Raw genomic sequence first — 72089 nt, 5'->3', positions numbered from 1 at the left:
AACGGCAAAGATGTTACCACTGGCTTTAGAATGTCTCATTTGGCTTCAATTATCTTTGACATTTCTAGTTTGAGGCTTTTTTCCTTATCTAAGAAAAGAAAATTTTTTTCCCCTTTCTATCTCATCACCTGTGAAGCTGGTGGACAAAAAAAAACCTTCTAAGGAGCATTTAGCTAGCATCTTTCATGCCCTGGGCACAAAAATCATAGCTCACTTCCGTGCTTTTCCCATTTCAGTCTGTGTGGATACTCACCGGATTCAGGAATTCGGCAGATCTGTGGGAGGAGCAGCACTCTACCGTCCTCATCTGTCAGTGCACTAGACGAGGTCAGAATGTGACCTTAGTGACTTTGTATCTGAGCTCCAGCAAGGAATTTTATTTTAAAAATGGTATGTATCACTCAAGATATAAGTTTCTAATGACTTTAAGGAGATTATATATATATATGTATATATATATATATAGTCAGCTGGAACACAGACATCACAGACATGATTCAATGGCCAAAGGACATTTTTGAACCTGTGACTTTCACTTAACAAAACAAATTGCTGGATTTTAGGATTCTGGGGATTTTCAGCTCCCTCTTTCCTCTAGGCATAGCCCTTCACATACGTTTAATTCAGATACTGAAAAAAAAGAATGGACAGCATCATTGTCTTTTCATCATATATTTTTTAAAAGATTTTATTTATTTATTTGACAGACAGAGATCACAAGTAGGCAGAGAGGCAGGCAGAGAGAGAGAGGAGGGAAGCAGGCTCCCCGCTGAGCAGAGAGCCCGATGCGGGGCTCGATCCCAGGACCCCAGGATCGTGACCTGAGCCGAAGGCAGAGGCTTTAACCCACTGAGCCACCCAGGCACCCCAAGGTTCTGGTTTCTTAATCATGAAGATCTCTGCTCTCTGAAGTCTCCAATTTGTCGTATCGCAGCATGGGGGTTGGCACCACCAAGACCCCCACCCTGCTCACTTATGTCAGACTGGTGATACTCTCCCTTCTTAGTTTACATTTAGCCAGAGTAGGAGAATAGGCAGTCATCTGAATTCCCAAGAAAACTATTAGGAAATACTGCTCTGGGCAGCTTAAGCTGTCCAAATTTTATTGATGCATCTGTTCTGTAATTGGATATACTAATTTATTTTAAAAAGTGAATGTTTATTAACAACTTGGAGAAAACGGAGTAAGAATCATCAGCTTCCATTTAAAAAGATCTTTAATCAGTCACTCTGAAGAGGGTATTTAGAGTATCAGTAAAACATATTTTAAGCAGACCAGGCTGGATGGTAAGCATTAAGCTTGCCCTCAGAATTTCAGATGAATTACAGGATGATACAGGGTTAAAACTTGAAATGCGGCTGGGAATTGATATTACAATAGTTCCTAAACTTTTAAAAATTTTGACATTCTAGTTCGGTTATGCTGTTTTTCTGAGCGATTTCTTTTTCTTCATCAGTGTAAAAGTGACACTGTGGCATGCATATGCATTTTAAATTAATGTAGATTTGAATTAACTTAAAGTTGTTCATAGAAACCTATTGTTCATAGAAACTTTAGGGATTGCAGAATCAAGGTGACAATTAGCAACCAATTTTGAACGCTCATTGAGCTTTATCCTCCAGTGCCAAATCTCTCATTTTAAGTGAATCATTTTGATAGAGGAAGGAACGGTATTCTATAAATTCTTGATGAAAGACTACTCTTGCTCAAGCATAATTACTATGACTGACATAAATACTTTAAGCAGCAAAACTCTCTGTCAACACTGTCAACCCATCCTGTAGTCCAAATTCAGTTTGTAGATAAGGAGAATTAAAAAGGAGATGAGAAATGGCGTACATTCTAATCTACCATCAAGGTTATTCAGTAGTCAAATTCCCTTGCTTTTTTGCTTTTGTTTCATAATATACTCTATCTTTTCTAAAACCTGATTATTTTAACAATACAGCTTTATTTTCTAAAACGAAAGTGTTTATAAGTAAGGCAGATTTCTCTTTGGGGAAAAAAAAAAAGACCTGAAAGGAAAAATCAGAAAAGAAGAAAACAGAATGAAAAAAAACGAAGTAACTTGACAAGCCAATGTAAATGGTGCTGTCTACGCTTTCATCTTTTCTTTTTCTGCAGTTGAATTAACCTATTTCTTTTGCTGTGTATCTTTTTTTTTTTTTAAGATTTATTTATTTATTTGACAGAGCGAGAGAGATCACAAGTAGGCAGAGAGGCAGGCAGAGAGAGAGGGGGAAGCAGGCTCCCCGCTGAGCAGAGAGCCTGACATGGGGCTTGATCCCAGGACCCTGAGATCATGACCTGAGCTGAAGGCAGAGGTTTAAGCCACTGAGCCACCCAGGTGCCCCTCTTTTGCTGTGTATCTTATTGGAGAAGATTACTAATAATTAAAAAGTCCTCAAGACCTTAAACGTGAGCTCCTTGCTGTAAAGGCTGTTTTCTGCCACAGCAGCGTGTTTTGAGGGTCAAAGATCACGGTTATCCATCGAACAACCACAGGAAGTTAGAAGATTTGCTGTTATAGCCCCCATGTTTTTCTGTTTGACTTTAAATTTCTCTATAAGCTCAGTTTCAGAGTGCAGTGTGACCTTGGGCAAATTGCTTAACCCTTCTGGACATCATGTGCCTCCAAGACTCCTCACTAAGGTGCTTTCCAGTTCTAACACAGTTGATGAATTATGTATGTCAAACTGGAATGTGGGATTCATTCATTCATTAATTATGTTCTTGTTTGTAGGAGAAATACGTTATTCAAACAAAATGCTTTTACTAAAATAGGCCGTGGTCTTATAGAATCTTTTCAGAGTTTGGAACTGGAAGGTGTTTTGTTTTGTTTTGTTTTGTTCTTCTTGAAACAGACCAGACACATTTCTAGTGTAACAGAAGTGTTTCTCCAAAGGTGGCTAAGAGAAGGAGGTTCTCCTACTTCAGTTTTATTTAAAAAATATGTACTGGGGTACGTGTGTGGATCAGTTGTTAAGAGTCTGCCTTCAGCTCACGTCATGACCCCAGGGTGCTGGGATCGAGCCCCGCATGGGGCTCCCTGCTCTGCTGGAAGCCTGCTTCCCCTTCTTCTCCCTCTCCCTCTTCCCTGGCTTGTGTTCCCACTCTCACTGTCTCTCTCTCTGTCAAGTAAATAAATAAAATCTTTAAAAAAAAATGAGAATAAAAAATATATATTCCAAAAAATTAGAAATAAGCAAGGGGATGACTGTATGTCTTTGCAGTGTCATATAGGCCCACCCAAGGACTACTTAATTCTTTGGGGGAATATCCTTTTGTTCACTGTATCATTTACTATTAATTAGGGCCTACTTCCTGTGAAGTTGCAAGTCATGCATAGTTTTATCTGGTAGAGATGTAAATGATTTCTGCCTGCTAGAAAATACAACCCCTACGTCTACAGTTTCATTGCTTTGTAAAATATCCACCAGCTTTTTATCTAATCTAGTAATCTTATTCCAACATTCTTCAGTTTCTATAATTTCTCCGTTCTCTAAGTATTCTTTGAACCAGCTTTATTATTCTGCTGATTTCCTCATTAACGAGTTAGGTAAGTTTTGACACACTTAATATTTGTAAGAGTCCTAGTTGTAACCCTGAGACATTTTTACTCTGACAATTCATTGTTGCATTTGTTACCTTCCTACTGCCACCACCTGGAAGAGTTAAAGAGTGGCCCAGAGCAGAAAAAGCTCTAAATACTGAGCCCCTGGCTACTGGGATTCCCACCCTTTTTCCTTTTTCCTCTGTGTTCTGTCCCCTGCTTCATGGTTTCTGTTGTGACGATTGCGCCCAATTACAGTGCAGGGACTTGAGCCTTAAACATTTGCACTTTTGGCTGTTTTCAAGCAACTTAACATGTAGTGCTTTGCAGTTTTGCTGAGGAATGAATTTTGGTTGCAGGTTTTGCCACACTGATGTGCTGGAATGACTCACAGAGGAAGGGATGGTCCAGCACAGCCTCTGATTTTTAACTTGGCCGTGTTGTTTTATACTCATTAGCATGCACACTAACTCCCCTAAAGTGATAAAAACTTGGTTTATTTGTGTAAAATGGGATATAAAGGAAAATCATCTGCTAGTGTTGCTAATGCAAATAAAAAGTAAGGAGATTTAAGAACACAATGATTCTAAGCCACAAAACAAAAGTTTTGGAGGTGTGAAATACACTGAAAATTCACATTTAGCAAAGAAGAGTGAAGGGGCGCCTGGGTGGCTCAGTGGGTTAAAGCCTCTGCCTTCGGCTCAGGTCATGATCCCAGGGTCCTGGGATCGAGCCCCGCATCGGGCTCTCTGCTCAGTGGGGAGCCTGCTTCCCTCTCTCTCTCTTACTGCCTCTCTGCCTACTTGTGATCTCTGTCTGTGAAATAAATAAATAAATAAATAAAAAGAAGAGTGAAAAATGTTTGTCTGTCTTAGTAATCAGCCATTTAACTAAAATAATATATTTGTTCTTACTTGTTGTCAAAACTTAATAAATAGTATTGATGTTTTAAGGGTTTGAGAAAGGGTTATTTCTTTCAACTTGTATTCATAATGTCTGAGTTTAAATTTTAGTTCTTCTACCAATTAGCTATAGAAGCTATACCTATTATCTCTGGGTTGGAAATTCCAGAAAGATGTTATTTATTGATTTATTGAACGTGTTAGATGAAGTTCTACATCTAAGTTTGGAAAGATCAGTAAATATTGCAAAGATCCCTGCCCTCAAAGAACTTTCATTTTGCATTATAAGAGAGAGAGGTAGGGAGAAGGGGAGGATAGTGAATAGGCAAAAAAAGATAAATTATCAAATACCTTAGAATATGATAAATGAAGGGCACCTGGGTGGCTCAGTGGGTTAAAGCCTCTGCCTTCGGCTCAGGTCATGATCCCAGGGTCCTGGGATCGAGCCCCGCATCGGGCTCTCTGCTCGGCAGAGGGCCTGCTTCCTCCCTTCTCTCTCTCTGCCTGCCTCTCTGCCTGCCTCTCTGCCTACTTGTGATCTGTCTGTCAAATAAATAAATAAAATCTTAAAAAAAAAAAAGAATATGATAAATGACATAGAAAATGGAAAGAAATGGAACAGGGTAAGTGAGGTAAGTGAGGGTTGGCAAGGGGTGTGTGTGTGTGTGTGCGCGCGCAGTTGTGTTGTTGCAGTGATAAGTAAGGTGGTGAAGGTTAGCCTCTACAATGTAGTGTTGAGCAGAGACATGGAAGAGGTGAGGTTGTTAACCGAGCTGGAAGTAACACCTACACAGGAGGAACAACTGAAGTACAGGTGGTAATGTGGGAGCTTGTCTGGCCAGTGTTCGAGGAGCAGGGTGGGGCCAGCGAGGCTGAAGTGGAGCCATTAAAGGGGAGAGTAGTTAGAGATGAGGTCAGAGAAGTGCGTGATACGAGTTGTCAGTCATAAGGTCTAGGAAGCCATTGTCTTTTCCTCTGCGCCAGTGGGAAGACAGTCAGGGATTTTAGCAGAAGAGCGATACCAGAATGTTTTAAAAGTATCACTCTGGCTGCCATGCTGAGAGTAACGTGTAGGACAGGGGGCAGTGGGAGCACCGGTAAGAGGTTATTGCAGGAGCCAGAAGAGAGATGATGGCAGCAGCAGAAAAGGTAGTGAAAAGCACTCGGATTCTAAATATGTTTGAAAGGACAGCCGGCAAGATTTGTGGTTGGATTGGATGTTGGCTATAGAAGACAGAGAAAACTCAAAAAGAGTTTTAGTGTTTTTCATCTGTTGAATGGGAAGGTGGGGTTGCTGTTAACTAAGAGAGAGGGTAGAGCAGGTTTTGGTAGTAAGAGCAAGAATTCAGACTTGGGGCTTGTTGTGTTAAGATATTTGTTTTACATCCAAGGACATACAAATCTGGAGTTGGTGTTGGAGATAAGCTTTGGAGGTCAATAGTGCATTGGTGGCATTTAAGCTGTGATCACCAAGAGAATCAGTGTAGTTAGAGAAGAGAACAGGACTAATAAGGACTGAGCCCTGGGACGTTGCAACATTCAAGGGTCAGAGAGAGGAAGGGCCCACAAAGGAGGTTAGAAAGAAGGAGCCAGTGATACAGGAAGAAAACAGGAGAATGTGGAGTCCTTGAAGTCAGGAGAGGCAAGCACGTCAAGAAGGAGGGAGTGGTCCACTGTACCGAATGCTGCTGATAGGGCAAGCACTAGGAGGCTGGCTGCTGGACCTGTCAACACGGCGGATATCGTTCCCGTGGTCAAGTGTGGTTACCGTGGAGTAGTGAGGCAAAAATCTGACTAAGAAGGCTTTGATGGAGAATGGTAGGAAAGGAAATACAGGCAGCAGCAACAGATAACTTTCTGGAGGATTTTTTGTGCAAGAGGGAGGGGGAAAATGAGACGATAGCCAGGAGGATAAGTAGAATCCAGAGAAGTTATTGTTTTATGTTTTTGATGTTTGTTTTAAAAGATGGGAAAAACATCAGCATGATATTTGTATTTGAATGGAAATGATTCAGATTTATGTTTGAATGGAAATGATATGGCTTTGGGTAGGATCATGGAGAGTAGCAGGTGTGGAGGCAAAGGGTGTAGATACAGGGCTGGTAGGTGGGTAAACATGGTGATAGAAGTCTGTGGAAGTTCTCCTCTGATTGTTTTAATTTTCTCAGTGACATAGGATAGTGGAGACAGGAGGAAGCTTGGAATATTTATATGAGTGAAAGTGTGAAAAGGTTCAAGAGAGTGGGAAGCTGAATGGTCTTGGGAAGTTAAGTTATGACATTAAGAGCATAGTTGAGAATCTGTTCTTAAGTTTAAAATGAGACCATTCAGGGGTGCCTGGGTGGCTCAGTGGGTTAAAGCCTCTGCCTTCGGCTCTGGTCATGATCTCGGGGTCCTGGGATTGAGCCCCACATTGGGCTCTCTGCTCGGCGGGGACCCTGTTTCCCTCTCCCTCTGCCTGCCTCTCTGCCTACTTGTGATCTCTCTCTGTCATGTAAATAAAATCTTTAAAAAGCAAAACAAACAAAAAAATGAGACCATTCAGCATGACTGTATGTTTTTCTCCAGTTACATTTATTATGTAGTAGAGGTTGGGCATAGGACAGAAAGCTGGACTTTAACCAAGACTCTGATTTTTCAAGTAAGTATGATAACTCTGAAGAGAGGCAAACGAGTCAAGGGTGTATACAAAGAGACAATGATACAGATTAGTCATTGAATTTAAGCCTGATGTGTAGAAGGATGATAACATTAAGGGGTGAGGGACAGTGGAACGGTGGTGATTAACAACTGAGCATCCCAGTGAGCTTTAAAGATGATTGGGGGATTGGTGAGCTGGACAGATTGGAGGTGGTGTCAGAGGGTAGAATACATAAAATTAACATGAAAAGGAGTTGCATTTATTGCTAGTGATATGGTCTAGGGCTATGACATGGGATTTAAGTCTGTGGTAGAATGGTTGGCATGGAGAAGTTTAAGGAATTGAGAGATGAGGGTGTGTGTGTGGTGATTTACTTCTGTGCCCATAGCTTCAGGAATTAAGACAGGAGTAGTATTGGAGAGTATGACTAAGAGCCAGGAACTAGAATCTAGAGAAATGTGGGGTCTGGCAGAGGCCTCAGTAGAGTGTCATAGATGATGATGTGAGACCAAAGCTGGCGTTTTTAGGGAGGAGGGAAAGAGAAGTGTCTGGAGGTAATGAGGAACAAGGATGACACCTGCCTAGCTCTAGGCTCAAAGATCTGAGGGCTACAAAAGGAAAAGCAGTCTTCAGCTGGGAGGCTGATGGGATGTTCTTAGGGGAGAGTCAGGTTCTGATGAAAGCAAAGAGTAGGGAGCCTTCAGAGAATCATTCCTGAAAACAGAGTGTGGCAGCCAGCCACTAAAGATGATACCCAGTGATTCTCACCTTCTGGTGAGGAAGCCTTTTTAAAAGTCGTCTGCAGTATTGAATCAGGCTGAGCTGTGTGACCAATAGAACAGTGCAGAAGTGATGACATTGATTTCTGAGGATCATGAAAGGCACGGCAGCTTCCGCCTCGCTCTCTTAGACCTCTAGTTCCTGCCGAATCCAGCTGCCATGAGGATACTCCAGCAGTCCTGTGGCGAGGTCCTTGTGGAGAAAGAGAGGCCTCCCTCCCTCTCCCCCATGCAACAACTAGCACCAACTCACCAATGCAAGAGCAAACTGCGTGGGGAGAGCTCTTTCCCCCCCGAACCATCAGATGACTGTAGCCCCAGCTGACAATCGACTGCAGCCTCCTGGGAGTCTCCAGACTAAAGTTGTCTGGTCAAGCTGTTCTCTAATTTCCGATCTGACAAGACTATGCTATATAATAATTATTCTTAAGCCACTAATTTTAAGAGTTATTTGCTATGCAACAAATCTGTTGGTAACTAATACAAGCGGATTTTGCAAATAATGGTCGTCAATTTTGGAAGGCACAGTGGATGGTTTCAGGACTGGTGGAAAGAAGGGAGAAGGTGACAGAATAGGGTAAGTAGGGAGCTTGAAGGGGATTAATATGTGGAGATGCGAGGGAATCTGGGAGGTTTTGTGGTGGTTGACAGACTGAGGATGAGTGAAAAAATGAGAGGTTATCACAGTTGTGGTGGTGAGAGCGCGTGTATGGTGGTGAAGAGGAGGGGTTTCTGGAGGTCTGTCTTCTCCTTTGATGATGGTGATAGAAGTGACAGAAGAAGGGGCGCTTCATCCCAGGGCCAGTTCAGTCTTGGCGACTGGTCTTACATGTGTGCTCTGTGTGCACCCCTATTGACTAAGATCTGAGACGGTTAAACAACGGGTTTGAGATCCCACAGCTAATAAGGCAGAGTCAGATTTGGGATTTAGTCCCCTAACTTAAAATCCTGCCTTTGTTCCCCATTTCAGGAGACAGAAACAGTTTGAAACCAACGTACCTTAATTTTCTAAGGGAAATTAATAAAAAAAAATTTTTTTTTCCTAAGGGCAGGATGAAAGTTAATCATCTCAAGCATAGATCTGTGGAATATAATTATAAATACTCTTTTAAAAATCCCTCATGATAATGTGCATAATTGACAGAGGAAAGAATCTGCTCTGAGAACCAATGGCCATGAGCCACCTGTAACAGAGCCATAGAGTGATACCAAGACCTGGCAGAGGCCAGCAAATAGGAAAAAAGATAAGAACCAGAGGTTGCTGAATTCATTGTTTTATTGTCTTTCTCCGCAGTGAGAATGTAAATTCTAGAAGGACAGAACTAGTGCCTGGCGCCCGATACTCAACAAATACTAGTATGTGTTGACTAAATGAGGGAAAGGACCCGGCCAATGGAAAAGTGTTTTGGATGAGAAAATGCCCAGAAACATGTGAAGTAGAAGAGAGGGGTCAGTGCCTGGGTTCCCCTCCCCTACCTGCTCTCATCGGCTTGGAGTGGGACCCCGGCACTGATAGTTTTTTAGAAGTCCCCCAGGTGATTTTTTTGAATTGGGAAGCAACAATGTGAAAGTATTACCTTTCTCAAGAAATCTGAATGTTGAGAAATCCAAGCTTTAGAGAAAGGGAATGCAGTTCTGACTAGTGCCCTTTCGGACATCTGTGCGTGAGGAAGCCCCCAGAAATCACACGAACACAGACCTCACATGGCACTGGGAGAGGAGGTGCTCGAGAAATGTTTGCTGAAGGGGTGCGTGAATTCGCACCAGGCGGATTCCTCCTGCTCTCCGGTGTAAAGACCAATCCATACCTGGAAAAACTAAGCTCTGGAGACCTCAGATGATGGGCTAGTCTGAGAAGTTCTAGATCAGCTGTGGGAGGACGTACGGGGAAGGGGCTGGTTGTGAGTCCGTGTGCAGACAAAAACATAAATATGTCTTGCATACATATACCACCCCCCCCTTTTTTTTTTCAAAAGACTATTGATAATACCATGGTCAACAAAAAACAAAGTTGTCTCTATTGCTTTCACCCAAGCCTTTTAAAATTCTTTTTTATTTTCTTATTCAACAGATAGCAAAATAACAATTATTGTCATGTGGGAGCTTTTTTCGTATATTTAAACAAGTCCTTCTATTTAAACGAGGATGATCTCCTCTTATACCTCTAGTCCGGAGGGAGGCTGCTCTGCAGGAGGGACAGGCAGGCGTGACGCAGAGGGCGACTGGCACAGGGCTGTTCTGGGTATCACCAATATATTCCATTTTATTTTGACTGGAGTAAGCTGGAGGTAAGAGGTCTGGCGTAAAATAAAGCATCTTCAACCCGGTCTTCTCCGAGAGTGGCCCAACATCATTTTAATTTAAATAAGAGTAACGGGAGCCAGTCCCAGGGACCCGCTTGGGGCTCGCATGTTAGGGAGTTTAAACACGGTCCCTCCAGCATAACTTTAGCTCTTATTCCTGGCAAAAGCCAGGGATCTCCCTCTGTTATGGTAATTAGCAGTCAGAAGAGTTATCATTTCTTTATTGGCCCCAAGGAAGGAAGGGTAAATGATAAAGCAGCATCCTTCCTAAAATGAATGGCCGTAATGGCTACGTACTTATCTTCACGGTGACTCACTGCTTCAAGCTGACCCCTGAACAGAGTGTACTCAGGCCACTTGTACGTTCTCCATCAAATCACTAAGACTGAAACGGCAATGACCAGCCACTGTCTCTGACATTTCCTATACATGGAGAGCATTTAGGAGCCGTAAGCAAACAGCTATGAAGATGCAAGGGCAGAAGCATCAGCCGTGACATTCGACTGCTCCGTTGTGCCAGAAAGTGGCCAGTGCCCTTTCATCTGGGTCTTTAATTCTGATGTAGGCTGGAGACAGGAAGAGGCCACCGCTACAGAACTGTGGACTGTTTGGCCTGGAATCATAAGTCCTGGTTCTCAGTCACTGCTCTGACAGTTAAAACGTGTTCATTGTGAGTAAGTCACGTGATCACCCAGTCTGTAACTGGGGAGTAAGAAGAATTTCTGCTCTCCTACTTGAGTGAGTTGTGTGGTCCAAATGGCATAACGAGTATTCCAAAAGTGTGTCATAAAATATAAAATATCATGTAGATATTTGTTATTATTATCATCGCATGAATTATCAATGACTAAATTTAGTTCAAAATCAAGCTGCCCAGATTGTGGCTTCACAATGTTTTAGAGCATCTCATAGTCTCTCCTGCAGGAAATATTTACTGTGGGCGCAAGAGTAGTGATGGGACTCTAGGTTAAAGATAATTGTAAATATGTCATTATAGATACCTGTAGATATCCATAAACATACAGCAGAGAGGAAAATTACCAAAACTTATCTGGGGAGAGTCAAGTCTACTTTTAACGTGAAAAATGTGACTTTCTGGTAAGGTGGATGATAAAGAGTTTTGAAAAGTTATTGAAAAAGGGAGGTATTGGAACCCTCGAGGAGCTTGTCACTAGGGGAGAAGAACTTCTCGAACAGGGCCTATGCAAGGACCGGCAGGGGTGTAATGAGAGGGCCAGCAGGAGCTGCCAGGTGCCGAAGCTTGCCAGCTGTGTGCACAGAGTCCCCCATGCTTTCCGGGAGAGCATAGCGTAGGTGACCAAAACTTCCAGGTAAGCTGGGGGAAGCTAGTGTCCCAGAGCTTTAGAGAAAGGGAATGCAGTTCTGACTAGTGCCTTTGCTGCCTGTGGCATCTTTAGCATTTCAGCCTGCTTCCAGAATGCTCACACGAGAGGTTCCTGGCACCGTACATGACTCCTGAGTACTCCTGTCTCTTCTACCTGTTTTGCCCTGCTCCATACGTGAGGTCTTTTTGGTTCCATATTTATTAATGTTCACATTGTGGTTTCTGGTACTCAGATAACAACCTCAGACAAAGCTTTCTTTGCCTTGTGGCCTCCTGAATTGCGGTCATGAGTGTGAAATTTCACATCCCAGTGCTCAGTTCGGGCCTTCCAGACCCACTGCAATTTCCACGAGTGGCCACAACCACATTCCCCGTGCACCTGGGAAAGGAGATCATACAGAAGTATTTATGGTATGTATTATTACCACCTGTTTTTGGTAAGTATTTATTCTTTATCAACAATAAGTGTGTAATTCTCAGTTTCTAGACTACTAAAGCAAGGAGGGAACTTCGTGGTGTGTCACAGCCATCTGGCTCTGGAGTTTCGCGTGGCTTCTGTGTACCAGGGCCGCCTTTAGCTTTGAACTCCTTTCATTTCTCACCACCTCCTCCGGCCTCCTAAGACACCTTGTCTGGGACTCTTTGGCTGAGCCCTACTTTTGCCTTTTTTCCAACACTAACTAATCTTTGACCTAATTCAACGGCTCTCTTGATGAACAATCCTGAAAGAAAGTATATAAAACTCACAGAAAACACGGTTTTGTCTTTGTTTTTCGAGGGCAAACAGGACACATGAAAAGAACCAAATAATATAAGCATGATTCTTTTCCACCTGTGCTGAGGAGAATGAAAATAGACAGGCCCACCTCATCAACTTTTTTTTCCCCAGTAAAAAAAACATATGGCCTGACCATATTTCTCTATTTTCTCTGGGACTTGTACAGGATTCTGAATTATAATGAAAGATTGAAGGAAATGATTTTTGGAAGGATTAAAGTCAGCTGGATAGAAGGAATCTAGGGAGGTGCAGTAATTATGACTGTAATAATACTGGGAAACTCCGTGTGAGTGCACGTACTCCCTTGGCCATCCATTTGGAAATGACAGGCCGTCATAAAGCTTTTCTAGAAGTTCCTAAAGGAGAGGTCATTCAGCAGACATTTTCATAATGACTCAGAAGACCTTGAGCTTCCAGAGGAACAAAGCTTTGCAGTGAGCAGAGGGTATTGTGCGGGCGGATCCCACAGAGGGACTGCTGGGCAGATTGGTGTCCAGATGAATCCCTTTGGCAAGAGATACGGAAAGTTCTGGATTTGTGAAGTTAAAATCTGGTAGCAAATGAGCCTAATGAGTCAGAGAAAGGCAAGGGTCAGTTGCCTGTGTACGGAATATGTCCTATTAACATTGAATTGTACTATTGTGTGACAGAAGTAAAGCTAAGTCAGACTCTAGTGCTTCTGACCTGGGCAGAATCAGGGTTAACTAGATCAACATTCTCTGGTGAGTGAGATAAACCAAAAGATTCATGGTATCCATTTTAAAAATTATTTCATTCCCTCTGTCTCTCTCTTGGGTTTATTTGCATTTCTATATTTCCTTAATCTCTGAATGAATTTGTTTTATAGTCTGATATTTTTAATATTCAACATTAATTTTTAGAATTTAGATTTGTAGCCTATTAACAGATTTTTAAATCTTATTTTACTTTTTTTTTTTTAACCAAACAAGATGATGCAAAATTTGGTTATGTGGGAGTTTGCTTAGGGACAAAATGAATCATTTGTATCTGTGAAATGGAGCTCCGGCTGCCCCTTTAGTCCCTAACTCCACGGAAATTAAAAAAAAAAAGAATCTGTGCTAATATTTATTCAGTCATTTAATTTTATAATGAGCATGGACAGCCTTTAAAGGACCTAGATACGGCAGCACACATATTTCTGTTTGCTTCGTCATGGGTTTGGGATTTTTTTGTGCAGAATTTTCATGGTTCTCTGGTTTTTAAATAGATTAGTGTGACACTGTAGAACATTTCTTGTTAGTGGGGAAAAATTGGCAGCGATAGCGTCTAGCAGAAATAGGGGTAAAATCGCTCCCAAATGGAATCTTCTTAGCTTTGGAGACTAAAGGACTAGATTCTGTGTGGTCTTACTGACACCATGAGCTCGCTGTGTACCTTTCTCTTTTGCCGGCTTCCCTTCCTCACACCCGTCACTAACTCTGACATCACACAGACGCTGAAACCTGAGTAGATCTAGGTCTTCCCGCCTCTGTCAGATTTGAACAAAACCCAAATAAAGTATAAAATGCCTTTAAAATTCCTATGTGCTTTTGCTAAAGAATTTTGAAGAGATGGCAACCTGGAATTACATCGCATGACGCTTGGCGATCTTTGCCATTACCCACATGGCTACAGCACTGCCCTCTCTCACCTCCCAATCCTCTTTTCTCTCTGCTAGATTGTGGCAGAACCCCACCTTCTCCTGGGCCTGCCAGCTCCTCTGCCCTCTCCTGCTGCCTCCTTCAGGCTTCCAGATCGATCCTGTGTCTTAGTCTGCAGCTCAGTGCCTTCTTGGTTCTTTACCTTCATCGAGCCCCATGTCAGTACAAGGAAGGTCCTGGTAGTAAGCAGCAAGCAAGCCATTCCTGAAATGGCAGGAGAAGAAAGGTGGTGAATAGATTAATATTTTTAGTTCTGTCAAACAGACTCAGACACATTCAGATACAGATTTAGAACTCAGACTCTGCATAACAAATACTGGTGGCTACCAACCTTTATTCCATTCCTACCGCTGTTTCCTCCACATTGCCCATTGCACAAGCTTCATTCTTTGGGGAAAGTAATGAGAAGTGCCGAAGTTGTTCAGGAGGTGGTGTCCTGACTGACTCTTGCAAGGGAGAAGGCTTGGGCTGACCCTGGGCTGGGGTATGAGCACAGACGGAAACTGTTGAATGCAGCTCTATGTAGATGCCTACGTTTGGGAGGGCAGTTCCCAGCTGTGTTGGAGAGGAATGAGACAATGGGACAGGAAATGTGCATGTTTATTTTGCAAAAGGAAAGATAGGAATTGTTGATATTGAAGGGAGAGAGCAGAACAAAACCAGAAAGGTTATCACAGTTGAGGCCACGTGCCAGCAGAGATCAGAGGTGCAAAGGAATAAGCAAGGAAAATATCCAAGGGGAAAGTGTGGGCAAGGGAAGAAGGTGTTGAAATTTTGTAACACCACGGTTTTATTCCTCTTAAGGAGCTTATCCTATATTAACGGTTGCTATTTCTGAATATGCTTCTCTTCCCTTCTGTACTCCTTGAGGGTGGGATCCAGGTTTGATCTGCTTGTGTTGTGGGAAATCTTGGGTGCTCCCAGATATCCAGCACACATCCAGAAGGTCATTGGGTAGTCTTGAATGTTTGTAACGAGACAGGAACCCAGCACTTGGCTGAATAAAGGATGAAAGACTTGGGGTGCCTAGGTGGCTCAGTTGGTAAGCATCTGCCTTAGGCTTAGGTCATGGTCCCGGGGTCCTGGATCAAGCCCCACATCGGGCTCCCTACTCAGTGGGGAATGTGCTTCTCCCTCTCCTCCCCACTGGTGCTCTCTGTCGCTATCTCCATCTCTCTCTCTCAAATAAGTAAATAAAATCTTAAAAAAAAAAAAAAGACTTAATCAGGAGTTTGAAAATTCTAATGACAAGCCTATAATCTTGACAAGTACTTTCTTTTTTCCTGTCACAATGACTAAGGCTATTCCTGGCCATATACCATAAGTAAAATAAAACAAAATAAAAACATTTGAATTACAATAGGAAGGCATGTTAACTGTGGAAAAAAGTGTGAATCAACTCTAATTCCTTCAGACATATTGATAGCTAGGGCTATAGGTATATATTTATACATTTTGGTACCATGTAGTTACTTGATAAATTATTTTATTTAACAACATAACATGAATATCTTTTCACATCATTAGATTTCAGTGAGATGTCAGAAAATGTGGTTTGAGAGCAAGTTATGTTGGAATAAATCCATACTGTGATTCATTTATTCTGTAACTTGGAAATCAGATGTTTGGAACAAATGGTATCATTAGTCAGAAAAAAGATCAAATTTTTCCTACGAACTTGAAATATACAGCTCTTCACAATAGAGCCTGGTACAGGCAAAGCCATTTGGATAGCAGGACAAGGATATGACTCCTTTAATAGCATTTTTGCCATATTCTACAAAGGAATTTAGTCATGATTAATGAATTAATATTTGTAAAGCCTTTCACAATATATTTAATTTTAAAACTACACACTACATTATCCACAAATATTAATTTAGGGCATGGTTTTACCTTTTCTTTTTTCTACAAAGAAGAAAAAAATGCCCTTCAGGATAAAAAAAAAATGTCTAATGTATTTTCTAGTTCTTAGTTTTGAACTCATATGCTATTGAAAAACTGAGATACTCTAGAAAATGATTTAACGTCAGAATTACAATACCTGATTTATTATTCACAGCATAATTTTTTATTAAATACATTCCAATCCTATTATCATTTTTAAAACTACTTAGCTCCAATCAAAATGAAAATGCCCATTTCTTCATCTTTATTCATGCCTTTCACATTCCAGTGCCCTAGAAAGAGGTTTTCTCCATTCGTAAATGGAAAAATCTGGGTTGCTCATTATATCTGGAAGATAGAAAGATGTAGTGGAAATGAGTGATGAAAAAGCCCTGTAACAGCCACCATTTGCTTCATTGTGTTTGCTGCCCTAGAATAGTATCTGTTATTTTTGTCTTCACCAAAAACCATTTGATTCCCTTGCTGGCATCATTTTTCCTCCCTACCGTCTTCTGGGGGGTCTAGATGGGTTAGTCACCTAAGACTCCAGAAGATGGTTTTTCTCCCTATGCATCATAACTGGGAAAAGTTTCTTTCCAAAAGTGGCACTAGGCTGAAAATAAAGTTCTTTAAAAGGGTACCGTAAGAAAGCAAAAAGATGTTTTCTTTCTAATGGATGTAAATGGAAATATACTGTATGTAGTGGGCCCTGAGAAGACCTAACTGATTTGTGACATAAAAATGTATTTCCTCCAAAAATCAAGCTTCCTGGAAATTTATTTTCGAATAACAGAAGTCTTAGAAAGAAACATGAAAGGTCTACTGCTATTTAAAAAGTCTGGGTTATTAAAAAATATGTATATGCATCCTGTGATAAGACATAACAAATTTCAGAAGGACTATCTCATAATACAGATTTTGTTTTATTTTTTTACTTGGCATAACAGAGAATTCAACACCCTATTTCATAGATGCCATCTGTTTTTGGTTGACCTTAATTTTCTGGATGACTGCTTTTCTTCAAATATTTTAAGTCATGACTAAATTTCATTTAACAAGAAATGTTTAGGTTAGTTTGTGAACAAGAAATCAGATGTTCTCAATCCAAACATATTTTAACAAACTGATTTGAAATTGTGTTATTGCCAGGACGAAGTCCATTTTTTATTTTTTTTTTAAAGGCCAACAACATATAAGGCCATATTTATTTTAATTCCACTTCATTCTTACATTTCATAGAACAATGGCATGATGTTTATAAGAAAGACAAATTCTGACTCATTAATAATGAAAAACTGATGATAAATTTTAAAATATACCTTAAAAATTAGGATTTTTGATAGATTAATTCACAGTGCAATTAATAAATTTTATTTTGGACAACAGTCAGTATTTCCCACATTCGTCTGATTATAAACATTATTGCAACGCTTATTAAAAACACAACCTCCCAGCCGTCTTATTCTAATTTGGGGGTCTGGGGCCCAGGTTTATTCATATCTCCACATGCTTCTTAGGTTCTGGGGTTGGTGGGGGAGGAAATTCTGGAACAGAACTGGTTCTCAGCTCCTGTGACATATTCAGTTATCTGGGGGAGTTTTTAAATACATCAGTGCTTGGGCTAACCCCCCCCCCGCCCCCAAACTAATGCAGACTCTCTTGGGACCTGAGCTTTGGAATATTAAAGTAAGAATTCCACGTCACTAGACATACGATCCACACTATCCACTGATGGGAATGAATTACGCGGCTATGGCAAAGTTTCCTGTAAACAATAGCTAGAATTCCAAGACGACTAGAATGTCAGCCCCACGAGGGCAGGAAACATCTGTGTCTTGTCGTCTCTGCCCCTTTAGGCCCGAGGACAGTGACTTCCACTTACATCACAATAACTGTTCATTGGGTAAATAGTTTTGTTGGCTAAAATGGTAATTCTCTTCAAATGGTAAGCCCTTAGAAATGAACTTCTACAACTATATATGTGAAATACGGCCCAGCATGGTTAGAATGAGTACACGTGTTTGTAGGGAGGACGGGTAGTCGGTGTAGCTGGGGGCAGCCTGATTCTGAGGTGTCCTAGGTGAGCCAGGAAGAGCTTTCTCCCAGAAGCCCGGGGCGGGGGAGCCCATTTCAGCAGCTGTGGCAGCGTGCTGATCAGCAGCCCAGGTGGTAACCACATTCGAGAATCCCCTCCCCTCCTCGGGATGGGACAGGGTCGCAGCCGGGCACTGGGGGGCGGCGGGCAGAATCCCCTGCCTCTGCCTCTCACCCGTCCATTCTGCACCTGGCCCTTGTCAAAGCGCACACTTATTTGAGTTAATTTTGGCCCAGCTCCTCCTGCCCACATCTACTTCCCCTCCTGTTTATCAGCTGCTGCCAGTGTGAGTTTGGCACTGCGAGACTGTCATTTTGTTGTGTGACCACAGTAGCATCTAGTACGGTGCCAACCACAGAGCGGTGGCCAATTCTAGTACTTAAAGATGATGAAAATAATAGACACAAGAAGATGGCCAGGAAAACACATGGTATCCCTTGATAGATGGCAAAGGAAAGGTGATGCTGGAAGACAGTGAAATGGCACACGCTTTTAATGCAGTTTTCGTTTTCGCCTTTAATACAAACGGTCAGACGTGAACACCTGGCTAACACGAGTCTCAGCTGTGAGAGGAGACTGGCAGGCCAGCTGGGTCTGGGGAAGAAGTAATTAAGGGTACCTGCCATGTCTGGGTGCCGTCGAACCAGCAGAGCCCATGACTGGCCGTGTGACGCACGGGAAGGGGAACAGGGTGAATATTCAGAGCGCCTGCATTCTAGTCTCAGCTCACTAATGAGGCGACCTTGGGAAAACCAGGCCTCTGAACCTTGCTCTCCATACCTAAAATGGAGATAATATCACCTCCCTTATAGGATTGTCCGGACTAAATGAAAAAAGTAACGAAGCGCTACTTGGGCTCTGCGGCGTGTGTGACAATTGCAGATGGCGCTGCACAGCTGCGGGACTTGGCTTCTGCGAAACCTTGAAGGACGGTTCTCTGCAAGACAGCGAGCGGTGTATCAGTTTCCACGGGTACCTGGGAAGCAAGTGGAGACAGTCATCAAGCAGTTAAGTATCAATGATTTAAAAGAACCAACAGGTTGCGAAACAACCTATATATTTTAAGAAGGTCAAATGGCGGGCAGTGGGGGAAATCCCCAGGCGGCTCAGTTGGTCAGTTAAGCCACCAACTCGGTCTTCCTTCAGGTCTTGATCTCAAGGTCGGGGGCTCATGTCCCATGTTGGGCTCCACGACTGAACGGACTCAAAAAATAAAATAAAATAATAAATAAATAAATAAATAAATCAATAAGTAAATCAAACGGCGCCTTACCAATCTTATTAGCTTCTATAATTGAGGAAAAGCCTCAAAGATAAGGAAATGGCCGTGGAATCCTGCATGATTGTCAAGATATTAATGTAAGTTGGGTTGCTCAAAACTCCCGGTATCCTGCTTACTTTGTCATATGTGTGATTATCCTTGATTGTTTGGTAATATACTGTATTGGGTGCCCTGTATTAGAGGTGATGGTGGGGTAAGCAGTCGGCTCAAGGATTTCATGTAAGGTCCAGTCAGTTCACCAAGATTTCATAAGAGTTGATTTGAGTCTACTACAGAACCTGAAAAAGGCGGTGTTCTTTAACATTACAAGAGCAAAGGAAACCTGTTTGTAATGAATTTCCTACGACTGATGGAATTGGAAGAATTGTGTCATTGTTTTACAGAAAGGCCAAGGTGTGGTAGAAAGAGAAGAAATCTTCCATGGCTAATGATTTTGTATAGACCCCAGCGGCCAAAGAGCACTGCTTCTCTGAAGGGTTGCCTGCTGATCACCGAAAGCCGGATTGTCTGGAGAACTTGTTGGACATGCCCACCCAAAGCCCCTTTGCAGACTCACTGGACGGGACCTCTGCGTGGAGCTCAGAATGTGATTTTACCAAACAGCCTGGAGCTTCTGATGCTTCTTGAAGTTTGAGATCTGCAGAGAACAGTGATATTATTCAACACCTAATAAGCATTCTTACTATGACTAGGGCTCAAAGAATTGGAAATACCATTGAATACCCAGACGAATCTAAAAATGAAGGGATGGTTACTATTCTGGAGAATTAAAATATGAATTAGTGATTTTGAAAAATCTGGAAGGGAGTCATTCAAACACGAAATAAATGTCAATGACATAAGCAAGGAGATGTATTTGGAAACCAAACTGTGGTATAACAACCATCTCCTTAGACTGGGGCTTTGCAGGTCACCTCCTCAGAGGATCGTCATTCCCTTCTAGACTTTCCTTTTCCTGCTGTCAGGTTGATGAACCTGATCAGGTTGATGAACCTCTACTCTCTGTGGCTCAGCAGCCCCCATTTTAGGTTACACATTTGAATATTCTGGAATAATTCTCAAAACTACTAATGCCCAGACCCTATTCCCAGTTAAATCAGAATTTTTGCATGTAGGGCCCAGGCACTGATATTTTTTAAAAAAATATGTCCAAGTGATTCAGGTTGAGAATGAGGATTGAGAACCACTGTGTAGAGGTGGGAGACGGGAGGAGAGAAACATTAACACACTTTCTTACTGAGTTGTGTAAAAAAATGGTATTTTTAAACTAAGCAAGTAAATCTGAACGAATACTGTTACTAAGCACGTTCAGTGACCAAACTGATTTTCCTTTGAAATATTCTTACAACCAAACCCTGCCTCTTCGGCTCCAGGGTTCCTGCAGAATTTCAAGTTTTCATGTCATGTGGGTGCAATTTCAGAAGCCCTGGCACCAGCCGTCCTGCTTGTTTTGATGACGTGATCTGCCTGACGCCCAGGATGAGGCGATGTTTCCCTGAGGGTCAACTCATCCTCTGGTGAGAGTGTTTGGCGGTCAGGAGAGCTCCATGTGCACAATAGAACAGTTACCAAATTGGTCGTTTTCATGCTTCAGGTTGGGATCAGGTGACGGACAAGTAGTTGGCAAGCCATTTTGGAAAGCTTCGTGATGCCCGGTGTGGTCCCAACGGTGTCTGTGGCCACGTTAGCCTGGTTTCCTCATTACCGAATGACTGACTGACTGTTCACTCAATGAGTTTATACTAACAGCTGAAAAGTTCCCAGCATTTTATGGGGCACTGAGTACAACTCGTCAGGTAAATCCCCTCATCCTGGCCTCCTTCACGGTTACTTCTTTCTCTCCTCTCGCTTCTCCATTCTTCCTCCCACCTCTTTCTCTCCTCTTCTCTGGGAACCCGCCCCTAACATTCATGGAGCCTTGGGTGAGAGGCCAAGTGGAGGTCTTGCCACCCTGTGTCTAAGTTGTTAAGAACTATAAGCCTACAGACTGTTAAAGCAGTTTCTGGCCTCTGACAAATACACTCTTAGATTAATAAAGAAGTATTAAAATTTAGAATTCCAGGGGGTTTTTCTAAGGAGTTTTGAGCTAGAAACCGGTGGTTCTGGGTGAGTCTACTGCTGGTCACCTGCAGCCGGCTCCCTCCTTGCCTTTCCCCATCTCTGGCTCCTCCGGCTCTTGGAGTGGCCTCATATACATGTGGGTTATGAAATTTGCAGGTCTGGACTCTGCCCTAGGCCACCCCCTTGCCCCAATCAGCTTCTTCTTGGCACCCTGGAAGTATGTGTACCATTCGGGTTAGTCCTGGGGATGGGGGTCCTGGGAGGAGACATAGGCAGGCACTGGAAAGGGCTTAGAGTTATTTAGGTGGGGGATTTTAAGGTCTTCCACTCCCAGAGCAGGGTCAGGGTGGAGGATGGGTGCAGGTTTCTTTTGGGCATGTCCCCTTGTCCCAAGAGAAGGGATGCAGCTAGGGGAATGCCAAAGTGGGACTCCTCTTAAGTGTGTGTCCTCTAGAGTGGGGACCCCTCATACCTGAGTCTGAGGTTTTTACTTTGTTGCTTATTTTGCTAATTTGCCATTTATTGTTCACCCCCATTAAGTACGAGGCACATACTGTGTAGATATGCGTATCGTATAGAAAAGGAGAAATGGGGAAAGATGAAGAAAGCTTTTTTTTTTTTTTTCCCCTCTTCTGTCTCACTTAGTTTCTCCGTTGGATACTCTTGGACCCCTCTGAAAGTGTCCCTATCTGGTCTTTGCCACGCTGGGGGGGGGGGCTGCCTTTCCTGTCTGTCCTGGTGCTTTAGGCCACTACTGACCAGGACCTGCTGGTGTAGGCTGCGGCAGAGCAGGCTGAGGGGACTTAAATTGTAGCACGTTGCACATATGACCCATAAATAGGCTTTATGTTCACGATATAATTCCTAATTTGGGGAATCTTTTGCATTCATTTTGGATTATGCTTTAATAAAAGCAAATAAATTCATCTATGTCAAAATCTAATTTTATTTTCCTCTTTCCTTTATGACGAGTAAAGGGAGTCCAGAGGCAGCTTCAAAACTTGACTTCTGGGCCCAATAATAAATATGCAAATGCACGCTAAAATAGAAATCCAATTCGAAGTAATTCAAGTTAAATTACATAGAAAAGGTTAGTTTAAATGGGTGCTTTCTACCTGTCTCTCTTTATTTGGTACCGTGTAGAGCAGAGAATCGAAGCTGAAGATTGTAACTCAAAATACTCTGAACACACAGGCACTGTGGGAACACTGTGGGCTTTCGCTGGGTTCTTGGGGGCAACTGTTAGGGTTATGTTATGCTTGTCCAGGAGGGAAGGGTACCCGGTAGCAAAGCCTGTTAGGTAGCCCTGCAGTAGGGAAAGATAACGGGTGAAAAATACTAGTAAGTACTCCATGAAGACACGTACTTTACGGAAAGGCAGTTAGCAGTGAACATCCTTGAAAAATCTGCTGTGGACTTTTGAGGGAGAAAAAGCATGAAAGGAAGTGGCTTTTCTGAAACCAGATCTTGTGTAAATAGGACAGGAGATCCTTCTCTGGGACTGTGTGCCTTGATTGCTTAACCTGGATAATTATATAGAGGAAAAACTTTCTGGGTATGTGTTGTTGAATAATTTAGTTTATCCTGCTGATTGAAAAACATCTAAACCAACACCAAATTGGCTTTAAATTGTTTCCATATTAAGACCAATGAGAATAATTTTTAAGTTTATTGTGGCTTCCTTTAAATACATTTCGGCTCTTTCCATAAAAATGGCTCATTTGGCAATTGAGTAAGGTAATTTGATCAAAATGACTAACATCCAGATAATCAGGATAGTAAGAGAAAACTTTATGAGATTTATAAAAAGCCTACTTGTGCAGTCCAATCTTTAGAAATGATTAGCTAATGTTCTGATGTTCAAATAATAAATACGTAAATGGATTAATGAAACATAAATGCAAGCTCATCTAAATTTAATTAACTTCAGATAAAATCCACATATATGTTTGAATATTGAATTTTAATGATGTATGTATTTTAGGGAGAAAGCAGGAGTTTGAGAGTAAACACAGTAACTTAATTTTAAGTTTCTAAGAAGTTATCCCCAGGTATCCTTTATTCTATACTTCTGGGTTTTAGTGGAGCACTGCATAATAGTAACACTGTAAATCTCTCTTTCTTTTATGTTTTCTTTATACATTTCCTTTCTCTGAGTGGGTAGAGCCACTTTAGAATGTGTGCTTCTCCTGGGGGTTGTAGATAGGAGAATTTTGAAGGTAGTGGTGGATGATTTGGGTGACACATATTTGTGAAGAAGGAAGAGCGCTGTCCGCATTCCTTTTATTTGCCACTCCAAAGATCCACCTTTTCCATTTCTGTTTTAAAGAATTTATTTTTTAATTTCAGAGACAGAGAGACAGAGAGAGCACACAAGCAGGGGGTGAGGCAGTGGGAGAGGGAGAAGCAGGCTCCCCCACTGAGCAGGGAGCCCGATGGGGGGCTCGACCCCAGGACCTGGAGATCATGACCTGAGCCGAAGGCAGACGTCTAATCATCTGAGCCACCCAGGCGCGCCTCCATTTCTATTTTAATTCATCGTTTATAAATACCTTCTGCTAAGTACAATTAAATATTACAGTAGAGGGCACATTTACCATAAGACCATAAATGCAGAAGTAGAAAATCAATGAGGTAAAGAAGAAAAAAAGCCTACTAAAAACTTGGGTCAATACTATTGTGGTATTCATGCTAAAGTATGAAATCTAGCCATTCTTTTCCAGTGTGGTGAATTTGTGGTTGTAGGGCTGGATCTACATTGGGTCAATAAAATAAACATTTTAGTTAAGGCTTTGGGGGACTCCAAGTAAATGGAAACAACTTTTTTTTTTTTTAAGACAAAGGAATGTTTTTGGGTGTTTTTTTGACTGGCACTGCCTGTACTCACATGAGACTGGATTATACCTGGAGAGCAATTCATGGGTTTACCAAAAGGGATATTCATGGCCAGGGAGTGAGAAAGTCATCTTCACAGGCACTTTTTCTCTGGTGGTAAGAGCCATTAAAAATTAAAGTGACTTAAGAAGTTGCTTGATGTTTAATAAACCCAGCAAAGAGCTGGTAACAATGAGGCGGTACTTCCTAAATCCACCTGGTCAAATGCTAGAATAGATAAGGAACGTGAATATCACTTCCCATCCCTCCAACTCTGATCCCAATATCATGTCCTGGGTCTGAGAAGAACCCAAGTTAGGTCCATATTTATCATTAAAATTTACATTTTATCTCATAGCATATCTGCATTTCTTTCAGTTTTAATCATGTGTTTTCATTTGATATAGTCGTATTTAGAAACGCACCATGCTTATTACCCTGGGGCTCCTCCTCTCTGCAGAATCAGCTCTGGTTCTCCTGAGGATATTCATACTATGACCAAAGAGTCATTGTTCCGAAGGGTAGTTCCATCAAGCTGTGATAGTTTTGTACAATGTCCTTCTTACCCTGGGGTTGGTTCTATCCCAGAAAATAATTTTCTAGAAGTACCTGTGATGTTGGAGACACAAGGAGTCATCTTTTTCAACACTTGTCACTGCCATTCTTCTGATTACATTATTTTTTTTCCTCTAGTCTCAAAATTTTACAATTACTCAACTACAAGTTTATGACTGCTTCAGGGAGAGAGAAACCCAGAAACTGACCTTGCTTTACCATCTTAATCATTTTTTTCCTTCAATAGCAATAACAAAAAATTATTGACCTTGTTCTATTTCTAGGGCCCACTCCTAGGTACAAAGAAAAGTGCAGGCATGATTCCTGGTCTTAACCCACATAATAAAGTAGAGAAAACAATGATATGCATGGAAAGGTAAATAATTATAAAAAGTAGCAAAGCATGATTATTTATCATGTAATAAATTAAGTCAATGAATGCACACTAAGTGCTTGCTCTCAATCAGGCATTGGACAGAGCCAGGGGAGATATAAAGGAAAATAAGATGTTCTTACCCATAAACGTACTCCAGTGTGACACAGTTAACATTGCAATTGAAAGCGAGTGGAACTTGCTGCAGAAGCACAGGAGAGAGGGACTAGCTCTTCGGGAGATTTTGTGCAAGCAAGGTTTCCTCCTTTTGACTAAGTTCTTCTGTTGTGGTTTTGGCATCACTCACAAAAATCACCCTTCCACCGGTTTCTTGGGAATTTTGTCCTCTCTTTGGATCAGTTCGCCTTTTTGCCTTTTTAGCTCTTAGGACTGGACCATGGGATGGGATGGTGCCAGGGCAAATGCATGAACCTCAGACTGTTCTCCAGTCTTGAGTGCTTCCAGAAATTCTTTCCCACATCCCACGTAAGCTCCCCCTTCTATCCTCCGTGGCAGCTGATAGAAACTTTCACTGTTCTTCTCAGGCTAGCCCCAGCAACTCTGTCAGCAGAGAACTTTCTTCGCCTCCCAAAGAGGCAAAGATTTAGGACTTTAGAAACCGTGAGGATACGACACTATCCGTTTCTGGTCTTTTGTCTGTCTTCGCTCATTGTCATCGCTGTAGGGTTATGCTGTCTAGAACCCTTTCCGCTTCATCTCCAGACATGCTTTATTCCCCTTACCTGGAGGCGCCCGATAAATACTTGTGGAACGGACGCCGTGTTCCTCTACATTCGAACATCCCTCTCTCCTGCCTAATGAAACAGAAGTCCCTGTTCCTGCGGGGGATGTTCCTCTCAGCTCTATCCCAACTCCTCTCCCCTCCAGACCTGCAGAAGCCTGGATTTGCTAATTAGCTAATCTCTTCATCTAACTCTTCTCTATTCAGCACCTAAGGTCTTTTTCAGTCTTTTATTAAGAAACAATCATCCTCTCCATTCCAGATCTTTCCTCTGGTCACCCTACAACTAAACTTCTTGAAAGGCAATGCTTCACTTTCTGTGTCCACAGCTTCATTTACTCTTCCCCCCTTGATTTCCGTCTCACTGCCCTGTCTGATGGTCAGAAGAAGTTGTTTTCATGGAAATGATCGATGTAGATCTGACCCTCCTCAGGGGTCTTGTAGCACGCGCGACTCCCTCCATCATATGTTCTGTTGCATGATAAAGGGCTTTGTTGTTCCCCTACCAACTGGATTTTTCATTTCACACATCCTCTTTTTTGGTTATTTATTCCAGAAGTATCTATTGAATGTTAACATGTACAGATACTGTTACAGTTCCTGAGGATTTACTGATAAAATACTAAATGCAGTTTACAGCCTTATGGGAGAAGCAAGCATTAACCAAAGAAGCAAATCAACAATTGCAAAACTAGGACTGCTGCTATCATGGCTTTGCAGAAGACATACAGGACTGTGAGAACACTCTGAGGACTTGTAAAAGAATTGAGCCTTTCACAGACACTGGATGATGTCCCCGAGAAAGGGACAGGGGGCTGAGGTATAAAGCAGAGCAGGGATTAGCTGGTCAAAGGTGAGTGCCTGATAGTAGCGAATGGGGTGTACAAAGTCCTGAGTTTAGAAGGAGCATAAGGACTTTGAGAACCGAGAGAAAGCTGATGTGGCTGGAGCCCAAGGACGTAAGGAATGAGTGACAGATGGGAGACTAGTGACAGTCAGAGGCCACATGACACAGCGACTTTTAGAAAAAGGTAAGAATTTGTGGGTGTCTTTAGGACAGAGGTTAGGACAGAGGTTGTCTTTAGGACAGAGTTTGTCTTCTTCATGTGTTTACCACTAGCTACTAGTTTAGAAGAAGAATCATTGTAGCCGTTCATTCGATGTTTGTTAAATGAAAGAAGAAATGGACATTTGAGGAGATCTCAGAGACTGAATATGATTAGCCGGCAAGAAAGGCTGAAGGACGCTTCCTTGCCAAAGAATCAGGTTTAGGGAAACAGAGGTATAAAAAGAGCGTATTTTTGTTTTGGATAGGGCAAGGGTTCAGTGCAGTTGAATGAAGGGGGGTGGGCTGGGCACAAAAGCAGTTAGGGAAGGAGAGCAGAGAGGGAGCAGCTAAAAGAAATGTCCCAAGAGTTCAAGGGAAAGTGAGACCACTGAGGGTCAGAACAGTTGGGAAAACCACCTGAGAACTGTACAATTTCGTGGGTCACCTGGGTGGCTCAGTCATTTAAGCATCTGCCTTTGGCTCAGGTCATGATCCCAGGGTCCTGGGATCAAGTTCTGCATCAGGTTCCTTGCTCAGTGGGAAGCCTGCTTCCCAGCACCCCTTCCAGCACCCCTTAACCCTTAACAACTGGGCCAGGCAATCTTTTAAACAAAAGAATGTGTGATCTTGGAGAATTTTTTCTTTTTATTTTCAAATGGATGACCCAGTGGTAATTGAGAATGGCTCCCAAGAGAGGAAGGATCCCTGTTCTTTCTTGCTGCCTTCAGAACCGCTAATGAAGAGAATTTTTTTCCCAGTACTCACCCTCGGTGAAATTAACATTAATCGAACATTAAGTCCTAAGGAAACGCCCACTAGAACCTTCACACGCCTCCCCCAGCATCCGCGTCCTACCAATTCTTCTGCTAACACATTGGGTGGAAAGATGTCTCTTCTTATTGTACCTAAACAAATCAGTGTACAGGGAAGTGATTTATCATTCATGAAAAGCAATCAGATTGCTTGGGGCTGACAGCTGTTCCCAAAATGCAGCTGAGAAACAGACCTTTGGCAAAGTGTAAAATTTGGAACAAAATCATATTACTGTACTTCAGCTGGCAACAAAAGAGGCTGATAGTGAGCTTAATAAACAAAATACCATGCAACCTAAAATGGATTAGCTAGTCTACATTTATGGACAAAAATGGCTATTTTTCACATTTTTCCTAAGTTACTTTCAATCACACAAAACACCTAATAAAAATAAAATATTCTTTTTAGGATTTTTTCCTCTTTTGTAGGATTTGGACACATTTTTGGTAAAGACTATTTTTCTCACACCATTCATTATGGGAAATGAACCAGAAAAAAATGCTGAAACACGTACAGAGGTTAGAGAGGGACACAGCTTTTACTAGAAAAGGAAGAATTCCAGTATATTCTGGCCTCTGAGCCATAATTCATTTCATTTCCCATGTTGAGAATGCTTTCCCATATCTCTCAGCTTGTCTAAGATCTAACTGTCCTTTCAAGCAAAATATACATCCTCATCAAACTTCCAAAACGCTATCTTTTTTTTTTTTTTAAGTTTTATTTATTTATTTGTCAGAGAGAGAGACAGAGAGAGCGCGCGCTCAAGCCGGGGGAGCTATAGGAAACTTCCCCTTCCTTTTGTTTAAAAGATTGCCTGGCCCAGTTGTTAAGGGTTAAGGGGTGCTGGAAGTTAGGAAGAGAAAGCTCAAGTTTCATTAAAGTATCTAATTAGCGAGACTCAGCAGTCCATGAAAATAGTTATCATATTCCCAGCTCAGCTCAGACCTTATCTGCTCCAATATTCCTTGCCCAGAATCACAGAAATCTACATTTGCTGCTTCACATTCCAGGGGAACAGGCAAAAGCCTGGAGGGAGGCTGGGGGGGGGGGCAGAATTTCATCTTTTCATGTATTATGTTGACTGCTTGAATTTCAGTTTTGGGAAAAAAGTTTTGAGGTGAAAGATGACAGAATTCAAGTCTTTCTCTTGCCTGGAGGTTTGTTCACGACGGTGTCGTCTCTGTATCTGCCTCTGGTGGGCTGCTGTCAACATCTGTGAGTGACCCCAGCCATCGCCTAGCTCTTTTTATTGAATATAACAAATGTTATCTGTAAATCCCAGATTTTTACTGAGAAGAGTAAGTGGCTTGGAACGGCATAATAGCATGTCTTTGGTCCCCAGGTTGTAAAAGTATCTCCCCTCGCTGTAAACACGGACGGCCTTGCCATGCCTGCCATGCCTTGGTTCTGTGTGTCCCCAACCTCTGCAGGGACTGCTCGGGGGGTGGTGGCTTCTGCCGAGCTGACTCGGGACAATCAGACAAAGCCAAAACCCCAGCACATCATTCTTCAGCTGGATGTCAGCAGGCCAGGCGCTTACCGCAGGGATGCTCTTTTATTTTAATAAGTAATTTATTTAATGAGCCGACAATGGCAAAATGTCAAATACAGAGACTTCAAGGATGAACAACACAATTACAAGGAACAGGAAGTCTATCGGGCTTGCAGTATTCAGCGTCCTCAGACATGACGTTCCCTGAGCCGAGTTCAAAATCACTTGGCAGCTGATTTGAGAAAGGATCTCTGCCAGTAGTCTTGAGAGAAGTAGTGTCACCCATATTAAGTGTTAGAGTTAATGTAAAAATGGCAGGGGCTGGGCGTAGACAGTGTGGGGTAACAGGGTGGGTGGTCATATTTTGTGAGAAGAGAGGCAGGAGCCATGGGGCTGTCCCAGGGGAACACACCTCCACTTGCCAAATCACCCACGTGGCAGCCTCCGATGCGTGCATTCAGTGGGGGCACGGGAGGAGGAGGACCCCTCCACCGTGGTTCTGCTGCCCGAGGTGTGTCCTTGAACCACTTACATTAGACTCTAAGGCATTCGTCCTCTGTGTTAAATGGAACGGCCTGAATTTGAAGAGGTTTAAGTTCCTTTCTAGATTTGAGATAGGATTTCCCTTAAAATAATACCCCTGTATAAGATGTGAATAGGATATATTAGTTCTCCAATATTGGCCCTGGTTAGTGAGTTCATATCCTGTGAAAGTGATAAGACATTTAACCGGAAGGTAGAAGATAGTAATTCTTCCGGTCCAAACAGTTAAACAATCATTCATTGAGGGACACCGGACAGCTGGGTGGCTCAGACGGTTAAGTGTCCAACTCTTGATCTCAGCTCAGGTCTTGAACTCAGGGTCATGAGTTCAAGCCCCACATTGGGTTCCACACTGAGCGTGTAGCTTGCTTAAAAATAGAAACAAAACCAAAAACAAAACCTTATCTTTTGAGTACCTCTTGGGTGTCAGGTACCAGACACGTCGCAACGAACAAAACATTTTTGCTGTCATAAAGCTAACTTACTGTTAGTTTATTGACAGCGTTAGCATCAGGTAGCCCTAACTCACACTTTGAAATGAGTATTCCTTCTAGGAGCCTATAGCAAAATTTAATATTATTGTTTTTGTTTTGCCAAGTGAAAAAAAGGTGCACTGTGAACTGTGCTGTGTCTGATGTGTTTATGGGATGCAATCTTCAGCAATTCCAATCAGTTTCTTGTTTCTACGTTAGATTCTAATTAAAACTCCTATCGCTTAATTCTTCCCTCTCACTCTGGAGGCTCCGCAGTATGTCCATGATCTTTCGTAGGCCCAATGGCAAAACCCTCCTCTACTCGGGGTCTGGAGTTCTGTGCTCGAACTTGCTCTGTGTTATTCTGCTGACGAAGGTGCATAACTGTGAGATACTGATTTGCACGTGGTGCTGGCTGGCTTTGTTTCTGAAAGGAGTAATGTGCATGGCTGGTCTGCGGTTGATGTGTGGGAGCTGCCATTTGGGGGCGTGTAACACTCTATTTTCCATCCTGCTTAGAATTCCGAGGCTCTGTGTCCAACATCTGTCATCTTTCACTTTGGAATTTTAAATTATCTTTTTTTATGATTATAACAGTAATAATATTTATTATTAAGGTAAAATATAATAAAAGTATCCTATAATCCAATGACTCTGAGTTAACCATTATTAGCCTCCACTTTTGCATATATTTTGTAATAGATTCAGTTTTTATTCTGCTTTTGTTCTCAGCAGTGTGTTGTGAGAATATCCTGGATATTATTAAAAATCTTTTAAGATTTAATTTAATGGCTGCACAATATTCAGTCCTATAGCTTTATCATTATTTATTTAACCATGCTTTAATGGAGGACAATAGTTTCTAATTTATTACTCTTTTAAAATACCACCTTATTATACATTTTCAAATGCCTACCTAAGTAAGTTCTTAAGACAAATCTCAAGAAATAAAGTTTTCGGATTAAATGACATTAACATTCTCAGGCTCCTCACGCATATCATCTAATCATTGTCCACAATGTTTCAGAAACTGTGTTCGCACTAGATTCATGTACTTATATTTTAGAAAAGTCTCTGTCAATTTGTTAGGCAAAATAAATCTCTCACTATTGTTTTATTTTCCAGTTAGAATTCTAGTGAGATCGAGGGGCACCGGGTGGCTCAGTCTGTTATGCGCCTGCCTTCAGCTCAGGTCATGATCCTGGGGTCCTGGGATCGAGCCCCGTGTCAAGCTCCTTGCTCAGCGGGTAGTCTGCTTCTCTTTCTGCCTGCTGCTCCCCCTGCTTGAGTTCTTTCTCATTATATCTATCTCAGCCAAATAAACAAATAAAAATCTTAAAAAACAAAAGATTCTAGTGAGATTGAACATGCGTTTCGCATGCTTAGTGGCCATTTTTTAAAAAATTCTGTGTATTGTCTCTCCTTCTTTTATCTATTTTTCTGTTCATGTGCGGTACACTGATAATGGTCTACCAAGGATGTCCACAACCTAATTTCTAAAACATATGACTGTGTTATCTCATGTGGCAAAAGGGATGTTGCAGATGTGATTAAATTAAGTGCCTTGAGATGGGGAGATTTTTTGGATTATCCAGGTGGGAGACAAAAGGACTGGAGTCGCAGCAGATGTGATGGTGGAATCAGAGGTCAGCGAGAAGAGAGACTTGAAGATACTACATTACATTGCAGGCTTTGAAAGTGGAGGAAAGGGCCATGGGACAAGGGAGGCTGGTGGCCGCTAGGAGCTGGAAAAGGCAGGGAAAGTGTTGTCTTCCAGAACCTAGGAGGAACCAGCTCTTAGGACATCTTAAATTCAGTCCAGGTAAACTGACTTTGCACTTCCGACCTTCAGAAATAAAACAGATTTGGACAGTGTTAAGCCACTACGTTTGTCGCGGTCTGAAACGGATGCACAGTGTGCTCTTATTTTTGTTACGGAGACGTAAATTCTCTTTTATGCAATAAAGTTCTTAACTTGTCATATATGTTACAAATATTTTTCCCAGGGTACAGTTTGTTTGTAAATATTTTTAATGTGTTTTCTGTTAGAGTTTTGTTCTTAACTTTTAAAATATTATTGATGTTATATTAGATAAGCTTTATTTCAGGACTGTATGGATTTTAAAGATTATGCAGTCAAATCTATGTATCTTTTCCTTGGTGATGTATTCTGTTGCTTTTAAATCAGTTTTATATTCACCAATGTTACTTCCAAGCATTTTTATGGTATGTGATTTTTCATTTATCATTCTTCATTAAGTTTTTATATATTTTTAGTCCTATTTCAGGGCTCTCTTGACTGTTTCATTAATCTGTCAGGTCCCATGCTATTACCACGCCACCTAAATTATTGTAGTTTCATAAAAGTTTTTATGTCTAGCAAGCCAAGTACTCATTCATTACTCTTTTTGTTAATATTTTGCTTAAAGCTGGTCATATCATGTCATTTTTCCAGACGAACCTTAGAATCATTTAGACAAGCTTAAAAATTTCAAGGGTATTTGAATTTGAAGTTTGCAATGAATCTGTAAATTAATGTGGAATGAACGGCATGCTTTTAATGGCACGCATAAACTCTTATCAGAGAAGAACATGGTGTTTTTTGTTTATAAACAATTAAATATAAATTGATATCAAGTTTTATAGATTTATTGATACAATCTGAGATGTTACTCAATAAGACTAGTTTTAGGCATTTTGTATGTTTTGTTACTATGGGAATTGGAATGTTTTCCGACAGTATTTACTAACTAATTTTAGCTGATGTCTTGGAAAGCTCTCTATTTTTGTATGCGTATCTTCAGCTTTACTGAACTTTGCTAATGATGACTTTTTCAGTTGATTCTCTTTGGGTTTTTTTATGTATATAATTGTATCCTCTATAAATGCTGGTGATTTCATCTCCTATATCCTAAAAGTTTGCCTTTTTTTGGTTTCAAGTTTTTAAAGTATTGGCCAGAACTTCCAGACCTATGTTAAATGTTAACAGTAACATGATGTGTCTTCATTTTATTCACATTTTAAGCCTTAATGTCTCCAGTGGTTCATGTTTAATATGGCTCTGGCCATTGGCTTGAGAATGGTCTTCTTTTTCATGATAAGGAAATATTCTCTTCATAGGGTAAAACATGGATCTAAATTTTTGAGTTCTCATTTTTCTAACTGGATCTACTGAGTTAACATATCAGATGAATTGTTTTCTGAATAATAAACTCAATTTGTGTTTCTAGGATATACTCTGTTTTGCTTATTGGACATTCTTCATGATAAACTATAGAATTTAGTTGACTAGATGGGCTGTTTATTAGGATTATTGAATCTATATTTACAAATGACACAAGGCTACAGTTTTCATATTTTCCTTTATCAGATTTTGGCACTGGGAAGCATATGGCTTTTTAAAAATACTTTTGGTGTTTACACTTTTTTTTCTATTTCCCGAAGCATACGTTGCATGAAGATTTGGAAGAACTCACCCATAAAACTAGAAGCTCTGGCTCATTTTGGAGGTCATTTTTTCTTAAGTTGTTCAATGTCTTGTATGATTTCTTCTAATTGGGTTTCTTCGACATACATCATTTTCAGTAATTTATATATCTTCACAGAATTGTCTTTTCATTGAGATCTCAATGAACTGAACTTCCAAAGATTGGTTTGGATGACTGTTTTCAGTCTTCTCAAGGTGACACATAACGTCTACCATGCCAGATGCCTAGGAGGGAAGTGAATTTATGACATGCATTGGAAACCTAGAGCTTAATTCTCTCCTGAAAACTGGCTGAAGAGGGCTGGAATAGAGTTCAACATAATACATTAAAATAACTATAAAAACCCCCTCATTCCTTTTTATATTCTTTCTCTCCTTATATTTACTATTTGAGAAGAAATATACTATACGTATGGAATTTTGGACTTCTTGAGTTTGAGGGTATGGCTGGACATCCCCTCAGAGGATGGCTGTAGTTTGCAGGAAATATGAAACCAGTACACAGAGAACAAGGGGATATGCAGGTTTGACCAGAATGATGGACTTGGAAAAATCTATCAAAACATCAACTGCGGGCAGAGAAGAGCAGAGGACAGAGGCCTCAGGAGCCACGGCACAGTTTTGGAGATTGCTGGAGAGTAAATCCAATGTTGTAAGTTACAGTGGAGATGGGAGTTGGTATATGGGAATCGAAGCCAGTAGGTATAAAATAGCGTGTTGGAGGATCTGGGCAGCAGAAAGAGAAATGTGTGCTGCTCAGAAGAAGGGAAACAGGGTTACGTGAACAGTAACATTAATGCTAGTAAAGTTAGTAATGCTAGGAAAGTGTCTTTTTAGTATAAACATTAGGTGATGCTAGAAGGTGTGCAGGGAAAGGCAAACAGAAGTTAGAGAAAGAGGTTTAAGTACAAAAGCAAACTGCAGTCTTTCTCTATAATATGTTAGCTATACTGACCACTAAGAACATTCATCAAATCGTCCAAATGTGGTTATGTTAGCAGAAAGTTGGATAAGTTAAACTAGATGCAGTCTAGTCTCAGAATATGTTCAGGTCAGTGATAAATAATGAAGTGCTTTTCATATTAGTTAGTTTATAATATCCATGAGCAGAGGAATTGACAATTAATGACTAATATGAAGTGAGTTGTAGGGCAGTTAAAATCCAGGGTTAATCTGTTCTAAAGAATAACTGGGTGGTTTTATCCATATTGTTGTTTGGCCCTTCAGTAAATGGAATCTAGGTGTCTTTGAAGTTTATGAATCAAAGCGACTTTGAAAAGAGCTTCTTTGGAATAATTGAAAAAATACCGGCTTTTTAAATTTTTCTTTTCTCTTGAGTTGTTACTTGGATTTTGCATACTTGTCTCAGAGTAATGAAATTTAATCTAAAGTTAAAGGCAACCACTTATATTTTGTTAAACTCTTCAGTTTAAGAAAATATTTCTTGGAGTGGTGATTTAAATGTGGCTGAAAACTTTACAAGAAAATAATCAGTTACATAGTGTTTTCTTTTCCTTTCTTCTCTCTCTTTTCTTTCTTTCTTTCTTTCTTTCTTTCTTTCTTTCTTTCTTTCTTTCTTTCTTTCTTTCTTTCTTTTCTTTCTTTCTGAGAAGGAATAGAAAACCCTGGGAGAAACAAAGTAGAGAACCATTTCTGTTTCTGATCAAAGAGAAGAAGATAAAGATGTACATGTCAAGTGTGATTTTAAAGACTTTGCGCTGAAGAGGAGCTGGGAATTGAAGTTAGAAGCAAGGCCAGGGTGCTTGGAAATGGGGTCACCCCCGCGGGAGGCTGGTCCAAAGATCAGAGTGCGTGTGTGGGTGTCTAGATGAAAATGGGGAAGGGCTGGCAAGGAAGACAGACATGGGACCTAGGAAAAGTCCGCACGAGCCCCCGAAGCTGGTCTGGTATCGTTCTCTTGCACGAAACCGCCTCTGAAGCCCACGGCCTTGCCCTCCGTGGAAGGGCTGAAGACCCAGCACGCACCCAAAGCCAGCGTCTCTCTCTAGTTGCCAAAGAAACATTCTTTCTTCCAGGAGGAATGTAGTTTCTTTTAGATGCAGCATTATGTTTTTTCTCTAAAACCTTTCTTATTAAGCTTAATTTTGCTCTCCATTCTGGAAAAAGGCCCCGCAGAAAGGAATGATTTCGCTGGGTTCCGTGCAGACTCATTCACAGACTCTTCCTCGGTGGCTGGAAGATTGGTAGGAGTAAAACTGGGGGGGAAGCCTGAGCCATATGTGCTGCTCCCCTGGTCCTGGGATGTTCTCAGGTGAATCATGGTGCTGAGATGGTCTGCCTGGGGGAATTCCAATGCCGTCAGGAATCAGAAGGGAAAGGCGCTTTCTACAGAGAACTTTCATCTATGGATTTAGCAAATCCACTAGCCTATCAAAAGAGTTTCGTTTGCTTTAGAGAACTAGGATATTTTGGAAAAACTAAAGAACAACTTGGGAAGGAAAGATAGTGAAATTGTTAGGGGCATTGGCTCTGGGGCCAGGTGGACTCCCAGAGCCACCACTGGCCAGCTGGGTGACCCTGGGCGAAGGGCTGAGTCTTTCTGTGCCTCATTTCTTCATTCACTAAACAGAGATGGCGGTAATGTGACAAGACCTATCTCATGATGTAGCATATGATAGTACTAAAATATTAATAATATAGTTTTATCAACATAAGGTTGTATTGATGATATGATAATATGATAATGCTCATAAGGTTGTCCTGATTAAATGAGTTGGCCTATGTAAAGGGCTTAGAACCGCCCTTGACACATATGAAGTACTTCGTAATTTATTTTTTAAATTTTTAAACTTTTTTCTTTTAAGATTTTAAAGTAATCTCTACATCCAGTGTGGTTCGAACAGACAACCCTGAGATCGAGATCCACAGGTTCTATCTACCTAACCGGCCAGGCACCCCACTTTTTAATTTAGTTGTTATTATTAAATGATGAATTCAATATGAGAGACTGATCCAATATTTTATGTTTTCTGTAACATGCGGGTTATAATTTGAGGTCAAATTTGTCTATACAGTCTCCCTCCTCCCCAATATTTCTCTTGTTTTATAGAAACCAAATCATACTTTTCTTCCTTGAAAATGGCAACAGTGTTGTTTACCCACCATCTGGATATTGTGTCCCATATTTTTGTTCCGGTGCTGAGGAGAACTGAAGATCTTTGACGACTTCAGCATAGTTCAGTTGATTTTCGTTCTGTGAGTTGCTGTTGGCTCCCTCCACTGAGACAGCCCTGTGAGTGCTTTATTTTTTATTCTTTTAAATGACATTTCAGTGAGTCATTTGCTAATTTTTTTTTTTTAAGAATGTCTTTTTTGGAACTAGAACACAAAGCTTGCTGACTTCTAAGCACTCAAAATTATAAATAAGGTGACTAAAGTCAGTGATAGAAAAATCTGAAGGGAATTATTTATACTCTGTCTTCCATGAAAATGCTGAGGAGTAACCATTTGCTTGAAAAGAACTTGACGATTGGGTTTCTTTTTTTTTTTTTTTTTAAGATTTTATTTATTTATTTGACAGAGATCACAAGTAGACAGAGAGGGGCAGGCAGAGAGAGAGAGAGAGAGAAGCAGGCTCCCTGCCGAGCAGAGAGCCTGATGCGGGGCTTGATCCCAGGGCTCTGGGATCATGACCTGAGACGAAGGCAGAGGCTTTAACCCACTGAGCCACCCAGGCACCCCAACGATTGGGTTTCTTTTTCATTTCTCATAGTATGTTTCTAGTGGTAGGAATTCACAGATATATTATTAATTCACTCAATTTATTTATTATAAAACTTGTGTTGGGTGTCTATTTCGTGTAAGGCAGGACACTGTCCTAGGTACTAGAGGTACAGAAATAGGTGAAATATGTGTGTGTTCCTTTAGGAGCTAACCGTATCGTGGAAGGGATGACATAAGGAAACCTAGAACATGTGACAGTTCTGCAAAGGGCATACCAGAAGGATGAGGGGAATCCCATAAAGTTTTGGAGGACAGAAACAGCAACTTAAATGGTATTTGAGTTGGTTATTGAAGGACAGGTAGAATTTAGACAATAAGGGAAACTGGCAAAGGTAAATGTGGAGAGATGAGAAAGGGTAGGGGGCATTTTTAGGGAAAAACATATCATCCAGTGCCCCAGGGCTGCGCTAGGCCCTGCAGATAAAGGCTGAACAAGACGATGAGGTGCCCAAGTTCAAAGGAACGTGCGCACTGGTGGGTAAAAACAGATAATATCCAAGTAAACAAATAAGATAATACAAATAAACGAAATAATTAAGTGACTAGTGACAGTGTTGGGAGGAGAAGTTAGTTTAGAAAGGATGAGACAGGAAAGACTTATCTGAAGGGGGGAAATTTGATATGAGACCAGAATAACGAGAAACCTTTTGAAGGCTCAGGGAGAGAGAACGGCGAGGGTATTGATAAAACAGGCTCGTCTGGTGACCAGAGGCCAGTGCAGCCAGAGGGTCCCGCCAGTGGTGAAGGTACCAGTTGAGGTCAGAGACACAGACAGGCCCCATCTCATGAGATCTTAAAGATGATGGCAACTACTTTAGATTTTATGCTGAATGTTCATGCAGAGGAGGGAGGCCTGAATTCCATTTGAGAAAGCACACCAAGGCTGCTGTGTGGAGAAGGGCCGTGGAGTGTGGAGGGGCAAGATGGAAATTGGGGAAATCGCCTGGAGTTTATTGCAGCAAACAGGCGACAGATGGCGCTGCCTCAGCCTGGGGTGGTAGCAGGAAGATGGCAGCTGGGGGCTAATTCTGGAAAGACTGGAGGTCGCAGACTGCCGGGCTCTGCATTCTCCCAGTCGGAGAATTTGAAATTTATTCTGGAGGAAGAGAGAAGAGTAAAATTATTTATGGATTTAGAGTTTTCCAGTGTCTTTGCTTTATTGTTTCCTGTGCAAGATACATTTTCCAACACACAGTAGTAATTGAGCAGCACATTACATAATAACTATTAGTATGGTGCTCTACTGATTTGACAGACAAGTGGGTCCTAGAAAGCTGTCCACTTAATAGTTGTCATGGAAGCAGACCCCTTGAGGACATCTTCAGAAAGACAGAATAGAGACACAGTTGTGTTTTTAACGTAATGGGTCTATATTATACTATGAACAGTGGTCAATAATAACAAACTAAAGTTTTGGTGGTCTCCCAGATGCTCCCAGAATGCCCAGCAAAAATGTTTATAAGATCACAGGAAATGTCACCAGTGGGGAGCTTTGAGGAATGGGGAAAACTGAAAGCTTAGCTTATCTGCACCTAAAAGTGAGCAGTCACTCCTCGATTGTGGCATTGTGGGTGGTCTGGTTCTCTTAATGGAAGAATCTGGAAATTCCTTAATTAAAAAAAAATAAAAATTAATTAAAAGAAATTAATGCACTGTGCAAGCCCAAGTAAAATGTTCATGTGGGCTTGTTTCCGGCTGGGGGTGGGGGGCATCCTTTGTAACTCCTGAAGTGAAGTCCCCCCCAAAAGGGAGCAGCCCTCAAAAGGCCCTGCTGGGGCTTGTCTACGATGAAGTGATGAAGCTCGTAACTCAGTACTTTGGAATCTGACACCCAGTGGGGAGGGAAAAGCAGAAGAAAAGCCTGTGAGTGTTGTGTGAGAGGCTGGACGGGAAGAGGAGGTAGAGGAGTGAAAGGAAGCTGGTGAGGTAGATGGCGCCGTCTGACGGCAGTGGGATGGGAAAAGCAAAAACATCGTGCACACCATCACCGATACCCCAGGAGTGTTCGTGGTTATATGACATTAAGACTGTTTCCTTTCTGCTTACAGACCCTACCTGCCTGTCCTTCCAGACACTATAGGAAATCGAAGGGGTTATGGCATCTTGAAGTGATAGAGACCCTTAGGTTCTATGACTTCATTGTCAAGAACTACAGATAAAAGCTTATTTTCAACTTTTAAAAAATTAGTATCCCAATTAAAATTTCTCCTTCAGGGGCGCCTGGATGGCTCAGTTGGTTAACTGTCTGCCTTCAGCTTAGGTCATCATCTCAGGGTCCTGGGACCCCGTCCTGCAACAGGCTCCCTGCCCAGTGGGGAGTCTGCTTCTCCCTCTGTTCCTCCTCCTCATGCTCTCAGGTGTTCTCTTTCTCTCTCTCTCTCTCTCTCTCTTGAAAATCCATAAATAAAATCTTTAAAAAAATAAAATAAAATTTCTTCTTCAATTAAACTGTGTTCCTCATTAGCCTTCTGGTTTACACTGCTGGACCACTCCAGTTCTTACTGGCCTTCCCACTAGCTGTATATGGTCCTAATGGATAATATTTAGAAATCAGTCAGTCAGATAGTCTTTTGTGGCCTCTTTGCATTGTTATAATATCTGGCAAGAATGAATTAAATTTTTTCATGTATTGATCTTATCTTCTCAAGTAATGAGTAATTTTTTTAAAGATTTTATTTATTTATTCGACAGAGGGAGATCACAAGTAAGCAGAGAGGCAGGCAGGGGGATGGGGAGCAGGAAGCAGGCTCCCTGCTGAGCAGAGAGACCGACCCGGGGCTCCATCCCAGGACCCTGAGATCAGAGGACCCGAAGGCAGAGGCTTAACCCACTGAGCCACCCTGGTGCCCCAGTAATGAGTAATTTTGAAAGCTGAAAATCTTAGCTGATCTTTCTTGTACCCACCAGTTTCATATGGTACCTTTTAATCTTATAGGTAACCCCCTCCAAAAATGTTTCCTATGTATACCATAACAAAATACTGAGGCAAAAAGCAGAAAATCAAACTTAGTCAAACACAGACTGTCCATATGAGATAAGAAAAGCAAACTTTGATTTTTCCCTGCCCCCCAGATTGAGAACTGATTTTTTAAAAACTTAATTGAGGGGCACTTGGGTGGCTCAGTTGGTTAAACATCTGACTTCCACTCAGGTTATGATCTCAGGGTTCTGGGACCAAGCCCCTGGGATCAAGCCCTCATTGGGCTCTTTGCTCAACAGGGGGTCTGTTTCTTTCTCCCCACCACCTTCTGCCCCTCCCCCTGCTCGTGCTTTTTATGTCTCTCTCAAATAAATAAATAAAATCTTTAAAAAAATAAAAAATAAAAAACTGATGACAATGGAGCCCTAGAATACCTCTATCCAAAGCGGAAGCTGATAACACTTCATAAACCTGGAATTCACCCAAGCCATTTAATTAGCAAGTATTTAATGAGAATTTTTTTTTCTTGCCAACCAGTATTTAGAATTGTGGCTGCTTTGTGGCTCAGTGTCTACCATGGTTACAACATCACCATTTGAATCAAGGATCGTGAGAGAAAGGCATAGCCAAGGAAATCTGTGATTGCAAAACGCATTAGAGAAAAGGAACATTGTCTTTCTTTCCCCACATTATGTTGCTGGCTAAAAAAGAATCGCCTTGCAATCTGGTTAAAGAAGCTATAAAAAACTTAGTGGGTACTTGAAGCTAAATCTTAATATGACATAGACAATGGGCTGGAATTTCAACATGAAGCAATACATCAAGTGCCGGTCGCTCTCTCAAGGTCCCACGCTGAAGCATTTACTGCAGATTACCAGATATTTGTCAGGGATTATCTATGCTTAAGGGTCTGGGCACCTTGGGAGACATAAAGGAAAAGAAAAGAGAAAATCTGTGCCTTTGAGGTCTTCCAAATTTAGTGGAGAAGGAGACTCCCTACTTCAGGAGTGATATAGTATATTACGGTATTTAATGTCAGTAAATACTGACATTAATATAGTATTATTACTGACCGTAATATAGTATATTACGGTGTTTAATGTCAGTAAATACACATTGAGGAAATGGAGAGGTGTTAATCCAGCCGAGGAGGTCTGAGAGAGCCCTATAGAATACTGAGAATTTGAGGAGAGCGGGCGTGACGGGTATCCCCAGGAAGGATGTGGCAGGAGAAGGCTTCCAGGGAAAGAGAACCAAATGAGCGAAGGTTCAAGGGTAGGAGAGTGTCGTGTGTCTGTGAGGCTTGTGGGTCATCCTGAATGGCTGAAGGAGGGGATTTCTGCCAATGGTGTGTGGATGCAAACAGGTGGAAATGTGTGTGGGAGTGTAGAGTAGAACAAGCCTCTCCCAGGTAGAAGAGAACTTCTGGTGAGAACCATATATATTTTTTTAATCTCTTAATAGCAACAAATACTTAATGTTCTTATTACTTTTTATAACCTTGGTATTTACATGAGTGCCTAGAAAACGAGGTCCTTCAAAACGTTGACTCTGGTAAGCATGTACGGTTTTAAAAGCCAAGTGAGGACGTTTGGGCATGGTTCAATGTGCAATGAGAAGCCTTTAAAACTTTGTGAGAGAGGATATAATCTACATGATCAGAGCTGTCCTGTCTGAAGGTAACATAAACAGTGGTAGGAAGATCAAGTTAGAGAGAGAGATGACAGCAGTTGTCACAAAACTCTAGACTGTGGGAGTAGAACAAAGAAATGAACGCAAGTAGATACGGCAATATTTGGATGTAGAGACCGCAGAAAATGGCAGCGAGGGGCCTCGCGTCAGAGTTGCCTACCAAGCTCGGGTTCCTTAAAAATCACTCAAAATTTGCCACTTGACTTTAATTTATCTCTTATTGATGAAGTCCAGCATAAAATGTTAGTCTTCAGAAACAAAAGCTGGACAAAGCCAAGAGCTTGAGATTATCCCGAAATTATCATGGCTGATGAAAACTTTTGAGGCGTCTCCAAGGAAGGAGCCATTCGAGAAAAGAGGACGGGCTCCGAAGGAAGAGTAGGGGTTGGTGAACACACTGGCTCCTGTCGCAGTTGTCAGATAAGGGATAAAAGTGTCAGTTATGCCTCAGAGATTTCGTTTAATGATTTGGGGTGCCTGCGATATGATAAGCTCGTGCACCTGGGTGTAAAGCTTATAAAGGCCTTTCATTAAAGCATTCCTCTAGCTGGGGATTGTGGTGATGAGGAGGAATACATTGTCTGCTTTGGGGGAATCCTACTTTTTTCTCGACTTGAAAAATTTTATATGAAATCAATAAAATGTACCCAATAATAAATTGTTTTCCTCTAGTGAGGAAATAATTCGGCTGCTGTCTTCAGCTCTGTGTATATAAACCGAAAGAAGACATTCCTAGCAAATGTGTACTGCAGCTAGTCAGATTGGGAATGGTTTCCAAAATAATAAATATAAAGAAACCCAGGGCTTTACCAAGTATTTCACATTTACCAAGGATTTCACATTTGTTCATGAAATCATAAAATTTCAAGAAGGCATCTTCTGACAGCCTTTGAAGATTGTGTAGAATAATTCAGTACCCACAGGTGAGCTACTATTTAAGGAAATTGGCACAAGTGTCAACAATGGAAGCATCAGAACAATAATACCAATTACCTATGGAGAGTCAGAACCCAGTGATGTCAGAACAAAGGAGTTGTGGAATTTACCACTTACAAGGTGCTTTAAAAAAAAAAAAAAGGATGGATGAAACTCTATGTGTGAGAAGCATCACAGAGGACTCCTAAAATGAAATATACCATAGCAAAGTAACAAGCATTTTTTGACACCTGGAGAGCACTGTCTGTTCCCAAGACCCTGGTGTTTGTAGCAGTAAAACCCAAACAGATGAGGCCATTCTTTCTGGGACTGAATACTGAGAAGACTCTGGAGGACAAACTGATATAACACGGGCAAGAAGCAGTATTCATTAGATAAAAGATGTTCATTAGCGGATAAACAAGAGTTCATCCAAATGACTTATTGAACATGCACTTTGTCAAATATTACAATAATAGAAAAAAAACAAAAAAGACAAATGTACTTTCCAAGAGTCTGGTAATAACGAAATCTTTATTGGTTAGAGACAGGATTATTCTTTGGCAAAATTGGGTTGGGATGGGGTGGGATGGTTTTCAATGCTTTTTCTTTCCTGCTTTTTTCCCTCCTCTTTCCCTTTTCTCCTCTTTCAGTTCTTTTCTTGTTCTGTACCTGCCCCATGTGTTTTTCCAGACCCTTTCTGTCCTAGAGGAACGTGAGAGGAAAAGTTAATTCACCCCATGACCCTGGTTATCAACTCTGGCTCATGTGACTATCACAAGTATAGACAGGGTGGGGAGGATGCGCCCAGAGATTCTGACTGAAATTTTCCTGTGTGGATTGTGGGCATTTATGGCTTTGATGCAGGCACCATTAAGAACCAATGGTCTCCAAACATTCTCCCTTAAATGCCCAAACATAATTTTGAAAAATTCTGTTTCACTTTGCACATTTTAAAGTTGACATCCAAAGTGTTTCAATGTAAGTTGATTTATTTTTTTAAAGATTTATTTATTTATTTGAGAAAGAGAGCAAGTAGGGGATGAGGCAGAGGGAGAGGGCTACCCTCAAGCAGACTCCCCACTCACTGCAGAGCCTGATAAGGGGCTTTGCCACAGGACCCTGAAGTCACACCCTGAACCAAGAACAAGAGTCGGATGCTCAACGGACTGTACCACTGAGGCGCCCCCCCCAACATAAGTCTAAATAGTAGCCCCAAATAATATAATTTTCTACATCTTACAAATACTGATTATTTTAAAATAAAGGCAATAAATTATTATATGAGTCCAATGAAACCAAAGACTATGGGCTTTGACACCTGTTTACCATCATCCATTTAAGAAACAGGTGAATAAAAAAAAAAAAAAACAGGTGAATAAGCCTTCTTTTAGCAGTTGGAAATTTCAATTTTTTCCTTTGCTTCTTTGAACTCTTTCTTCCATTCCATTTCTCTCATGGAAGTTTAGGTTTACTGAGTACTTCATATTTCTCTGCAACAAGAAAATAGTGTCAACTGAAATTTAACATTTAAAAAAATTTGAATAAGTTTCCAAGTTAAAATTATCCTGCATCCCACTGAATTACCTTTAAAAGTACTGTTAGCTTGGAGTTGACATAAATATGTTACAAATTTTGATAATTATTAAACATAAAAATATCATTTTATTGGAAATGAATTTTTAATGTGATATATAGCTTTAAAAAAGTCAGTTCAGGGAACCTGGGTGGCTCAGTGGATTAAAGCCTCTGCTTTCAGCTCAGGTCATGATCCCAGAGTCCTAGGATCGAGTCCCGCATCGGGCTCTCTGCTCAGCGGGGAGCCTGCTTCCTCCTCTCTTTCTGCCTGCCTCTCTGCCTACTTGTGATCTCTGTCTGTCAAATAAATAAATAAAAAAAAAAAAAAAAAAAAAGTCAGTTCAGTATCCTTTAATGTATAACACTTAGTGACAAAATGAAACAGGATTCAGCACCAGTAACACGCCGTTTGTCAGTTTAATAGATGCAAATGCTGACAAACCTTGTTCATGTAAAGAGATTGATATTGGAAAGAATATTGTTATGACGATGTCACTCACTTTTCTTTAACTTCTCAATTGTATGCAAAAAATTAAGTACTTAGGGATTTCTTCTTAAAAATATTTTAAAATATCAGTGAAAAACTGGGTTTGATTCTTCCTTCAATTTTGTTGGAAGCAAAAAACTACCTGAGTTAGTTTAACTTGGGAAAGAATTTCTTATTCATTCATTGAACATTCCACTTTCTCTGCACCAACACCAAATTAATTCAGTTAGATATCTGCTGAATGCCATCCCTGGCAATGTACCATTGTAATATTTGTGATGGGTGAGAAGTATAATCGACCTATCTATCTATCCATTTATTTATTTTTAAGACTTTATTTATCTATTTAAGAGAGAGAGCATGAGACAGAGTGAGCATGAGAGGGGGAAGACTGAGGGAAAAGCAAACCCCCTGCTGAGCAGGGAGCCTGATGTGGGACTTGATCCCTGGACTCCAGGAGCCTGACTTGGGCTGAAGGCAGTCGCTCAACCAACTGAGCCATCCAGGTGCCAATCTGTCCATTTATTTATTTGTAAGTGAAAAGAAGTGAAAGAAGTCAGAGCCCAAGACTGGGTCAACATCTTGACTGTACTTGATCCTGAGCAGATGAATTTTTTTTTTTTTAGGAAAGGGAAGAAATGGGAATTGAAGATCTCAGAAAGGCTCTTCCCATCACCGGGTTATGTATATTTAATGTTAGTCCTCTCATGAGTGTATTTACATAGTAAGTGAAGATACTTAAGGACAAAGGAAAATATGGTTTTCCTTTTCCAAGGCATTAACTCTTGGAGGTAATGAATAACTTGTGAATGGGAATGTTTTCTGGCCAGAATCTCTCAGATCCTCTGTTCTAGGCAACCACAAATCCTACCTACTTCTTTTTGACTTGCTTGGTTGGTGTTTGAAAAGTTTCTGTGAGTTTGACTGAAGTAGAATTACTAAATCAAATATGTCAACTATCAGTGTTACTTAATCAAAATGTAATGCAGACAACATACTTAATTTTCCATGTTCTATAGTTGCACAAAAAAGGAAAAAGATAAAAAGGTGAAATTAATTTTAATGTATTTTATTTAACCCAACATACCATAATATTATCATTTCAACATGATGTCAATATAAAAATTGTTAATGATATATTTTACGTTCTTATTTTGTTCCGAGTCTTTGAAATCCATGCATCTTTCATAGTTAGTTACAAAACATCTCAATTAGCACCAGTCACATTTCACATGCTCAATAGCCACATGTTCCTAGTGGCCACCATATGGGCAGCCTGGCTACAGATGATTGGAAAGTAAACTTTGTGCCTTCTCTAGTACTGTGTAGTAGATGTAAAGCCAGTTCTTTAAAAGTAGGAAGAGATGTAAACTCATTAATTTTCATTTTGCTAAATGACATTTCTTACCCCATCTCACACTCCCTGTGAAATCTGGCACTTCACTGAAGTTCTAATTAACTACTGATTTTTGCATTGTGTATCACTTCTTGGCAAATGTGCATGGTGTAGTACTTATCACACTCCTAAATTACATTTGAAGTAGAATAATCAAGTCTATTTTTCATTAGAAAACTGATTCCCTCTAGCTTTTTATTAGATGTATTGGCTCCCTGTAAACTGCAAAAATCAATAATTTTATAAGATATTCAAGCAATAGGCTCAGTTTGAGTTGAGATCTACCTCTCGTCCCCATTTCCGTGAGGATCGGGGGGCCCTCTTGTTCCTTTTCCACCTCCTCCCATTTTTTCTCCACTTCCACTCCTCACCTCTGCCCTCCTTTCCTCCCTTTCTTTCATCAGAAGCCCAATTTTAATTCAGGCCCCAATGTACCTAGTTTCAATGGATGAACAATGATTGGTAAATCATTTGGTTTTCCTTTGGCAGTGACTGGGACAGCAGCTTTCAAACTTTAGCATGAATCAGAATCACTTGTTACGACCCAGAATCTCAGGCTATAACTTTGGGATTTCTGATTAGTAGGTATGGGATGGACCCTGAGAATTTGTATTTTTCAGTTTCCAGGTGATGACAATGCTGCTGGTCCACAGTTTGAGAAACACTGGTATAGGGTATAGGCCTGTGATCCATTTTGACCAATAAGCTATAAGGACACCTGGGAAGGTTTGACCTTCCTGGTAAGCAACCATCAGGTAAAAAAGCGTGATTTCTTCCCCTTCTCCTCCAACCCTTGCTTTCTTCTGTGGATGCTGTCATGTAGGGTCAAGGTTGTTGGAGCTTGCCATCTTGTGACAATAAAAAGAAAACAAAAGAATTTCAGAGATGCCTTCCCACATTCTGACATTATGAATCCCCCCGAAACATCTACCTCCATGGTCTTGTAAAGTAGAATAACTTAAAAATCCTTATTGTTGGGTGCTGGGTGGCTCAGTTGGTTAAGTGTCTGCCTTCAGCTCAGGTTGTGATCCCGGGGTCCTGGGATCGAGTCCTGCATCGGGCTCCTGGCTCCGTAGGGAGCCTGCCTCTCTCTGCCTCTCTCTCTCTCTCTCTCTGTCGGCGTCTCTCATGAATAAATAAATAAAATCTTTTTTTTTTTTTTTAAGTCTTTTCTGTCTAGCCACCCTCTGTCTTGTTTTCTGTTGTTGGCGGTCACGCATGCAGTGGCCACTCTCAAACCACTGTGCCATTAACTGTGTGATTGAGTGGTGGCACGAACTTGCAGTGCTGTCATCACAGAATCCTGGTGCTAAAACCGTGATACCTTTCTTGAAACAATACATCTTTGGTAAACCTGCCGTATCTGGTAACAGTATCTCAGGGCTAAGGAGTCAGAGGAAGCTATGTAGACCGAGTGTCTCTCTGTGTAGGCTGGCTCTCAGCAAGCTGAAACGCTTTATCTAGAGTGTTGTTTCATGGGTTAAAGTCCAAGTATGGGAGACATCCTAAGGAAATTTGCTGAAGATTTGCAGCTAGGAAGGTTAAAGGATGTGTGAATGTCCAGAATTTTTTGGTGCGAGGCAAATATGACTTGTTCCAGGTAGCTTCAGAAAAAAAAAAAAAATGATACTGATGCATTGAATTTAATAAAGAACCGTATTTGGTTCTCTAAAAGAAGACAGATTTTCCAACATCTAGAGTACATGTGCAAAGAAACTCAGTATGAAGTGGGAAGTTCTGCTTGTTTGACTGTTCACGGAGAGCTCAGGAAACCACGTGCCGCCCTTGTGGCTTGTCCTCCAGCAAAAAACATCACAACAGACTAAAAATTCCCCATAACGTGTATTAGGTTGAACCATATGAAACTGCTGGTATTCAGTCATTTTTGACTTACAGAAATGGTCATTCCGTATGATGCACGATAGAAATAGAGCAGTGCCCTGGGATAGAACCTGAAGTCTATTTTAAGCCCCTGGAAGGGCAGCATGTAAGCCGTGCGCAGTCATCTCCATGTAGGTCGTGCGGTTTGCATAAGCCGCAGAGTCGTAGCCCATTCCTGGAGCCTGCTAAGAAGTCGGGATGGAAAGGGTGAGCCTAGAATGAGCCCTTGCTCCAACTAGCCCAGAGGCTTTGTTGGTTTTGTTCTGTTTTTTTGTGGGGCTGGGGAGATCATGCCAGCTTTAGAGCAGGGGTGTATCTCCAGAATATTCTAGATCTTTGCAAGAATCCACTGTTCATTTCAAATCCGTGTTGCTTCATTGGGAAGTTAGCCCCATAAATTTACAGTCAGGGAAGCGGCAGCACCTCCTTTTGTTGGCTCTATAGCCACTCTCTCAAGCATCTAAAGGATCTTCTGAATTTTAGCATTTTGCATTGTTATTCTGTTTTATCCATAATGTTTATAATTTTCTACATTATGTTTACTATTATTATATGCCTTATTGATCTCTGGCTTTCTGGAACTTGAAATCCGAATTTTAAAAATTTGGTCCCTACACTGTCACCTTGATATTTTTAGTTGTCTTTAATGGACATTTTAGGGTCTAGCTGTAGAAGTGCTACTCTGTTCCCTTTTCCTCCACCCTTGCAGTGGCTACTTCTACTACTCCCTTGGATCTCAACTTCTTCTAAAGAGCCTTCCATGACTTCTCCCAGACTAACTTGAGCCCACCTGTGATGAGCTCACAGAGCAATACGCGTTTCCCAGATCACAGCGTTTTCCTACAGTCTGTTTCTAATTTTGCAGGTGCTCCCATAACGCTTGTTTTATGAGCTGGACACTGCTTTAAATGCTTCATAGTATTTGCTTATTCGATCGTCACAACAAACTTTTGAGGCGGAACCACTATCCCAACTTAAGGATGAGACCGATGAGGCGTGATGAGGTTATATAAGTTGCCCAGGGTCACAGCTAATACATGGTGAGCAGGATTTGAATCAGATATCCTGGCTCTTGTGAATGTCCTCCTCACCGCGATGGTGTGCTGCCTCTCACTTTACTGCAAGTCTTCGTTCAGTGGTAATATCACAGCCCTCTCCCGCCCCACCCCTTTCCCTCTCTTCTCTCTAGCAATTGTGTCTCTCATTAGCCACCGTAGGCCCCCACTAGACTGTAAGCTCCTTAGGAAGGACAGTGACATGTCTTTGTTTCCTGTTGAATTCTAGTAACTTCTAAGACAGTGCTTAATCCATAATTGGTATTCAGTCCATTTTTGTTGACTGAGTGGACACATGTATGTTCATTGCAAATATTTAATGAAGGGAATATTTCTAAGAGGAATGAAATAACAACCTCTCTTCAGTACAATCCAGATGTGATTCAGTTATGCTAGAGGAAAAGGGAACTTATACTGACAAGTGGTATTTTGAAAATTTCAAATGTCTAAAAAAGATTAAAGCTAAAGGGGATTTCAAGGCTGGTATCAGGCCGTTCAATTTGAAGCAAAGCTTCTGCTTTTCAAGCCTTCACCACTCCAGCCACGGGAAAAGGCAGACAGTTATGAAAGCTTGCAGGCTGGAAGGAAATTCTAATTCCTTGGAATGCCCTGAAGAAGGAGGGAGAGCCGTAGGCTCTGACTACTTTACTGGAAGACCTGATAACCCTGAAAAAATATAAAAAAAACACATGAAAAGAGGGCATGAGCCAGATTAGAGGGCCAAGTTGGAGCTGTGTTATCACAGGTCCTCAAGAAATCAGCAGGGCCAGAAATAAGACAGGCTGCAGGCAATTACAGATTGTCATTAAAGTTAAAAATGTGACCTACAGCACTGTTGCTGTATGGCTTTAGGCGACGAGGCCCCATGCTGTCAGTTGTGACACGAAGCACGGGGAAGGACGGTCAAAACTTTATGCTATTTCTGCATTTGGCTGCAAAAATAAAAACCTGTACACTTCTATACAATTAAAGTAAGTACAGAATGATTTTTCACGACATTGAGAAAGAGGAGAAAGGCAGGGAAGATATACAAGATCTACCCGAAGAATAGCATTCAAATGGCGACTTCATAATTGCTTGGGTTTACGCGGCAGCATCATCAGTCACAAGGATGAGTCTGTCCAGCTGGTTCCCTTCAACAGTTTCAAAGTCAAGTACTGCAGACAATAGACAATGCAGGTATTGTGTCTGATGAATTAAAAAAATGCATGAGGATTTTGGCCAAGAAAATAACATTTCGAAGAGGTGTTTAATGTGCTGAAAAAAAATTCACAACAGTGAAAAGACTTAGATAAAGAAGATTTAGCTGTGAATGAGGGCAGGGGGATTAAGTGAACGTCAAGACCAACATCCCAGTATGGACCCGTTGCTTGTATGACAATGGAACTCCTCACTTCACAGCATGGTAGAGCGTAATTTAGCTTAAGAGGGGTAAAAGCGCTAAAGAGAAATGATTCGGTGAAGAAGGAAGGACTTTTAATGTCAAGGACAAAGCAGTTTGTAATTTGATTTTTAATCTGCAGACAGTAGGTAGTACCAAGTCATCAAACAGTCCGGAGCATAGGCTGCTAACTGACACCGAACGTGGGAACATTAATGAAACTGATTAGAAGTGACAAAGCAGCTGGTTTTGTCAGCATTTCAGCAGACGGCGTAGCTCTGATTGATGGAATGACAAGGCTCTGGAACAAAACCCAAAATTGAATGTACAGCCAGAGAGTCCTGGCCCCAAAAATGTACAATTGCATCAAATTTGAGGAACAGGACGTGAAGGGATCTTGAGAAATGCTCCCGAATGGCTTTAGAGAATACAATTGTTTGTCACTCGGCTCGAACCTGCCACTTCTGATGACTCTTGGACCTCTGAGAGCTGCTGTAATGGGAGAACTGGTGCCATGGTGTGGCATATATTACCTGTGGCGATGTCACTTGTAACCCGACTACTTTAGAATGACCGGCTCCTCACTCGTATTGGAGAACCACAGCTCCAAGGGCTTTGCCACATTATACAAATGCAACAGTCTCCAAACTCTGCTTCTGGAAGCACCAGGGACCCCACGCGTTGTTCATAGATATTCTGCGGCAAGGTTCCTTGGTCAAATAGGTCTGGAGAAGGCTGTAGAGTCGGATTCACTTCTAGGGAGTCCCAACTCACATTAGCATAGCAAAGCAAAGTCCTTTAGTAAAGCAAGAATTTCCTGAGCTTCCGTGACTACTGAAATGAATTTTTAAGAAACACCGGTAATATCGTAGAGGAAGTATGGATCTTTGGCACGAAGCTTGGAAAATGCACCCTGGTCTTCCTGGAGCACTCATGTACCCAGGCTCTTCTAAACACTTACACGCTGCGCTCTGGGAGAATGACTTGACGCCTGCAAAGCGTCGGGCTCACCATGAAGTATTTTCTCGACAGCTGACATTTCAAATGTATTTGATTGTGTTTGGAAAGATGTTGTCTTACTTTTCCTGCTTATACTGGTGTGGGTTATATAGACTCAGTTCCTGTAGACAACCATAGACACTCTACAGTTCTGTCACGTTGAGAGAACTTGTCTGGTGCATAGTCTCAGGTGAAGGACGCAACTCCAGGTAGGGAAAGCGCTCAGGCAAGCAGTGATGTCGGGCTCGGGAGCACACAGGAGCAGCTCTTTAGGTTTTATGTAGAAAAAAAAAAAATCAAGATATCCGATTAGATCAAGTATTTCTTCTTTAATTGCCTTACTTGTTTTTGCTTGTTTGTTTTAATTAAGACAGTTGTCTAAAGGATGCTGTGAATATTTCCCGAAGTTCATAGACTAGACCTGATTCCAGATTACCTCAATTTAAAAAGAAACAGTGTAGATGCCACATGACATTGTTTTAACATCAAAAAATGAATTAATGTGAAACACTGTGTTAATGAACTACAGGACAAAAACCACATGGAGAGGGGAATGGCCAGGACTTAAGAAAGAAGACGACCAGTTATTCCCAGCAGTCCGATGCCTCAAAGAGGAAAAAAGCCTATAAAATGGAGTATAACATTTTTTCACTGAAATTGAACAAAATGGATCAGCCATGTGAGGTATAACCTAAAGTTATTTATATCTCTTTAAATTTCTGTGATCCATGTACACAGGTCAACCCTGAGAGTCATGTTTCTATAGAATATTTAGGCAAAGGTATGTCTTTTACTCTCTTTACTTGGGTATTTGGACAATGGCTGTTTACAGACCTGTGGATAAAGTTCCACAGACAATGCACCAGCCGAGTCCTTGGGGACTTCTGTATTCTCTCTGCTTCAGCCTGATGGCAGCATATCTTCTCTTATGTCTTAGCAAATTCACTCACTGCCCTAGTTTCAGACATTTAATCTACAAGTGAACATTATGTTTTTGAAATAATAATTTCCACTGTCCTGATTTTTCCAAAGACTTTAATCTCAACAATTAAAGTTAAGATTGAGATGGAAGCTATCCGAAGTATACTCTCAAGAAAGAAAATCTCTTGAATGGGGTTTAGTGAATGAAACATTTTTTGGGGGATTTCAGTTTCCTCACAAGAAGGGAAGAGTTCTTCCTATAATTCCTATAATTAGTGTAGACCCTATTTCTCAAATATTACTGGGTATAATATATAGAATGTCAACAATATTCTTTTTTAAAATTAAGTTAACTTAATTTATTTTTTATTATTTTATTTATTTTTTAAATTAACATATAGTGTATTATTTGCTTCAGGGGTACAAGTCTGTGAATCATCAGTCTTACACAATTCACAGCACTCACCATAGCACATACCCTCCCCCATGTCTGTAACCCAGCCACCCTATCCCTCTCCAGACCCCCACCCCCAGCAACCATCAGTTTGTTTCCTGAGATTAAGAGTCTCTTATGGTTTGTGTCCCTCCCCGGTCCCATCTTGTTTCATTTTTTTCCCTCCCTACCCCCCACGACCCCCTGCCCTGCCTCTCAAATTCCTCGTATCAGAGAAATCATATAATTGACTTTCTCTGATTGACTTATTTCACTTAACATAACACCCTCTAGTTCCATCCACGTCATTGCAAATGGCAAGATTTATTTTATTTATTTATTTATTTATTTGACAGATAAAGATCACAAGTAGGCAGAGAGGCAGGCAGAGAGAGAGGAGGAAGCAGGCTCCCTGCCGAGCAGAGAGCCAGATGTGGGGCTCGATCCCAGGACCCTGAGATCATGACCTGAGCCGAAGGCAGAGGCTTTAACCCACTGAGCCACCCAGGCACCCCAAGATTTCATTTTTTGATGACTGCATAGTATTCCATTGTGTGTGTGTTTGTGTGTGTGTGTCACATCTTCTTTATCCACTTATCTGTTGATGGACATCTAAGTTCTTTCCATAGTTTGGCTATTGTGGACATTGCTGCTATAAACATTTGGGGCACATGCCCCTTCGGATCACTACATTTGTATCTTTAGGGTAAATACCCAGTAGTGCCCCGATTGCTGGGTTGTAGGGTAGCTCTATTTTCAACTTTTTGAGGAACCTCCATGCTGTTTTCCAGAGTGGCTGCACCAGCTTGCATTCCCACCAACAGTGCTGGAGGGTTCCCCTTTCCCTGCATCCTTGCCAGCATCTGTCATTTCCTGACTGGTTAATTTTAGCCATTCTGACTGGTGTGAGGTGGTATCTCATTGTGGTTTTGATTTGTATTTCCCTGATGCCAAGTGATGTGGAGCATTTTTTCGTGTGTCTGTTGGCCATCTGGATGTCTTCTTTGCAGAAATGTCTGTTCATGTCCTCTGCCCATTTCTTGATTGGATTGTTTGTTCTTTGGGTTGAGTTTGGTAAGTTCTTTATAGATTTTGGATACTGGCCCTTTATCTGATATGTCATTTGCAAATATCTTCTCCCATCCTGTCAGTTTGTCTTTTGGTTTTGTTGACTGTTTCCTTTGCTCTGCAAAAGCTTTTGATCTTGATGAAGTCCAAGAGTTCATTTTTGCTCTTGCCTTTGGTGATGTTTCTAGGAAGAAGTTGTCAGCAATATTCTTCATTGGTGGCTTTATTTATTGAAGAACTTTTACTTGCAGAACCAGGAAGAGCACCCCATCTCGGGGTGAGATGGACCACTTTCTGGATAGCCATTTAGAAAGGATAAGAGCACTGAAATTTTGGATAACAATCCTGCTGAGTTGCTTGAATTTGTGCATACCTAAAGTTGGCCTGCTCAGGAGAGAAATGGGCATGTCTACAACCCTTTCTTAGTGTGTTTCATATTCCTTCTTACAAAGAGCAAGAAGGAAAGAGCAGGGAAGGTGGAGAAAGGCAAATATTTTACTATTAAATCATTAGTTTGCTTGCTTTCCTAACAGGTACTTTATAAAGCTGAGCTATGATTTACATGATCAAAGTTCAAAACAGTGCTTGGCCTCAGTCAGTGTGGATTGCCACTGGTTGAGAAGTGGGATCACGTTAGAACCTAATCTAGAGTCAGTGATGCTCTGGTGGGCAAGCCCTCGCCAGGCTTTGCCATGAGGCCTGGGGCCCAGAAGTGCAGCATGGCATTGGTTACTGCCTTCAGGGAGTGTGGGATGCTCATCAGGACCCAGTGACTCAAGTGTAACTTCAGGTAGTGCTTCCAAGGACTGGTGCAAGCCCATTGTGTGGTCTTCTATTGGAGATCGATTCTTGTGAGATGGTCAGTTATTTTCAGTGGAGAAACCACATATCCTGATGGCTTTCATAAATAACAAAATATTATAAAGATCACAATAGAATATATGTCTCTACAAATACAGATTTCTAAATCCCAGAACGGAGTAACTTAGAGTTATAGGACATGTCAGGACACACTTAGTACCTGGTGTCCTGAGAGTGCCTGAGTGGAAACCTTTTTCTTGGAAAGTGACAAGCTGTCATTAGAAAGTGAATTGTTCTCCGTTATTGGTTTCTAAGGGTTTAGCTTTTTAGAGAGTTTCTATATCTAACTAAACTTTTGGTGACATACTTTATTCTCCCACCAACTTTCACAAGATGAAATATCTTAACTAGGTCAGCTGGCCCTTCCAGGAACTAACTCTTCTTACTTGCTGAATCCTTTTATCTTAGGGAATGACTGGGATCCAGGAACTTGATTCTGCGTGTTATGGAATGATAGAGAAACCTCAGGTGTGTCGTGGACACATCCTGAATAAGGGCTTTATGAAAATCATGATTGTGTTCCAAGTAAAAGCTTGAGGCAAGGTGAAGTAGAATTACATTTAGGGAATCCTTTTGGAAGGACTTTGTCTCATTCCCTGTCTCTAAAAGTCCTCCTCACTTTCTTTAACCATGAAAAGTATATATTTTCAGATTTGGAAGATCTTTGATCAGCTTATTTGATAAACACTCATTGCCTATGGGAAAATCCCCTCTTCCTGCCTGATGATTGGGTCATGGACTGTAAATAAAGGAGACCTTAAGAGTTCCTCTCCCAGTCTTTTTGGTTTTGCCTTTTTTTTTCTTTCATTATTCCTATAATGAATATATACTGGAATATATAAGTATACACAATATATAAATTCCTACATTTTCCCTACATAATTCACCTTAAATTCTTTTGAGGATTTAATTCTTAAGGAATTCAGATTATTTTTATTTTTTATTTTACTTAAAAAAAAAGATTTATCTATTTTAGGGAAAGAGAGGTTGGGGAGGGGGTCAGAGGAAGAGGGAGAGAGAGTCTTAAGCAGACTCTGTGCTGAGTGTGGAATCTGACTCCGGACTCGATCTCACAACCCTGAGATCATGACCCTGAGATTCACCACCTGAGCTGAAACCAAGAGTTGGAGCTTAACTGTGTTTCCCAGGCACCCCTAGAATCCTTTTAAGAATCATGACAATGGGGGTAAAACATTGTTATTTGGTAGACTTTTATCAAGAGGAATTGACAAGAGTGAAAACAGCTTGGGAAGAGGGCAGAAAGAGGTGGAGACATCACGGGCATCTAGCCCCAGCCTGGAGGAAAGGCAGAGTAATGGACCATGTAGGATAGTTTGGGAGATGAGCCCTAGTTGGGGAGAAGAGTCAAAGGCTCAAGTTCATGGAGCAAATTTGGGAGATGTATTAGTTTCCTATAGCTGCTGTAAGAACTATCTCAAACTCAGTGGCTTCAAGCAACACAAATTTATTCTCTTACAGCTCTAGAAGTCAGAATTCTGAAATGGATCTCACTAGGCTAAAACCGAAGGCTAGCAGGGCTGCGTTCCTTCTGGAGCCTGTGGATGGATAATCTGTTTCCTTGCCTTTTCCAGCTTCTAGATGCCATCTGCATCCTTTACGGACCCTTCCCCCATATTCAAAGAAAGAATTGTAGCATCTTCAAATATTTCTCTTTTATTCTCCTGCCATCCTATTTTACTTATAAGGACCCTTGTGATTACACTGCATCCACCCAGAAAATCCACACAGTGGAAAATCCCTTTGGCCATGTAAGTAGTACTATCTTCTTGGTTCCAGGGATTAGGACATGGGCTTCTTTGGGTTGGAGGGGGAGGCATTATTCTGCTTACCACAGGAACATTCGTCTAGAAGTAGCAATTCAGTTTTCCCTGTTATATTCCCAAGGGTGTGGAGAGAGAGAGAGAGAGAGAGAGAGAGAGAAAGAGAAAGAGAGAGAGAGAGACCCAGAGGACTGAAGAATAAGACTTTCTTCTCTGTGGGGCACGTGGGTGACTCAGACGGTTAAGCATCTGTCTGCCTTCAGCTCCGGTCATGATTCCGGAGTCCTGGGATCCATCCCTGTATCTGGCTCCCTGCTGAGTAGGGACCGGCTTCTCCTTCTGCCTGACCCACCTTTTCAACGTCTCTTGGGCGTCTCCTCAAACAAGACTTTACCTGTGGCAGCATTGCTCGTGGAGAAGAAAGTGATTGTGTTTCCTTGTTTATTCTCACCTGTAGGTTACAAAGCCCTGGGGTTTGGAAAAAAGAAAAGCAGAGCTCATTTTCATTTGTCTCGTCTTAGTGGTCTTCAGTCCCATCTACTTCGATTGAATTTTCTACAATAGCGTCGTAGTTGTACTTCTGTGAAGGGAGCCCCGCGCAGCTCATCCTTTCCCTCCACTTCAATAATGAGGGAATAACTGTGTTTTCAACACTAGGACTAAACTGCTGTGCTATTGACGAGGTCTTAATTGATTTGAAATATGAGGGAGCTCATGCCCTTCGCTGATGTAACTGGCTTAGGCCCTTGGGTGCTCTACCTGGGCCTCACGCTTGAGAATGCTCACTGAACACTGACTTCCCCTTGGGCCCTGTGCTCAGTGCAGCCACACACTTGATCTGAGAGGCAACGTGCTGCTGGCTGAGAAGCTGCTTAACCTGGGGCAGCAGGGGATGTGGGCTGAGGAACCTTCATCCACTCATTTGAGCATGGATTTTCTTATTCTGAAGTAGACACTGGAGCGCCTCCGGTGTGCGAGGCACAGGGCTCAGTCCTGAGGATGGAACCCCGAATGAACCAGAGTCCACTGGCTTTTAGTCCCCGGCTGGGGAGAGGGAGAGGTCCCACAAGAGAACAGGCAGCTGTGTCACACCACTGGGGGGGGGAGGGTGTTGTACCTAGCGTATTATGGGAACGCATTGCATGAGGTGCTCGCTCCCATGGGTTCCTGGGGAAGGCTTCCTGTAGAAATAGCGTCTAAGCTGAGTCCCGAAAGACCAGTAAGAAGAACCAGGCAAAGGTAGAGGTGGGAAGAAGGCATGATTGTACTGAGAGAAGCACCGGCACATACAAAGGAGGAGGCAAGAGTAACACACGTTGAGAAAGGCTACTCAGTTCTTTCTGTCCGGGAAATCACTTAACCCGTCCAACTCTGAGTCCCTTCATCTGTAAAATGAGAGCAATGATGGCTCTGGGAACTGTCAAGGAAATGGTCGCACTGGGATTTAACGTTTTCTGGGGATGATATACTTTTTATTTTTTACTTTGTCTTTTGTTTTTCATTAGTTACATAGTAATTAATCAGGGATCCTCTCCACTCCACAGAAGAACTGAAAAACAAATTAACAAAACTGAAATCTCAATTTGAATATGCTCTAAATTCCTTAGCCTCAATCTAGGTTACTTATTCTGATAGCATAATGCAATTTAGATTTAATTGATCAAAAATGATTTTAATTTGTCAATCACAGTTGAAGTAGTGCTCTTATCCACAGCTTCTATTATTTATATATATGTGTGTATATATATATATATATATTTTTTTTTTTTTTTAACCAAAGTTCTATTCTTTATTTTTCGAGAGACTTTAACAGAACAGATGAACACATGCCCACATGACTTAAAATAGGCCACTCACGGACCTGAAATACAGCATGTGTTTTCTTTGATTTCTGAAATGTATTTTCATAGGAGGTTTCCTTCCAGGGAAAGCCTGAGTTTGTTAAGCTGGAGGTGCTCTTTCAGATGTTGGTAACAGTTGGGGACAGTGGGCATGACTAAGAAGGAATGAAAAGCATTATTTTAAGTGAGGACAGTTTAATCATGCTGACTGATGGACGCATCCTGCAATTTAGAACAATTTGTCCTTTCTGCGCAAGTCTGCATTATCATCATTTGTCATTGTTCTTGTTATAAATATATTAAGCTCACGGGGATATTGGGTAATAGTTTTATTTTCAGGGCAGGGTTTGTAAAAATTGTTTATTGTTCAACAGTTAAATAGGCATCCCGAATTCATAGAAAATTGAGAGGAAGATATAGCATAGTGAGTTATGGAGTGTCAGTGAAGACCTTATGTACAAGGGCTTTTTCATGTCCGAAGAGACGTTGGTTTAAATGCTCTTCCCACTACAGAGCCCTGAAAACTTATTACTGTCCCTGCCTCTAGTGTTCCCATCTGTAAAATGGAAGTATGAGTGGTGTCTGGGTGGCTCAGTCGTTAAGCCTCTGCCTTCAGCTCAGGTCATGATCTCAGGGTCCTGGGATCCAACCATGTGTGGGGCTCTCTACTCAGTAGGGAGCCTGGTTCTCCCTCTCCCACTCCCCTGCTTTGTGTTCCCTCTCTCGCTGTGTCTCTCTCTGTCAAATGAATAAAATAAAATAAAAATAAATTGGAGGTATGAATAGTATTTTCCTCAAAGGTACTTAAAAGAATGAAATGAAACAATTTATTAGAAGTAGTTATGTTTTATACAGTACTGCATGAGAAATAAATATTACTAGGTATCATTATGAAAGCTTTTTTTTTTTTTTTTCAAGTTCTTCTGAGGGGCCAAGGGCAGACCACCCCAGTGTGGCCACAAAGGCATGTAGATTATTTTGAATTGAAAACAATCAAGGCCCAAAGACTCAGGAAGAAACTTTGGCCTTCTCTTCCCAATTGCCTAGAAGGAATTTAGACAGAGAACCTGTTCCTGGAAGAGAGCTATTCACAGAGATTCCTTTTTACCGAAGAAACTGATCTGCCCTACAGGGCACCTTTGTTTTCCAAACATCCCCATTCACCTTCTTGCCAATGGCTTTCTTCCTCTTTGTATCTCCAGACTCCTACCATTCTCCTTAGCTCTGGACAACATGTATACCTCATTTTACCTGTCTTTGGAATTTCCTGTCTATGTGGATTCCCTGTACATACGAAACTAAATTTGATTTTCTCTTGTTAATCTGTCTCATGTAAATGTAACTCTTAGTCCATCTAGAAGAACCGTGGACAGGGGAACATTTCTTCCTCTGCCACAAACTCATGTTGCAACTGTTGAAGGATTTGTGTCCCTTGGTGCCCGGGTTCTTGGTCTTTGCTTCGAAGAGTGAAGAGGTAGACCAGACGATGAGCGGTGGGCGGCAAAGTGGTGTTTGTTGAGCAAAAGTACAAGCTCCTGGAGAGGGAGGTGGACCTGAGTGGGTTGCCCTGGATTTTCTAAGTTTAGGGGGTTTTATGAGCTCTTTTGAGGAAACTTCTTAAGCAATCAGGGCGTGCTGAGCCAATCAGGGCTTTGGTCACGTGTCCGTCTACCTATTAAATTGATGTCCACGTGCTGATGGTCTTTTTTTGTTGCCGTCTGGGGGCTTAGGTCTTCACTGCCCCTTGCCCAAGATATGACAAGTGCTTTTGTGGTTAACTGTCTGATTTTAGGACATTTTGCCAAAGTCATTTCTGCAAAGGCTGTAAAGAACGTCAGTGCGGTCCTGTCTAAGCTGGAAAGCAGGATGCCAGTGCTGTTTTGTTTTAGCGGTCCTGACTCTGTACTTTCTTGGGAGACCCTGGTCCTGACTACCTAACTGTCCAACTAACTCCTAACACAACCACTGAACTGAACAGTGAAGAGATCAGAGGGAACTGATAACCCCGGAAATCCTCTCCAGTGAGAAGAGTAAAGGAAAACAGTTGGATAGAGGCCCGAGTGGCGAAGGACACGAAACCCGAGGTCTCGAGGGCCGGTGTTTGCAGGCTGGCGTATCAGGTCCCGCATAAACCGTGTGGATAATTAAAAAGGAACGGGATGTCCATAAATCAAATCAAGGAAGGTCCCCGTTGGAGGGACAGGATTGTGAATGTTGGCCTCCAACGTGTTTTTAAGCTGTTGCCTTTTGAATGTGATTCTATCCTAATAAGCTAATTAAATCTAAAAGTGTGAAAGGGAGTCTGAACATGGACTTATCTTTAACTCTTGTCTTCTTTTTTTAATAAGCGCGGCACTTTCTCTTCCTTTCTCTTGAGATACGTTTCCCAGCTCTAACACTTTGGACAGACCGCTCAGGCTTCCTCCATTAACACCGCCGCGCGCACGCCTGATTAGTGGGGCCTCACTCCCAGTCACACAGGCGACTTGCTAAGTGATCTTCATCTCTCCCTCTGCTCTGTGGAGGGCACCGCTCAGTGCTTGTGAGTAGGCATGCTTAATTAAGTAAGGGTTCTTACTTTTAATAACAGTCTATTTTTAATTCTGAGATGTTCTTAATTCTAGTGACAATTCCACTCTTAAAAGGACCTGGACAGCAGGCCAGAAGTGCTCTTTGGTGAATTTATTAAACATTCTTTTGTAATCTGTTTTGTAAATCAGAAGAAATTGAACAATTACCCAGATGTCCCCTGAGCAAGGGTCACACTGGGTCTGAACAGACTGCTGCTGCTTTGTTTCCTTTCCCCTTCAGTACTTCATCATACCTTCTGCCTTCAGGAGTTTGCTTGGCTGTTAAAGAGAGAAGACAAACATGAATCTTTGCGACAATATGCTACATGACCCACATCTAACGCACTCTGACTTTCCTTGAATAAAGGCTTCGTGACAAGCCGTTGTAGGAAATACTTCAGGGCTTTATAAGGCTAATTAGAATTTCATTAACTTAATCATAAATTACCCCTGGCTCAGGTCTGCTTGTTACCTCTTCCCTCTCAGTTTGGATCTTGACCCATGGGTTTCCTGTTTAATGTGGCAGCTGCTTAGATCCTGTGTGAAGGATGGGCTTGAAGTGCGTGCAGTCAAGGGGCCATCTTTCTCAGTCCGTTTGAAGTGCACCTGGAAATGGTAAGCTTAGTAGGAAGAGAGAAAGCTCAAATGCCTACAGAGACTGTAGCTTGAGTGTTCAATGGGAGGCCCTCTAAGGGAACACGGCCCCACGCTGCCTCTGCTCCAAGGGTGCTTTGGTCTTGAAAAAAAATATTCAGATCTCATTTAAAAAGACTGCATGTGGTCTCCTCCTCCGATCTCAGTTTCAAGATTCCCTTAGAATGAAAATCAGGCAGCAGTAAAAATCAGAGTGTAAAATGTCACACATAAGCTCATCAGTTTACGGGAATGCGCCAGCACAGGGGAAGGTGTGCCCGGACTGGAGTCTGGCCGCTCTGGGAGCTGCGTCCTGCTCAAAGGCGTGACTCCTGTGTCACTTAAGACAATCTGGGGTGGCTGGAAGTCTGACAGATGCCGGCACGCCGTGACTCGCCCGCATCTGGTTCGTGCGTGTGCGAGCCCGGTGGTGGGAACTACCATGAGTGTCCGCGGTGGGCGCCGGCTGGACGGACGCTGGCCTGTTGGCTGAGGGTCGGTGTTGCACCACACGTGCTGTTTTAATACGTGTATTCTTTCAGATTACAGAATTGATTTGATTGAGGGCGATTATACATGGTTATGTGTTTAGATCACCTGTACAGTAAATTGTTCAGGGTTGTAACCGGCAGATGTGTGTCTTCTCAGCCTGTTCGGTTTGATCCGGTTTCCGGACGTCCGAGGGTGCCAGAGGACTGATTCTATTTACAAGATTGCATCCGTCTTTCTCTATATGCCGACTTTTTAAATATGATAATAATTATTTTTGAGGTTGGTGTGGGTAACTGGGATCCTTTGCAGATTCTTGAAATTTTGCTTTAGTGTTGGTGTTTTGATGACTTCAGTTGGAATTCTAATTGTGCTTAATTTTTCCCTCTTTACCCATCTGGCAAATACCATGATCTTAGACCAAGAGTTCCGAAGCTATTTAAATTTTCCAGCTCCTGAAGGGAAAGTCCGTCTACATTTATGGTTTTTTGCTGAGGTTATTTTCTTTAAAAATGAAGATTTTTCAAGAAAACCTTTAAGCTTTTTGAAAAACATCGAGTTTAACTTTGGAAGAGCCGAGGGAAATCTTGCTGAGATCTTCTAGATACACAACCCAGGCTGGAATGCTAAGTGCTTCCTCTGTAGTGTTTGGCCATGTAAGTTCCTGCTCAGCATAGGGGAGAGAGTCTATCACTTCTGGCCTTATGAGGCCTGAGCTCACTTCTTGTCATAACTGTACGAAATAACTCACTATCCGATACTCACTCTGCTTCTGCGATACTGCCCTGATAAGTCCAGCTAAACCCAGATGGCAGAAACCTTTCTCTTCTTAGAGCTTAACCAGAGTGAGGAAAGCAGGGCAGAGAGCTCGGGGCCTCCAACAAAGACAAAGAGTAGTAGGACGGCTGGCATCCCAAGGACGGTTAGTGCAATAGGTACATAGTTGATCTTCTAATGAAACATTCAAACCCCAAACTTATAGAGAGTACCTACCACACACAAGTTACTATGCGACGTATTGTATTGTCATAAAAAAATTGAGAATGCTGAAGTGGACCAGAAAGAAAAAGCCAAATGGGAAAGAAAGAAGAGAATCTCAAATGTCTTGTCTAGCATGACCTTCTGGATTATCTCTGATTTTCATTGTCTTTTAGCTGTTTTTGTAACTCTCAAAGTTGTAGAGAATGGATAGTAAGGTAATGGTATTTGTCCATGGAAATGTAAGTTAATTGTGTCTGGTGGAACGAAATTGATTATCGCCCTGTGAATAGACCTGTTGGGCATCTAGTTGTAAATTTATTTCAGAATTCCTTATCTGATTATATTTGTAGGGCACTTTAAATTCTCCTGGGAGCAGGCTGTAACATCTTACTGGTCCCCTCGTTAATTATTGAGTTAAAATCTTTGACATGTTCATTTTATATTTGTATAAGAATCAGATTATACCCTCCTTTAAACAGTCTCTTTAACAATTTGACAATAAAAAATGTGGTTCATACTTGCTCTTAAATTGTCTGGCTTTTAATTGGAGAGATAAGACTCATACCTACAAGTTGACATGCAATTTTGAGCTCTCTTAAGTCAGTGGGGTTGGTGTTACTATATATTTTCAGGGTGAATTGTACTGATCAATAACTATTTGCTCTTATTATTTTTCATTCCCTTTAACTAGTTGATTTGCAAGTCAGAAAATTCATGTGAAAAGATAAAAGAGTAAAATTCTAGGCTACTGTAGCCACAGGGATTTAAAACGATTTTTTTGATAAGACTTATTTTTTTCTGTTATCAAAATAGGAATTTGATTAATATTTAGAAAATAATAAATCACTGGAAAAAACGGAAATCATAGAAAAGCAAGGAGAATAAAACAATGACCCACAATGCCACTAAGTAATGCAAACATTGTGGTATGTTTTCATCTAGATTTCCTGTGCTTAGTTGTGCCATTGTTTGTTTTTGTTTTTAGTTTTGTTTGGTTGTTGGGTTTGTTTCTCTTCACAGTGTATGCTGGTGGAATGATATGCCCACCCCACCCCACCCCACCCCACGCCAAGATACTCACGTCTAATCCTAATGCGGGAGGTTACAAGGAGAAGCGAATTAAAGCTGCAGGTGGCATTAGGGTAGCTAATCAGCAGACCTTCAAGCAGGTACATTATCCTGGATTATTCGGATGTGCCCAATATACGATGAGGGTCCTTAAAAGTGGAAAAAGGGGGCGGAAAAGAACACCGGGGAGACGGCGGCTTGCTGGAGAGGAGGGCCACTGGCCAAGGACAGCAGACGACCTTGAGAAGCTGCGAAAAGCAGGGAAATGGATCCTCTCGAACGCTCCGGAGGAATGCAGTCCTGCGGACACCTTGGTTTTAGACCACTGAGACGCATCTCAGACTTGGGACCTCCAGGACTGTGAGACAGTGCATGCAGGTGGCTTAAGCCGCTGAGTTCCTGATAATTGGCAGCAGGAATAGGAAGCCAATGCAGCACACAGACCCAGATTTTAAAAATCTATTATTATAATACGTACCCACATGTTATTTTGAACTTGTACAAACGAATTTGTAATGGATACCTCATAGTTTACTTGATCATTCTTTTATTATTGGCAACTTAGAATATTTCATTTTTTTCTCTCATAATGACATGTTTTTATTAGTATCTTTGGGCTTTTTGTATCATAAAGCTTTTTGTATATTTTACATTATTTCCCTAAGATATATTCACAGAAACAGAATTAATGAGTCAAAGGGTAGCAGCAGGGGTGCCTGGGTGTTGCAATCAGTTAAGTGTCTGACTCTTGATTTTGGCTCTGGTCCCGATCTCAGGGTTGTGGGACCGAAGCCCTGCTCGGGCTCTGCATTCAGTGTGGTGTCTGCTTGAGATTCTCTCTCTCCCTTGTCACTCTGCCCCCCCCCCCCCAACACATAATCTTAAAAAAAGAGAGTAGCAGAATTTTTAGGACACAATGTTTGTGAGCAAGGGCAGAGGAAGGTTGCAGAATTCTTATTTCTGAATTTCAGCTTTTGCCAAAGCGAAAGAACGGAGGACATAATACCCCCTGCATCCTTTATCACCTCCCTCCGTTGCTCAGGGAGGAGATAACCCAAAAAGAAGAATCGGGCAAATTCCGAAAATCTGGGTGACAGTCTCTGAGGCGACTCAGGTGCAGAAAGCTGTAGAGTGATGTCATTAACCTTGGAAATAAGCAACTGGTGAAAGGTACAGAATTTAGCAGAGCCTCTGGTTGAAAACCTGGCTCCTTCACATACACCTAGGAATGGCAATTTATGCAGTTACAACTCGGACAAGACAGTGACCGTCTTGGGATGGGGCCTCACAGGGTGATCAGAGCAATTTTCAAGAAGGAATTTTGAGGAGGGATAAGAAATGCTTCATTTGGTGCCATGGTTCAGTTGCTCATTTCTAGTAAGAGAGAGTTTAAAATGCATGTTGGGACCAACTGTATTGTTTCTAATATGTATTTGTAATCTGCTGCATGGTAACCAACCTGTAATCCTTATTCTATAGTGCAGGCTAAGTGGTTCCCAATAAATCCCGTTTTTATCTTCCTGAAGGGTTACAATAATGAATCTCTCGATTTATTTTATTTTAATTTTATCCCAGTAGTTCTATAGCTGGATATCTTGGCCAAGTTGATGTACTTGACAGCTGTATTCAGAATTCCAGTATCTGGAGTGTGCAGACCAGGTAAATAATGCCTTCTGCCTCTTCCTTCCCCCAAGGCCATATGGAATGTTGCCTTTGTCTGGATGTGCTACACAGCTCACTGTCACATCCTGACTTTGTACTTTCAGAGGCTAGTCCTTGAACAAGAGTAAAATGATGCAACCAGTTTGGAGGTGGGGGAGAGAATGGGAAGTCTTTCCATTAACTATTTCCTTGGTTTTCTAGATAACTAGCAGAAGGGAGGTTTTAAGCTCTTAAGCCAATCTTAGTGAAATAGAGAAGCTTTGATTCTTAGATAAGCAGGAAGATGTGAAACTGGGGAGAATGAAGGAACTCAAAGGTCCAAGGGCTATGTGAATTATTATATTTTAAACTTTCCACTTACTAAAACTTTCCCAACTATCAACTCCTTCTGTCTACTTATTTTATAGATAATCACAGTTAACGTTCCAGGTGAAGGTAGATCAGGACAGGCTGCAATATCTGTTAGGGGTGTTTACAGACTGGGAGATGCTCTCATGGGAGACATTCCTCCAGGAGTGATGCTCTGCATTAAACAGCAAGAAGACTGCTGAGTGGAAAATGTGTCCTTCCAGGATGGAGCCGGACCTTAACTCTGCTATCAACTGGTATAAAAGCAGAGAAGGAGAGCATTAGTGTTGACCTAGAAAGATGGATGTAAGGCTGTAATTTCATTAGAATATGGTTGGCTGGTTGGTTTGTGAAGAAGGTAAGTGTTATATGGGACTACAAGGAGGATGGGGCCGTCCCGGATGCTCGTTTACACTTCTGGGAGTAATAAGGAAGAACACGGAGTAAAATGGCAACAGTTGCTCCTGAGCTAGCCTGCAGTCGCTCTGTTTTATTTTCCCAGCGTAGAGACATTTGCTTAGAATGAAATGGATTTCAAAATAATCACTTTCATCCTAAATGAGTCTACCCAGGAAGAAAAAGCTATTAAGCCATCAAGGCAGACCCTCCCTGTTCCTCACCTACGTATTAGAACAAAATGTTTGCAAACCGAGGACCTCATTGTCAAGAGAGGCCTGTAGGTTAAGAACCTTGCTCAGGGAACCTGAATTTGCAAACATATTCCAAATATTTACCTAAAACTTAAGTTCCTTAAATATCAATTGTTTGGAGATAAGATACTGAGGACCATGATGTTATGTAAAAAAGTAGTGTATGAAACTACTTTGGAGATGAGAATTTGCAAAAAATAGTTTCTGAATCTGTAGTTGTTTCAACATTCAATTGTGTGAATAAATTAAGTATTCTAATTCCACATTCTTGCTTTGCATATGTAAATATGGTGTTTTGTACTTGCAGAATTGTTTAGATAATTAGAGAGTTGGATTCTGAGCTCAAAAAAATCAAACTTTCAAGACACATTTGGCTGAGAAAAGAGTGGGACAACTGTTTTCATCTTTGCTTTTTTTGGGTTATGAGAAAAAAAGTTTTTTTGGTCAACCTAAGTTATATTGCCGCCTACCTCTCAGAGTGAATTGGCAGTTTGTGTGTGGAGATTAATGAGTCAAAAAGAAAACTAAATGGGGATTTTTTTTTTTTTTTAAGGAGTGGGATTAATGCAGAAAGGTGTCCAGCAGTGCACAGGTGCCAAACACCTATGCAACTGGGCAGTTTCAGGGGGCTTTGTACTTAAGGGGAAGCTTAGGTCAAGGATTGATTGATTTACTGATTTATTCAATAAAATCTGCTGAGAACCCAGTTGGTGGCAGACACTCTGTTAGTGCTGGTAGCTCAGGAGCAAATAAGGCAGGTGAAACTCAAGCCCAGTCGGAGAGGACGCAGAGACAGGATCGCGGGAGTCTTGAGGCAGGAGAGTGCAGTCTTAGCACTGACCACCAGGAAAAGACATTTCTTTGTCTCCATTTCATCGGCTCCCTGTACCAAGCCTGTGTCTGAAAAAGTCTCTGGAACCTAACAGGTTCCCTGGACCTAGCAAGGCAAGGTTCGGGGCTGGAGACCACACACTCAGAGAGCTGGCCTTTGGAGTGTGCTGGAATGTTCTAGGTCTGGGGTTTCTCAAGCAGGGTTTGACCACTCATGCAAATAGCTAACAGTCCCTCAGCTTCTCCTAGGTTCCAGGCACGGTGAAGATACCCGGGAGTCAAAGGACTCAACAGCCTCTGCCCTCATGTCGTTTCGAGGCTAGTGGGACAGACATAATCAACTAATAGAAGAAACAAGAATGTGCTTACAAACCAAGGTCAGAAGTTCAGGCGCAGAATGGGGACTTTTCTCTGCTTTTCTACTGTGCTGGAATCTGAAGAAGGGAGAGGAGCCTTTAGTAGGGGAGAGGGAGGGAGAGGCTCATACAGAAAGAGGCCCGTTGGTCAGAATTTCTTGGACTGGGCGGGAGAAGGCCACCATGGCTGGACCACAGCGAGTGGCGAGAGCATCAGGAGTGATGAGGCCGTGGTCAGGGCAGGCAAGAAAGGCGGCACAAAGAGAGAATCTTGATGCAAGTTGGGCTGCTGGTGGCTTCTAGCAGGTTCAGAGGGAGGCTCTCTGCGTCTAGGCTAAAAAGCCAGGGTAGGAGGTAGGAGAGGGAAAGAGAAGAATTGGATAAATGTTTTTCAAAGTTAGGCTAACATTAGACTGATTTACTGAGCGAGAGCAGCTTGTTACAACATTCTCAGTGCACGTGGAGGAAGACGCTCTTAGGAAATACCAATATAACATTGGTTCGTCCACATCTAGTTACTTTCTCTGTTTCCTGAGCGTTAGGAGTGATCTGATACCCATTTCTTACAATGTAGCACAATGCCTGCCTGGAATATGCACTAAAACTTTGCTGGTAGATTAAGGTCAATTTAATCACGGTAATTAGTACCCTGTAGGCTACAATCTAATGGAGACCTTATGTATACGATGGAAATCTAAGCACCGGAATGGGGGAGATAACTGGGGGTCATAACTACATAATTTGTATATTCATCTCAAAAGCTGAGTTGACTAAGTCCTAGAGAACAGATTTTGTTTGTTTTTTAATAATCACTGGAATTTTGGGATAGTTCAGAGGCATTTTCTGATGTTAAAGCATGAGACTCCATGATTTTAAGAATTTTGTCTGCATGGTTTATCTTCCAAAGGTTTATCTTGGGAGGTGGGTGGGTGGATGGGGTAACTGGGGGGTGGGCATTAAGGAAGGCACATGATGTCATGAACACTGGGAGTTATGCAACTGATGAATCCATCAACTCTACCTCTAAAACTAATAGTACAATATATTAATTAATTGAACTCAAGTACAATTTTAAAAACTAAAAAAAAAGGTATATCTTATCTGAGAGAAACTTCAAAGCCATGTGAAAAGGTGGCCCTACATATTTTCGTGTGTATTTTGCACTCTAGGTCTGGTATCATGGCTGGTATCCTGACTTAATGCATCCCTTTCTGTTTTCGGTCGAATTAAAAATTTTCATTTATTTTGTTTGGGTTTACAGTAGCCGTTTTCAAACAAGGGCCCATACAGACCTGGAAGGACAGAAGACACGGCAGGAACTCCAAGGTCGTGGAACCCTTTAAGTGAATCAGTTTCCGGATCGTCAGTCTCTGCACTGGCTCTTTCCTAAAATGAATCTGGCAGAGAGAATGGCTGTGGCGGGTCAGTTACCCTTCCCCACCCCCTGCACGATCACTCTCCTTTATTCTGTAAAGAAAAACGTGCGCCTGACCCATCTCTAATCTTATTATACTGCAGAACGGTGACATTCGAGACCGCGAGGCTCCTGAGGAAGGCTCCTGCAGGAGAGAAGCAGAGCGAGCTTGGGGAAGAGGTACTGATGCATGCTGGACCTTATTTCCGAATTATTTCAGCAACAAACTCGTGTCTTTCTGGCTCAGTCCATTTCACAACGAATTTGAATTTATAGGAAATACAAGATGTGATTGAACATGTTTATTAAAATAAACAAGGAAGTCAGACATTTTTTGTTAGAAAGTAATTTGGGTTTGTTAGATTGGTTTGACGGTGAGGGCGGCCTTTGCGCATTAGTTCTAGGGCAGGTGTTTTCTGTAGACTTGACCAGTTAAATTTTCAACTCCGTCATTTTGACAAATCTATGTGGAAAGCATGTGTCAGTATAAAATATGTAGGCAAGGGACGCCTGGGTGGCTCAGTTGGTTGGGCAGCTGCCTTCGGCTCAGGTCATGATCCCGGGGTCCTGGGATCGAGTCCCGTATCGGGCTCCTTGCTCAGCAGGGAGCCTGCTTCTCCCTCTGCCTCTGCTTACCTCTCTGTCTGCCTGTGCTCACTCTTTCCGACAAATAAATAAATAAAATATTTAAAAAAAAATAAAATAAAATATGTAGGCAAATACATCCTCTGCAACTATTGAAACCTATAGTAAAAGTTCTAGAAGTCAACCTAAACATGTGAAAGGGGTTCGGTGGTTTCTCAAGGGCTCGTGGATTTAATTTTTATTTTTTATTTTTTTATTTATTTGTCCGAGAGAGAGAGGAGCGAGAGTGAGCACAAGTAGACAGAGTGGCAGGCAGAGGCAGAGGGAGAAGCAGGCTCCCTGCCGAGCAAGGAGCCCGATGTGGGACTCGATCCCAGGACGCTGGGATCATGACCTGAGCCGAAGGCAGCTGCTTAACCAACTGAGCCACCCAGGCGTCCCAAGGGCTCGTGGATTTAAAACATCAGCTGGTGGGAACAAGAGATGTGTGGCGGACCAGGGAATGGGAGTCTCCCAAACTTCTCACGACAAAAATGATTGACCATTAATTACTTTAAATATTAAGTAACCAGGTTTCTTGGCGATTGATTGTGTACGTATATGTGCAGATCTCTGTTTCTCCTAGTTGTTCAGGGGACAAACGACGGATTCATTGAGTTGTTTTCTTGACACTCTTCTCTCCTTTTAGGGGAACATGGGCTACCTTCTCCAGCAAAGTTGTCTGCCAGGGGTTTACAAACAAACCTGTCATTTCAATTCTTAAACCCTCTGAAGTCAGGGCCAGGAGGGGTGTTGTAACTTCAGATCTGCTACTCAAAGTTCTGTTTTCTCTCTACAAAAGTAATTTGTTTGTTGTAGAAAATTTTGAGAGTACCAAAAAGCATAAGGAAAACAGAATCAGCAACGCATTTCTGCTTTGTTGTATGTCCTTCTATCCGTTTTTCTATGTATAGAAATCACTTTCTTTTTTCTTTTTTCTTCTTCTTTCTTTTCTAACATTGGAATTTTACTGTTACAATTGGTAACTATTTTTAAATTTCATCAATACATCCTGATCATTTCCGCATTTCATGAAATGTTACTCTACAGCATCATTTCTAATGATTGAGTAGTATTCTGGCGGAAGGACTTACCATAATGACTCTGCGTTTGGCAGACTTGAATAAATATGTGGATCCTTTGTGAAGGAAAAATAAATTCCCATGTTACCTTCAGGATTGACTTAGATTATTTTTATTATCTTGTTAGTCCTCTATATAGAAATGTAAAAATTACATTAATTCTTCATTGTCCTCACTTGTCTACAAATATAAAACCAATACAGATTTACATTTAAATTTAGATATAAAGTCAATGTAATTAAAATGCCAACAGCCATTTGAGGGGATGGTTGATGTTTACTAGTAGGATGAAAAATGTTTTACATTTTTTTCCCTTGGCATGGTTCATTTGATTTTGAGCCTCATGGACTATCATCTGAATCACCTTGAAAACCATCATCATTTTTTTCCCTTCTACTAACAAACTAATTTTAAACCAGAGATCCATTATTATCACGGGTCAATCATTTTAATGGCATACCTCAAAATATAATATCAACTAAAGTTTCAACAAAAATACTTTGCCGCTAAACTTACTCTTGTTAGATACAAATACAGCTCCTCATGGCCTGAGTATGGTAGTGACAGCTGTTTGCCAGGTGACAACTCAGTCCTCCCATCGTTCCTCTGGGAGCTGCAGTGTCATCTCTGTTCTTCGAGCACTCTGTGCAGTTAGCCTTTGCTTGGCAAAGTCACTACCAATGTGACTGTAAAACACACACAGACTTGGACATTGAAATCATAGCTTAACTGTGAGTTAT

The sequence above is a fragment of the Martes martes genome, assembly GCF_963455335.1.
Source record: "Martes martes genome assembly, chromosome: 3".
In the NCBI taxonomy this organism is placed as follows: domain Eukaryota; kingdom Metazoa; phylum Chordata; class Mammalia; order Carnivora; family Mustelidae; genus Martes; species Martes martes.
Note: the sequence above shows the minus strand (reverse complement) of the source record.